The following is a 72,089-nucleotide window of genomic DNA, read 5'->3' as shown; positions in this document are numbered from 1 at the left end:
AAAGCACCATCCTGCCTAATTCTTTATACGTGGGCTATAAATACCTGAAGTTATGTTTTGTATGAGTGAGGTGTCATGGAGGCTGTGACTTCCCTACTATTGCTTCTGGCAGTCTCATGCCAATTGTCCATAACTCACTTTGGCAAGCTGGCAGCTTCCAACACCTGAAAGCTGAAAATAGGAAAGGGCATTTGCAGGGTGGTGATACAATGTGTGCTCGGCTTTAAAAAGGATCGCAAACTTAAAGCAGTGGAGAGCAAAAAGGCATACCAGTACCACCACGGATATGTGACATTAAACAAACCACCTGTCATGATACACAGCTGACTACTTGCCAAATGGAACAGGATCTTCTTATTATTCATTGTTTTGTCCTGCAAAACCTGCACACCAACGAGAAGGAAAAGTCTCCAGAAGGGTACTGTTACTTTTCTGACCATCCCTGGCTGTATTGGAGAGCCTTATTCAGTGGCAATTTCCAGATGTCCACCTACTCATGTGGATTTGAAGACCAAAAGGTGAAATCGTGGTGGGTACCCTACTTAACTGCTGCAGGAAAGGGAGCTGCAGGATAAGGTAACTTCCTTGAAGTAACTCACATTTTTAAAGCTTACTGTCCTCCCAGCACTTTGATTTCACCTCTGTTGTTCCTCACAGCTGGGATGTCAGCCAGGTATTTTCCTGGCATCCCATGTGTGCCCAACCACTGCCACCTGCCCACGTGGCTTTGCTAAAGGATTGCACCAGCCACAAAGAGACATTCATGCATCACACCTCAGTGCATCCCAGCTCTGCCTCCGTCCCAAGGAGAGACAAGGCAGAGCTAACCATCCTTTTGGTTTCATAAGTCACTGTAGCCAAGTAAGAACCTGGCCGACCCAAAAGGGGACAAGACGGCTGCCACATGGACAGCCTCTTGAAGCATCCCATTTGCCCTCACCTGTGCCTCCCCAGGGAGGTACTCCTGCACCGTGGTGCATCCTTGCAAACCACATGGAGGAGGAGAAATCCCATCCCAGCCTACGTGATGGCCGCTTTGACCTCAAATTCACAATTCTTTGTGCCGGGGGTGGGGGGGAGTGTCCTGCCTACCACTGTCACTCTCTGTGTGCCTGTAGATGGCTAAAAGAAGAAAAACAAACACGGGAAGAAGAAAGCCAGGCAAAAGCACTGTGGAAAAGTGGGCCACCATCCAGCACTTCCCTGTGGCATGCTTCCCCCAACCTCTCAGATCTTCCCTGCTACTTCAGCATGGCTGCCCTTCAGAGAGGAGCTGGTGGATCCTGGAGCAAAAGGCAGGAGCGCCGGCCTCGCGGGTGGGGGACGGCTTGGATACGCATGGCCCTTGCCGGGACTGTGCAGCGAGTCAGGGCTCTGCCGGGCAGGGGGAGCGACAGGGGACGTGCCCAGCCAGGGCGATTGCCCGTGCAAAGCGTGTGCCCACCCGCACTCCGCATGTTCTGTTTTTCTTTGCCATTCCAATGAAAACAATCGTAAATAACGGTAATAAACCCCACCACACCGGCCAAGGGCAAGAGTGGGTGGGCACTCGTCCTGCACAGCGCGGGTGCAGTGTGGAAAAAACAAGAGATGGAAGGACGTGGGAAGTGGGGAGCGTGCCGGTATCCCCACACACACCTCCCGCATGCGGCGCCCGTGTTTGTGGAAAAAGGTGGATTTCGGATCTCGCCTCCGGGAGAGGGGCCGGCCCCAAGAACGCCCACGCGGGTTCTGGGGCCTCACGCCGGCGGATCCGGGCACCTGCACCGCGGCGGCGCCGGAGGGACGGACCTCGCCCTGCCCGGGCAGCGCTGCTGGAGCGCTCACCCCACGCGTGTCGGCGGCCGCCGCGCTGCAGCGACACGAGCGGACGGGGCGGAAGGGGCAGCGGCGATGCCCGGGCGCGGGGCCGGACGGGGCCATGGGCGGCGGGAGAGCGGCCCCGGGGTGCGCGGGGTGCCGCTCCTGCCGCCCCGCCGTGGAGCCCCGCTTTGTTCCCGGGGGAGGCGCTGAGCACGGGGTGCGCGGGTGCCTTCCCGACCCGCCTGGCCCTTTCCCGCGTGTCTCCGTACACGCGTGTGCCCCGCTGCCTGCGCGCGCGCGTTGGGTGTTGGGTGTTTGGGGTTTTTTTTTCCTTTTCTTCTCCCCCCTTCCCCTCCCTTCCCCCCCCCCACCTCCCCCCCCGCCCCGCTTGCTCCAGGTTTTACTTCTGGTTGCCTGTAAGGGTTTTGCTCCTCCCTTCTGAAATCCTATATTAGCCGCGGCCAAAGCCGTGTAAGGAACACAGCTCATTGTTGGCAAGTGCCGATGCGCCTCGCGGAGGGGCGAGAACCAGCTCCGGGGCTGCGGCAGCGATCGCGGCGCCGGTCACGTCAGCGCCGGGGAGAGGGAGCCGGAGAAGCCCTCTCTATGCTGGGTGACTCTCGCTGACTTGATTCCACCGCCACCTTTGAAGGAGAGGAAGAAAGAAGCCGGGAGGTGAGTGCGGCGGTTCTCGTGGCTGGTGCCGGCTGTCCCTTTTGTGTGCAACAGGGAAAACGTGACTGTATAAACACGCGAGGAAAGGTGTTTCTCAGCTGCCTGGCTTCACGTCCTTATCTATGCATTACCGTATTTTTACCAAAATAATTGAGACTTAATTCCAAAAGTTGCTGACAGCGGCTAGGTGGGACTTGCCAATTCTTTGCTTGTTCCCCGCAAGTTAGTGAGAGTGCCGTGGGAATCCGCTGCCTTCGCGGGCGAAGCCGGGGGGCTTGGGCGCCTCCGGAGCGTGCGGGGAGGCGGCGGCGGTGGCCGAATGCGACGCTCCCCGCCGATAGGTATGCGCGACTTGGAGTGGGAAGACGTGCTGCCCGCCGGATTAGCGGAGGGGACCGGGATTTTCGTTCCGCGGGCTCCCTTTTTATTTTTCCCTTTGTACTCCATGGTGGAGTAGTACACTGTAAATTTTAGGAGATTTTTTTTTCCCTCCACCGGGAAGGAGAGAGGACTGCAGGACCAGCGAAGTAATTTCTGTCAGGGCCAGGCAGATGCAGCTGGTCCGGGAGAGGGCGGCTGGATGTCCGAGGAGGGTGTATTTTCCTAATGTATTCACACGCTAACTTTCCAGGTGAGCCATGGCAGACCACATGATGGCCATGAACCACGGACGATTCCCCGACGGATCCGGCGGGCTCCACCACCACCCTGCGCATCGGATGGGCATGGGGCAGTTTCCCACCCCCCATCACCACCACCAGCAGCAGCAGCCGCCGCAGCAGCACGCCTTCAGCGCCCTGATGGGCGACCATATACATTACGGAGCTGGGAGTATGAACGCGAGCAGCGGGGTGAGGCACGCCATGGGGCCGGGCAGCGTGAGCGGAGGGCACCCGGCCGGCAGCATGCCGCCCCCCGCCCGCTTCAGCGGCTCCCAGTTCATGGCCCCCCCCGTCGCCAGCCCGGGAGGGCAGCTGAGCGCCAGCATGCAGCTCCAGAAGCTGAATAACCAGTACTTCAGCCACCACCCCTACCCCCACAGCCACTACATGCCGGACTTGCACCCCGGCAGCCACCAGCTGAACGGCGGCAGCCAGCAGCATTTCAGGGACTGCAACCCCAAGCACGGCGGCGGCGGCGGCAGCGGCTTGCCGCCCGCCGTCCCCCACGTCCCCGCGGCAATGCTGCCGCCCAATGTCATAGACACGGACTTCATCGACGAGGAGGTCCTCATGTCCTTAGTCATCGAAATGGGGCTGGATCGCATCAAGGAGCTTCCCGAGCTGTGGTTGGGACAGAACGAGTTTGACTTCATGACAGACTTCGTTTGCAAACAGCAGCCCAGCAGGGTGAGCTGCTGATTCATTTAAAACAAACAAAGGACTTTTATCGGTGCGAATGAAAACATTCCCCTAGACACGGTGTCTCACTTTTCAGGGCTTGAAAAGGTGAGAATCTGGAAAGCAGAGTCAACTATGCGCTTGTATAATTTTTTTTTTTTTTTTAAATCGCTGCCACCTTTTTTTTCTTTTTGTAGCTTTGTCACTCACCTTCCCTCCTGTAGTAATAATATCTAGCGAACTCTGCCTTTTTATGTTGGTTGCCCCCCTCCCGACCTCCCTCTCTTAATTTCCTCGCAGTAACGTGCCCATAATTATCCCACAGTGCCGAACTGTTAGATATTAATCTTGGCAAATTGCTTAATCTTGTGGATTTTGTAAACGATGATTTCCAATGACTTGAACTGCATTCAAATTCTGAGTGAACAGGGAAAAAAATTGCATTAGTTGGTTGCATGAACTTTGAAGGGCAGATACTACTGCACAAAAGCTGCCATCTTGCTTAATTTTTAACTATGCATTGCAGTGCAGACTTAATTTTTTTTTTTTTTCTGAATACTCTAAACTGGAAGCTTAACAGATGTGGGCCAAACCTTTCCAGATCAGGAAAAGTAATACTGTTACTTAAAAAGTCTGCTACCCATTCCCCCTCCCCCATATGTACAGACAATAATATGGTGTGGATGGAATGTTGACTAGTGGCAAACATTCACAGATTTTTTTTTTTTTTTTTTTTTTTGTTTCTGTCTTCAGCGTTTTGACACTGTGCTAATATAGTTTATTCAGTACATGAAAAGATACTACTGTGTTGAAAGCTTTTCAGGAAATTTTGACAGTATTTTTGTACAAAACATTTTTTTGAGAAAATATTGTTAATTTATTCTATTTTAATTTGCCAATGTCAATAAAAAGTTACGAAATGCTTTAGTTTTTCTAGAAGTCATTTTACCAGTATTTTTCTTCAAAACTCTTCCCCACTGTCCCTGGTAAGTGGAACATCTATCTGTACAACCGTGTTGGTGTGCAAAAAGACATTCCAAAATAGAAAATACACTACACCCATATATATGTCATGGTGAACTCGGTAGATGAGCGGGATTTGAGCATACTTACAGCATAAAGCCTCATGCGTTACATTGTAATATGCCTGTCAGTGTGGTTTTCTGAAAAATAAAGTTGCCAAGAGCGCAACTTTTTTTGTGACTTGCCAACATACTTGCTTTAAATGTAGTTGTCCAGAGTTATGATGCATAAAGTATTTATTATATTTATCTATTAAACTTGTAATTTTATAAATCTGCTTTCATTTATATAGTAGACTTTGTTCTTTTGTATATTCATTATCTCACCTGGAAGACCTATGTAAAAAGTATTTGTAACATGGGAAGGGAGGGTGGTGGATGTCACCCTCTGCCTCTCACCTCACAGGGTTAACACAGGAGATTGCTGCATCAATCCAGATCTGTGTGACACTGGAACCGATTTCATTTCATTTCCAGTGACTTAGGAGAAGGGGAATATATCCTTGAAATATTCCTCAGTGGGACATCTCTGACCCCTGTCTCCCAGAAACTGCTACCAACTGAAGCCACTGACACAAATCCATACAGGTCTACTTAAAATATTTTGGAGAAAAATGCCCATTATTTTAAGGCAGCTGACATTTAGTGCCAACTGTTGCTGCCTTCTGCCCTCACTCGGCCTTTGGCAAAGCTCCTGCACAAGTTACTCGGTCGGTGAGGGCTGTGGGATCAAGACCTTAATAATACATGTAATCCTGTTTAGCCATGCTTCCCAAGTTTGATAGAGGAGAAGTACTACCGAGCTTTCTTTTTGCTTACTTTTTAATCCATGTCTTCTGAATTAGGAAGAAAAACAGCATGGTGGATGTAGTTAAATTTTAAACCTGGTCACGTAAACAGGAGGATATCACCACACAATGGGAGTGTAAATAGCAGTGTTTTAAATCAAGCTGGGAAATTAAACTGATTACTAAGACTGTCCCAGCTGGTAAGAAAAGTGATACTTGGCCTTCTTTGCCTTACAGACACAAAGCAGCTAACATGTTTATGAATGTAAAAAAAAAAAAAAAATCAAGTAAATATTAAAGTATTAGCAGAGGTAGAAAGAAGGAAGTTTATGCTTCTGGGGAAAACTGAGATAACTAAATGCACTCTGCAGGCAGTGACAGTCCATGCCTAGAAAACTCTCAATACCAAGAATTTTAAAAAAGCAGCCTTCTGATTTCAGCCAGTGGTTGCTAATGTTTTGTGACAGTAAATTTTACATCAAATGACAGTAAATCATAACTTACCAACTCACCAATAACGTAAAAGAGTGTTTAGAAGAATACAGCTGTAGTTTTAAGAGCCATTGCCCAATTTGCCACTATATAAATCCTTTTTCCATTTTAAGGCTGTTTGATCTGCGCACGTTTCATTGCCCTCTTCTGCGGGAGTTAGGGAGGGTGATTTTTCTGATTCTAATCAACTTCTTGTAAAACAGACTATCAAATTATGTGCATACCAAATTGCATAGATGTTTAAAGCCTCGATGATCTTCTAAAACCAAAGGGAATACTCTCACTTTAATGATAGGCACTTTTGCTTCATAAAGTTGGTTAAACAACAGATTCTTCACACTTGAGACATCACTACTTATGTCTGTCAACATTAAATCCTTCCATGCAAGCTTTTCCAAGAGTAGGCAGTTCCATGGGCACACTGGTAGAGTCTATTTGCATACAACTCCATGTAAAACTGAGAGCGGCTACCTCTGAGTAACAGCAGCTACTGAAAGCACTGGCTTTGGGCAAGGCATCGGCAAGGGGGTTTATGATTTCCTAAAAGAAGACCCTGGGGAAATTTGCCAAACAATCATATCGTCTGCCTTGTCCCTTAATTTCTAATGAAGAGTCAGATCCCAATGGATAGCACAAGTGTGTATTTTTTTATTCATTATATCATCTACTGAGCAATATTGGGGGCCTGACCCTCATCTTGCCAACACAAACCCCTTGGCAATGCTCCCACTGGCCCATAGCTGAGGCAGTAACAGGCTTTCAAGCAGATTCTCTCTGTCCTCCACACTGCTTTGAAATAGACTGAAGTAATTTATTATTGGAACCCAGCGATTAGTGAAGGATGCACAGCGACCCAGTTCTCCAGCTCCTCACGAAGGACACTGCCGTCTCGCGTCCCGCTAAGTTGCTGTCAGTACAGGAAACTTGACCTCTGTACTTTGGCTGTTTTTCAAGAACTTCCAACATGGTACATGAGATCTGCTCCTCTTTAAGCCACGGCCACAAATAGACGCGCTGCTTTATTTGGAAGGGAGGTCAGCCCTAAGCCGGCCCGCTACGCAACGTGCGCTCGGTGGGAAATTAGGCGCCGATTAGCGCAGTCCTCATCCTTTTTCCCCGGGAGTCAAGAATTCACGGGTGGGCACTGTGCTGGAGGCCGCAGGAGGGGCAGCTGCCCGCCCACCGAGGGGCTCGGCCACTGCCCGCGGGGGCCGTGGGCGCTGCGGGAGCCCCGGCCCGGCCCGGCCCCTCAGCCACCTGCGCGGGGCGGCCGCGGCGCCAGGGCGCCCCCCGGTGGCAGCCGCGCTCTGTGCCGCCGGCCCGCTGAGGGCGCGGGGGGCGCGGGGCCGAGAGCCGCCCCGTGCCGGGAACCTCCGTCCTCGCCGCGGCGAGGGGCTGCGCGGGGCCAGGGGCCCGCAACGAGGCGTGCCGGGGGCACAGGAGGGGCACGGCTCTCAGCCAGGGCAGCAGGCCCAGTGCTCGTCACTGCTCTGCCCGAGGGACCCCTGGAGAGCCGTGCCGGGAGCGCCGTGCCGGGAAGGGCCGTGGATGGAGAGCCGTGCCCGCAGACGGCGGCCCTGCCCAGTGCCCGGCCCGAGCGGGGTGCGGACTCTCCAGAAATTTCTCGGCGTGGATTTACAGAAGCACACAAACCTTGTGAAAACATGCCTGTTGGTCTCAGGTCTTATTTTAAAAAAAAAAAAAAAAAAAAGTTATATAAACAAGGATTATCCCCTTCTTATCTTGTCTTGCTAGGGGGATTGGAAAATTCCAACATCTGGATTGGCGGAGTTCCTTTCATTTGTTTCATTTTTTAGTCACTCTTCTTTTTTTTTTTACTTTTTCCCCAGGGAGGTGTTTTCCACACTCGGTTGGATACAAAGCCCTGTGGATCGCTGGTGTTCAGCCAAAGGCTGGTGTGTGTGGGGCCCCACAGAAGTAGTTCGTCAGGGCATACGTGACTTCTGCATCAATGTCTGGCTATAGAAGTCATCCTATTCCCACCTTGTTGCTACCCTGTTCCTCCTGCCCTCCGCCTCTGCTCCCTCCCGACTGTGTGGCACACCAGGGCTTAACATGTGAGCTGGTACCCAAGGGGGCAATACATCCTTGTATCAGAAACCCCAGGAAGATCAGGGGGGCACAGGCATTGAGGGGAGGGAAATTAAGTCAGAAAAAGCAATTCTTGTCCCTGACCCTACAACTGTCCTTTCTGAAGCCTTCATTTCTTCAAAAATACTGCGGGTTTACTGCAGACAGAAATAAAAAATGCCAGTGTTACAGATCTGGGCTACACACACCGTCCTTAACCTCATCTATTTCTGTATCATCACTCATAGGGATAGCAGGGTGAACAAGGACTAGGTAACATTGACAGGAGCTGTTCAAATGATAAGACAAAGTATTTTTTAAATAGTCTGGCAGATATATTTGTCAGATAACACTGCATGTGCAATAAAACTCAGATGAGGAATCAGAGGAATTTGGAACCCAAGGCAGCAGCATTTTATCAGGATTTCATGTGTTCTAAGTGCATCATTTTGTCAGTACAGAGGAGGTGTTTTACATAGTTTATGAAAATATATTTACACATTTCAATATGGTGTCACTATTGTGCTCACGCGCAAGATAAAACTGAGTCTCAGTAACTGCAACAATAACAAATACATCAAATGTCTGAACAGACGAGCTGCTGTTATGGTAAGTTCTCTGTTATTCTCTTTGCCTCATTTTAGAAAAAAATTGCAACACCAGGTTTTTAATAGAGTTGGTTCAGTCCCTCTCCATCTGCTGTGCCTTTTCCCCTCTTAAAAAATTACAGAGGGCCAATTTGATCACAGGCCTGAAACAGATTTTGAAATACTTATTTACCATATTAAAAAGAAGCAAAACATTTTCCACCTTTTCCACCTTATCATGAAATGCTAACCACTTTTCACACCTTTTTCTTTCACTGGGCCATTTTGTTATCTCTCTCTATTGGAGTGTTCATTTGGCAACATATTACCTATTTTATAAGGAATAGGGTAGAATAAAAGAAACTTTCAGAATTGTCAAGTTCCCAAAACTGTGGCTGAAGTTATTAGTTTGAGTACAAAGCATTTCCTAAGCTCAAAAGCTAATTACTCAGCATACACTAGTTGAAATAAGAAGCTGAGGCCATTTTAACAAAGAGCCTCCTAAGAATTGCCCTGTGAGTTTCCTAGGGCAGGCTGCTTTGCTAGCATTAGTGCACTGTGCAGGAGAGGGGAAAATTTCTGAAAGTATATAAAATGTCTTATCTGCTGCTATTCAAACACAAGTAACACAGAGTATTTCAGATTTCACTCTCTCTCCCTGCCAGGATAAGTATTTAAAGGCTTGATACTCAAAATCTCTTCTATTTACTTCAAGGTACATTATTTGGTCTAATAAGTGATATTATCTCTGCCTACAAACCTCATACAGTTGTATGTCCTCCATCAACTTTGTATGAAGTAGAGTATGTACTTGAAGACAGAAATTAATTCCTAGGATTTTCCAATTACGGTAAAAGACACCAAGATTCTGCACACATCTGTTTTGTACAGAAACTAAATAGTTATATTTTAGGATTGCTTATAGGATTATAAGGGTTATATAGTTATATTTTGGGTTGCTTATCAGCAGGTTGCACTAAGGCTAGTGTGTGATCCAACAAGGAGATGAAGGGCAAGGTTCAAACACAGGTATGGGGATGAACAGAAACTCTTTCTAAGTAGCAGGCAGAAAAAAAATTAGTGATCATCACAGAGAAAGTTTTAGGGAAAAGGTTTGAAGACCAGTAAATCCTTAATCACATGCTGTGAACAGGTGCCTATCAGTGGAGTGGTTGGGACAGGTTGGTTTTGCGTGTTGATGGGGCACAACACTGTGTGCCAGAAAAGTGGAGAACTCAAGAAAACATGAGGTGTTAACCTTCTTCACGGACAATTATTTACAAGGAAAGCCTGAATTTTCTTTGGTGAGTGCAAGTGAGCAAAGCTGCTGTTGGATGGAGCCAATGAAGTCTGCAGTTCTGAGCACCTGCTTCTCTGCCCTTGGGCATGGACGTTGGGATATGTGTCCCTGCTCCTGGAATGCAAGTAGGGAGCAGTCCCATTCCCATCACTAGTCACAGTGGAAACCGTTGAAGCCAAAACACAGACTTGAAGCCTGTGCTCAGTCCTGCTTCTAAAAACCACCTTCTCTCTTCTTAAACCCCTTTTAATACACTATCTCATCTTCATCTGGTGGGACTCTTTCAGTGGCCAGGAAGCACCACAGGCCTTGTACTGCCTCATATCCTCACTCTGGTTTAATCAGGACAAATGTAACCATTGAAAATACTTGGGGCAGCAGCATGTTTGCTTTGGGATGCACAGTCAGCCAGTGTGGTGCATTATTGCAGCTGTGCCCTGGGATGGTAAGAGAGGGTGATAACTGGTCTGTCACAAGTCACCTTGTGTGTGACTTTGCCCTATAAGGAGAGGAGCAACCTCTGACAGGCATCTTGCCCCGTCCCTGGCTCTGCAGGGCAGCCTGCCATCCCATCGCCTCACTTCCTGGTCTCTGTCTGAGCTGTCACCTTTTGAGAACCTTGCCTGACATTTTAATTAAGCACTTTACATGAAGGATGCCAATGCACAGATAATTACACAGATTTTTGCAAGGAGCTGTTTCAGTTGTTGATACTTACTTGGAGATGCTTAGTTTCAATTCACAGTTTATGTATTGAAGCAGTGGAGTAGTTACTTACCATGACAGATAAAGCCTCACTGTCAGTGCTGCGGAGAGGCTGCAGTACTGGGAGCTTGTAGCTAGGTGTAGCTGAAGCCCTGCCTGTCTTATTGATTAAAGTATTTCAAAGAGCAGCCTTTTAATTTGATTTATCGTATACATTTTAACTGAATGAATGTAGTCAGAATGAATAGTGATGGATGCTTATGAAGTAGAGTTTTTACCTAATGCAAGAATTGCAGCTTGGCAATTCCACAATGCATTCACAAAAATTAGATTAATACACACAGCTACTCAACTCAACTGATTCCTCTAGCCCAAACCTCTTAGTCCAGGGGTCTTTTTGACATGGTTTTGTTTTACATGTAAACATTACAAGCAATGAAGTCCTTTATTAGAGGACTGTGTTGTTTTCCCCCAAGCTCTGTTACCAAGGTCTGTGTTTAAAGGGCAAGATTGGCTTCACAGGAACCAGTGAAGCAGAGCATTTCTAAATTCCAAAGCTGATCTCTTAGTATTTTGGCCTAAGGAAGGAAAGGAGACTACTTTTCTTCCTTGCCTTTCCTTCAGATCTCTCCAGCTCTTACTCTACATAACAGCTTTGCCCTGAATGGCATTCTCATAACTGTGATTGAAGATACAGCAAAGTTCAGGAGGCACATTCTATTCTCTCTCGTTTTGTGTGGGGTTTTTTGTTTGTTTGTGGTCAGTTTTCGTTTTGGGGGTTTTTTATGGTTAGCTTTCAAAAGACAGTGGTCTTGAATTGTAAAGATTAACAGGACAATTTAATTATTCGCCTGTGATTTTTCCAGATAAGCTTTATAATGAAAATCTAGATCAGTGATCTTTGGGTCCAGTTCTGACCTAGGTAACTGCTTGGCCAGTGAAGTCCAAGTCAAAAATCAAGGTCTGACTGATGGCTTACCCAGTGTAGCCATAGCCTTGGGATTGCTTTTGGAGTGCAGGCAGTACTTTATGCCAAAACTGCATTGCATATTCTAAGTCTAATGCAGTTACTTCAGCTCCCCACTAAGTCACCCCACCAGAATCAGTGGGCCTAAAAGTGCTCAGAACACATTATTCATTTTAGGAGGACTATACCATAGTGGTGTAAATTAGTCTTGGGTCTTTTAAGTCCTTCTTGAGAGTCTGGAGTGGTGTTGCTTCTTCATCAAGTTGAAGTGTTGCATGAGCACAGCACTGCAGATGCAGTCATGAACCATCCTCTCTAACTCCAACGCCTCGTGTAACAGTGGTAATTTCAGATTGGATTACTTCACAATCACTATGATGACTAAGAGTCTATCTGATGTTCTTATTAACTTAATTCAAATATAGTATCACATATTTGAGTATAATCTTGAAGTGGTGTTTGGGTCAGGAATGGATTAGAGTATGTTCTGATCCATATTTTGCTCTGACATTAACTTATTGGTGTTTATTACTGTTAAAATCACTCTGATAAAGAATTACTGAGACCTTCTGATTACCTTTTTTCCTCAGTCTAAAGTGAAATAACTTGAAAATGTCTTCTTTCTTAGTCATGTGGGTTTTTATATCACCCTGGTAGCAGGTGGCCTTGTAACTACTGAGAAGGAAAGAAAGGTAGATGGAAATGTGATTGACCAACATTTTCCTAATTTATTTTTTACTCCCCCACAAAAATTAACAGCTCCAAAGTGCTTGTTCAGTGACTTTGGTCAGCCTCTTTCATTGTGAGGAAATTGCATGTTGCTTTTTAATAAAGCTTGAGTACATTCATGTATCACTTTCATATATGTCACATCCTAGGGATATAGACACTTTTGTTTTTCTGGTTGTTCTGCTAAAATAGTAAAGACATAGATGTGTATAATATTTAACATTCAAACCAATTCTCACTGCCAGTAAAGCATCATTGTTATCAGGGAGATTTTGTACTTTCCTTTAGAAGGGCAGCTTATACCTCCTTGTGCCAAGAGTTACCAGATTCATGACTCCTCAGTGTTCGTTGCCTGAGACGGGTGATCATAATGAAATGCTGCATGACTTTCTTTCACTTTGTTGAGGAAGGTTACCTGGAAGATTGGTGACCTGTGGGTATCCTTGACACCCGAGAGTCTAGGAAGGAACTGGGTGATAGAACAGGACTTTGAAATTGATAGAGCCTCACAAGGACCCAGCTAGTCAAACATTAGTTGGTGACATAAAAGGAAAGAGAATATAGAGAAAACCAGACTTAAAAGAACTGCATTTTCTCCTTGCTTGCTCTTGGCTGGCACATAGGAGGTTTCCGGGGGTCTTACTGACTGGTGTGCCCACCAATAGCTTTTCCTCTTTGTGACTGGAAAAAAAGTGAGAAAGGATAGGACTAAAGACTGGTTTTATTTTTTTTTCTATTTTGTGGTTGGTGATACAGTCCATAGTCTTATGAATGGTGACTATCGTTCTTGCCTGCTCAACTAGCTATCTCCTAGAGAGAAAAGATTATGGCACAGAAGCCAACACTGAAAAGCCTGAAGGCACAATCAGACAGTCGGAGCCTGCTGTGCCAGGGAAGCACAAGCACGTAACAGAATGGTGGCTCTGGGTGACTTACTCACTGGGTGTCTTGCAAGACAGGGAAGACAGGTGAGAGACCTAATGATGAGGGGAAAAAAACCAAAAAAAGAAAACAAACTGAGAGAAGGCAATATTTACTAGTCATTAGAATATTGATGTTACAATCCTGGGATTTTATTTACATTCTCCTGTGTGGGTTGTCATAGTCACAACCTCTGAAATCTCTCAGAGATTTCACAGATATTTTCTGAATTTAATGAAAATCAGAATTACAGATTTCCATGGTCATGTGGACTACAGTTTGTTTGTACAGAAATAGATTAGATTGGTTAACATTTGGGCCCTCCAGTTCTATATTAACTTAGCCCTCCTTTGTTAACAGCAGTGTGGGTTTTAGACCATCTTTATCAAGCTGACTGGACAGGTCCCATGAATTTGTCAACTCATGTAAATCCTTTGCAGAAAGTGAAGGCACACAAAGCACACAAAGACACAGAACATTTTTGTGACGTGGACCTCCCTTTCACTCTAAGCATGCAACTCTGGTCCTCGTGTATATAAAAGCAAGCATGCCACAATTAAAATATAAAAGAATCTGAGCACATCTTGTCCCCATCTGCATGACCTTGGGCAAGTCGTTATTTATTGTTCATTAGCATGTAACACTTTATGTCTCAGTTTATCCTTTCAACTAATGAGTACAGTGCGCTTTTTGCAGTTCACTGCTGCTTGATGTTGAAGTTACTTAATAAGGTTACAATCTTGCATGCAAGCTACTACACAACTGGAAAAAAATTGGAAGCCACAGAAGTAAACCATAACTAGTGATGTATCTTGCAATGCTGTAGAAACACAGACAATATTACAGATCGGCTGATGATGAGTTTCCAAGCGAACTAGAATTGTTCTCTCTGATTCCAAGTGGGGGGCTAAATAGTTAATTTTCTTCCCTTAGTTCAGCAATTCCCCATACTTCAAATAGTTTGAGAGTCTCAAATTACATAACTGCTCTGAGGCTATTGAGAAACACTGAGATCTGACCCATCCTCTCCTTTAGAATGCTGTTAGAGGAAAACCACTTCTTAAATTCATAGTAATAGAATTTTGGAGACACATCTGAAGACACCTAAGGCTAAATATTATGCGTGTATCTGTCTGTATACTCCTATTCAAGTCCAGGATCTAAATTAGAGACCAAATTGCCTTTCTCAATAAATATGACTTGCGTAGTCTTTTTATGTACACAAAATGAAGATTTACTATATTCTAGCAAGTTGGGGACATTGGTGCCACCTCTTGTGGCAGCTTAGTAAAATTTGTCTTTCAGCTTAGTAAAATATGAAGTTCACTCTCACCTGATCTTTTCTTTATTCATTCTTTCATCTCTTGGGTTTTATTTTCTTCTTTATTCATTTGGTCCCACAAACATTATTATGTTTAATAAGGTGCTTCTACATAGACAGCTAGAAAACCCTTATAAAAAAATCCAATTGACACAGTTTCACGGTTCTGATCTGCCAATGCCAATATACCTCTTGCATCCTTTTGCGTTTCCCATGTAGTGATTCTCTTTCCATGCATGCCTTAAAATAGGTCATTGGTGTTTACATCAGCAGCAGTTTTAGACATCCCACAGTAGTGCTGCCAGTTCTGCTGATCATGAGATCATTCCTTCTGAACTAGCAGTTCATCATCCACCCTGTCATTATCCTATAAAATAAGATCCTCATTAGGACTTATTTCACCATCACTGTCTCTTATTTTCCCGCTTCTTTCTACAGATCTTTATCTTTCACCACAAATGTTCCCCTAATTTCCAAGCTCTTTTAAAGTGTTATCTCAATCTCTCTCATTTTCATTGTGTCAGCCCCTAATCTTTCCTCCAGTAGTTCTAGACAGGTTAGTCATAACCTCAGTGTTGTTCAGCCCTCTGCCCCCCTCAGCTTCCTTATGATTATCAGCAGAATTTGGACCTTGTCCTTCCCAGAGAAAGATGCTTGGCTCCAATTGTGAGATGCTTTCCTGCCCACGTACAGCCCATACAGCTGAGAGATTCAAGCCTTCAATTTCTAATTTGTTTTATTCTCTGTGCTGCTCACAAGCAGGTGCTGCTTGGGAAATCAATGACAGCTTCACACATGAAGCAGCTGCAAGACTGAGCCTTTAATGAGTCTTTTCCATTTCTAATTTTTATAAGCCAGTTCTAGCAGCAATCTAAAATAAATGATACATATTGATAATGAAACTGATGCAAGTGAACATTACTAGCAAATGGAAGGATTTAGAAAAGGGAGGAAAAGACAAAGAAACTACCTTTCACAAAGCAAGTCAGTATCACATTAACATACCAGAATAGATATTTTCTTCTCTACAACTCACCCTTGACCAACTTACCACTGGCATTTAAAAGACTTCCCAATTACATTTGATATGTGATTTACAGCATGATCACATCTGAATTGGGCGCAGAGATTTCCCCCAGCAGGTTCACAAAATGTCTGAGGTTGATGGTTGACTTGGCCCAACTCTGTTCCCACTGAGTGTTGATAGAAGACCATTTCAAGCTAGAGGAGTATCATTTTTAAATGAAATTACATTACAAAAATAGATTGTTTCAAGATTCAGTACCTTTCTGAAGTTTCATGCTATATTTGTGTTTGTTTATAATGGTGTAAATAAGCGGTAACTTCACTGCAGTACCAGAATAACTGGAAACAGCTAATAGTGCTCTTTCCCTTCCCAATAAATTACCTTTATATATTGGAGAAGAGTTATTTTCAAACTGCTGATCTGCATTCAGGTGTGACTGCCTGCCTCACCTGAGGGTTTTCTTTACCTTTGTGTGATTTTTCAAGTGAAGCTATTCTCAACTCTGCCAAATTCTCCAAGTAGCACATAGCATAATGTATTTATGTAGAGTCTGTCTCTTGGGCAAGCTGAAGCAGTGGAAATTGCCTGGAGAAAATTGAAACCCTGATAATTGATTTTGCTAGCTCTTAAAGTTTCAAAAGACTTGAATCTTTCCAAGAATAAATCAAAAACTGCTCAGTAGCAGACCATGGGGATTCCCTCCAGATTCTTAGAGTGGTTTCCTTGCTAAAATGCAGAAACTATATTCTTAGTGATGTAGATTAAGAATTAAATTATTTGCTTAAAATAGTTAAGTCTGTTGCCTATTGGGGTTTTCTGTGTCACCTAATTTGGCTGAGTTATTAAGTGCCATTGGTAGCCAGGATCTTTGAGCTGTGGAAGAAAAAACATGGCAAACATTAGGTATATGACAAACCCTTCAGGCCATAAAATCTTATTAGAAGGCAAATCACAACCTTCCAACCCTTTTGAAATTGATGTGGAGCTAGGAAATCTGTAGAAAATTGATACAGTGCGGAATGCAAATATATTACTCCCTCTCCCCTCCTTTTTTTTACACTAACACAGGACTAAACAGGAGAGAAATTATTCCCAAGAGACCACCATGGAAAATGTCCTATTGGTCCAGGTGCTTACAACATTTCTATAGAAGTAAATTAAACCCAGTGGAGATTGGTCTTGACAAACTTTTCATTGGAACATCATAGGACTCTCCCAACACTGGTTTAGTTGTAGGTGCCAATGGCAGAAAAACACTGCCAGATGCAGCAACCTTCTGACTTCTAGACCACTCTTCACATGTCACTATGCTTTTGTGTCTCAAGACCCATTGTGAGGGCTCTTTCTAAATTCAAATTATATGTTTTGCATTTATAGGCATTTCTAAATTCATCATCAACACTGTATTTTCATTATATACTTTACATGCCTGCTTGTTACTGTATATTATCATGTCACAAGTATATTCTATTATTATGTAATGACATAAGTATATTATGTTCATATTTAAACAGAACAGATCAACTTTATTTCATAGAATCATGGAATCATAGAGTGGTTCAGGTTGGAAAGGACCATCTAGTTCCAACCTCCCTTCCATGGGCAGGGAAATTTCCACTAGACGAGGTTGCTGAAAACCCCATCCAGCCTGGCCTTGAACACTTCCAGGAATGGGGCATTTACAACATCTCTGGGCAACCTGTTCCAATACCTCACCAACCTCATAGTAAAGAATTTCTTCCTTATAACTTATCTAAATCTACCATCTCTCAGTTTGAAGCAATTGCCCCTTGTCCTATCACTGTCTCTCCATGTAAAAAGTCCCTCTTCCTCATTTTTATAAGCTCCCTTTAAGTACTGGAAGGTTGCTATAAGGTTTCCCCACACCTTCCCTTCTCCAAGCTGAACAACCCGAACTCTCTCAGTATTTTTTCATAGGAAAGGTGCTCCCACATTTTTGTAGCCCTGCTCTGGACTTGCTCCAACAGGTCCACATCTTTTTTGTGCTGAGAACCCCAGAGCTGGACAGGTGGGGTGTCATGAGGGCAGAGTAGAGGAGGAGAATCACCTCCCTTGACCTGCTGGTGATGCTGCTTTTTATGCAGCCCAGGATGTGTTTGACCTTCCAGTTAAGTTTCTAATATAATTGACTGAAATAGTGGTTTTACAGCAAAAGGTTCTGTCCCATCACGCTACAATTTGAAAAACCTGTATCCATCAAAAAATAAACCAAAAACTGTTCAGGAGGAAAGCCATGAAAAACTCGTTCAGTTTCTTAGAGAAGTTCCTGCACAAGAATAAAAAAATTATACTCTCACTGATACAGATCTGGCACTGAAGTAGCAGACCATGGCAGTGCACTGAAGTCTGCATCCCTGTGTATGACAGGACTGCAAATGCTAGTCTCCAAATTTTCTTCTGCTGCTGGCAAGCAGGGTCTCATGGAGCAGAGCAGCTACAGGTTGCAGAGGGGAGACAGCCCTTTCCTTGCCAGTGCAGAAGGCAGGAGAACCTCTGCAGCCTCTTTGCCTTCTGTCAAAAGTCTGGCCTGCAGGACAAATCAGTCTGTATGGCTTTTAGGGGATATTAGGGCTTCTGTAGAAACTAAGCTTTCATTTAGGTGGAAGAGGAAATAAGGCTTGCCATTTACATTGCTTGTGGTGAAAAAGAAACCCTCAAAACTTTTTCAAGTGGTTTTAACCAATACAGTATTGCCTTCAGAGTCTGCATTTTTTAAAGCCCTTGAGCATTTAAGAGAGAGACTCTAAACATGAACCATCAGTCTTTCACCTAAACCATCCTGTGGGACACAGAAAGAGCACACGAAACTCCCAAAAGCAACATTGGCACTGGAGGGAGTGAGGAGAGCAGGGAGCATCAGCAGGCGAGGGCTGAATGTTGGACCTGTGGAAAATCACCTAGGCAAAGAAGGGAAAAGGTATGTCAGAGAAGGATAGGAAGAAAAACCAAAGCTTCAATAATGTTGACTTAATGATGAACTTGTCTTTCCATTTGGTAAGGCTGGACACATTTAATATTATATAGAGCAAATGATAAATATAGGTGGAAATTTTTTCCTCCCCTGGCTTCAACAGATTTATGCTGCTGATGATTATGTTTAACTCAGAAATAGGCAGTTTTTGTGACATTCCCTGTGACCTCCATGGAAAACCCACTGTGCAACACAGAGAGTGTAGGGTTATTGATATGCAATCCAGCTCATAGCTGAACACGCCTGTGAAATAAACTCAGTTTTATTACTGCAGATTCTCAAGGAGTCATCCAGCTTTAATGTGAGGAAGGTACATTTCTCCTCTCTCTCATATATTAGAGAATGATTTCTTTCTTTTCCCCAAAACAGGGACATGAAATGCCTAAAACATTGCAAAAGCTGAAACTTCAGACACTGCAGGCTTCACAGAAAGCATTTTCAGTCCACTCTCTCCTGAGCTGGCCAGATGTAACCATCCCAGCATGAGGAGTCCAAGTGCCAGTGAGTTGGTTGTCCTCAGCATGTAAATGGCCTGCATGGCAGTTTCAATACATGCCTCTAAATTTCTCTGTCTGGGTCTCCCTTTACATTTCTTAAGATGCTTATTTCAATTCACAGCCCAAAATCCAGCAGATCCCTTTTAATCTTCTGAAGCTACACCTACATACTCCCCACAAACTTAGGAATAATGATTTTATCTGCACCTTTCTATTTCCTGACTGCACCAGAGACTGTTATATTTACTTGCATTTTTAGGAATAACTCAGAATATGTAGCTTTGTACTACTTGTAGCTGATTTTTATAATGAAGACAAGGACCCCAACTAATTTCTTGTTATCAGTACACTCTGATGTCTGAAGGACATGACCAAGTTCCCAGTGCCCAGTGAATCCCAGCATGTCATTTGAGCTGTGATGAGGGGTCCTGTGCGTGCTGTCAGGCTGTTGCAAAAACGAGCTGACATGTAATAGCTAGTGAAAGAGAGCAAAGCTGAACACATCTTGCCTTGTGTTTGCCAAGGGGTAAGAATATGCCGAAGTAAGTTTCTGCAGCTCAGTTGTTACTTAGTTCCTTGATAGCTCAGTTGTGCATTTTGATCTCAGAGCTGATTTTATTACAAAAGAAAAATTAACAGAGACTGGAACAGGAGAATTCTTCAGTCAAATCAGGAGGAGCACAAAGTGCCCATACAAACAGTCTTATCTTCACTGTTATTCTGATCTCTCACACTGCCCTGTCACAAACATCCCTAGAGTTTTATCTTCTCTCAAAACACAGCCAGCCAGTTTCCAACCCGCTCCAAAAGATTTTCTACAGGAGCCCCTGACCTTGCAAGCTCACTCCTTTTCAGTATCCCTAAATCTGTGACTTCCTTAGGAACACTACCAAGCCACCACCAGTGTGTGAAAGAATTGGAAGAACTGATTTTCCCTTAAGACACAATGTCTGTGCACCCTCAGATCATAGGAGCTGCCTCTTCCAAGTATAGAAGTAAGACTAATGAGAAACCACCCCAAATATGAACTTTTTGCCCCATTGTCTCCACAAATATAGGAAGACCTTTAGTCCTCTCCCATAAAAGTCTGAGATGCTGCTAACATACAGACTATTTCTGAGCTGGTACTTCTTGATACTGAGCTGCCCAGTACAGCTTTCTCTGACATCCCTTGTAAATTAGGCACAAAGCATTTCTGGTTCCTCTGTTGCCATGGATTGGTTTGAAGGCTTAATCCAAATCATTGTAGTATACATTTGTTTTGCCACCTTTTGTTTTTCACTGGAGACCAAGTCCCATTTCTCTTCTCATAGCCCTGGCTCCAGTTCCAGTACCAGGCTTTCTTTCCTCCATTGTTTGCATATCTGTGCATTAAACTGACCTACATCTCCTTCTAGGGAGTGGGTAGCAGATGGTGCTTAGGTGATATGGCATCTCAAGATGGTGCTTGAATGGCTTGTGGGTCACAGACGTGGGAAATGCTGGTTGCTGCATAAGCAGCGCGCAGCTGAGCTCCCTGGTGAGTCTCTGCTTGTTTGTATCAACAGCTTTGGGCCAATATGAGCCAGCATGGTCATATGCAGAAAGTAGGTCAGGCAGGTTATCTTGGCAGCAATATTTGTTTGGGAGCTGATGGGATCAGGGGGGAAGCTACACCAGTCACCTCCTTCAGCACTTCTGCCTTAATGGAGAAGTTGGTCAATGCGGTGGAGGAGCCCCATGGCGGCTGGCTCTGGAGCACTCATCCTGTGAGGGGTGGTTGGGTGTTCAGCCTGGGAAAGCTTTGGAGGAGATTATCAAGAAGATAGAGACAGGCTCTTTATAGGAGTGTAAAGTGGGAAGACAAGAGGCAATAGGCACAAGCTGGAACAAGGGAGGTTAAGGCTAGGTAGAAAGAGAAACTTTTCAGTGCCCTGACAGGTCAGATAACAGGCTTCCCAGGGGGGCCATGCAGTCTCCATCCATGGAGGTTTTAAAGACTATTTTAAAGCCCTGAGAGACCTCATCTGAGATCACAGCTGAGCTTCCTTCAAACAAGAGCTTGAGCTAAAGACATCCTGTGGTCTCTTCCAGCCAGTGAGCCTATGATTAAGAATCAGCCTGTTTTTAACAAATCCTGCCCAAATCCCAGGCTACAAAGGGCAGTCACAGCTGGGAGTTCATATTTTGGAAATCCGTCCCAGTCTTTGTGGTAGACACAGAAAAATTCGACCCACTTCGACCAATCCATAGTCAATACAGACAAATTTCACACAGCACAAGGCGTCAAGTCATTAAGGGATTAAGGCTTAAATTTGAAGGGTAGCAGCTGTGTAAGTTCCCTTCCTTTATTTTGTCTTTCTGAGGGCCCGAGTCTCTAATGTCTCGTGCTATCTGTGTCAGAGCAGGGAATAGCCAACATAGCTGGCTTACACTGCCAGCCAGCAGGCAGCTCCCCCATGCGCCTATCAGAGACAGTCCCCCGCACAGTGTGCACTCAGCCCCTGCACTGTTTGCTCCTCCTGTGTCATTCTGTCCTTCCCTCCTCACTTGGTCTTCCTGTCCCTCTCCCCTCAGTGGCAGGATTACAGAACCAGTGTCCTGTTGCTGGCGTGCCCTTGTCTGAGCTTTCTGCCTGACTTTTTTCTCTGCTCAGCTCTTCTCTTTGCTCCGGTAAGTCTGATGAACAGCTTCCTTGCTGTCATTGCTTGGTGGCATGGCACAAGGGCTTTAATGTAAGTACTTCCCTTTGGGACTGTCAACCCGCATTTTCTAGGAATAGCCCTAGGAAAAGTCTGGGCACCATGACATCTGAGGAAAACAGGGAGGTATCCAAGGTTGTTGGTGAAAGTAAGAAATGCTTCTCTTAAGAGTGATCAGAGAAATTTAAGATTACTTTCGTAGAGCTTGTGTTGAAGTGAGACTGGGGGCCATGGGTGGTCTGCTACAACAGTCAGTGATCAAGATTCAGGACATGATTCAGCAACGTGAGAGGTGAAGTAGGAGGCTTCAGAAAGCCTCCAAGTCTGGTTCTGAGCCTGTATGGAAGGAAACCTGCCATGAAACCTCCAAACTTTTGTTCAGTTTTGTGCTAGAAAATTGTGCATAAATCATAAAGCTATTCAAATGCGTGCTGATACAGCTGGTTTTATCATCACTTTCTGAAGTAACACATAGGGCAGTGTCTAGACTGTAAGAAGGTACTTGTATTTTTCTGGAGGATGATTGGAGCTACAGTAGCAGAGGCAATTCCAGAGTTTAATGTTTGCTGCTTCGAGGTGTCACTGCAGACCAATCTGGTGCTGTATGAGGATAAAAATTCAGATTTTATCAGCATATGTTGGCTGGTGCAAATATATGTAAAGCTTTGTTTTAGAGAAATGTGTGTGTATGTGAACTTAGAACATAAAGTGCTAAATACCATCACCCATTTTAGAAGAGCTTAAAATAGCTCCTGGCTGCAGAGCAGGTGCCATGTGTCCTTCTGCTGAATACATAGCAAAAGCTAAATATAGCCCAGTCTGTAAACCCTCTAGAAGTTCAAGCTGCAAGAAGGAAATCAGAAAGCAAATCCCATGAGAAGGAAGGGGAAGCACACTGTTTATAAAAGATAAACAAAACTCTGTAACAGTCTCCAAGGCAGCCTGCAAGAGAAGCTAAGAAGAAGATGCTTAACTTGTGTTTTGGTCATGCCAGGAGGGTGCCTGGGCAGCGGTGTTGGCTTCAGCAGTGCAAGAGGTGGGCTGGTACACCCCAGCACAAGAACAGTTCTCCTAGCAGCAGTGGAATGGCTACTGCAGCTCTGCTAAATCAGTCACTGGCCTTTGCCTACTGACCTTTTACTTTGGAAATGATGGCTGTTTTCAAGGCACAGTGAAGGCAAATTGTGCCATAAATGTGAAATATTAAGGGATATAGTTACAGACAAACAAACTTAGCATGTAACCAGACTGATCTGAGGCGTACGCCTTTTGCTGTTGCCTCTGGGTGCAGCGGTGGCTATGCTGTGTGCTCAGCTATGCTGAAATCTCAGTTTCTGTCCTGGGTTTTCCCAAGTTCTTAACAGAGGAAGAAGGAGAATGGCAAACAGTCTTTCTCACAGTGGGGAGGCAGCAGCACCCTTGGGGGTGTTTCCTGCTGAGGGAGAGGAGGACCACAGCAACTATTTGTATGCAGCAACTACAAGTGCCAAGTTTCCAGCCAAAACACCAGGGCCAAGAAAGGTGCTGATCTCACAGCTGTGGAACAGTTCCAGGATTTGGGAATGCAGGAGGAAAAGAGTAAACAAGATGCAATGCTCAGACTCAATCAGACTGGTCAGTCTTCCCCCTCGCCATGAAACAGGATAAGGCTGTGTTGGAAATTCAGGTGCCTGGAGGCAGCAGTAGTGGTAGTAGGAGTTGCACAACTCAAGAGGTGGGTAGTCAAAAATTGGGCAAGTCTGAAAAACCAAGGAATTCCTCTTCTGGACTCAGTCACATAATTTTTAGGCATTACTGTGTTTAAGATAGCATATAATGTAAACACTTTGGGTCTTGCTGAGATTGACACCAAAAGTCTTTTATGGCCTGATAAGGGAGAATTCCTTATGTGCATCAAGATGAAGCAGGCTAGAGCACAAGGGAGAACTGGGGCCAGCTTCAGTAAAATCTCCCAGCATCAAAGGCTGTAAGCAGGCAACTCTCAGATGCTATGTCTCCCTCAGCATAAACTGCAACGCTGTGGAAGCTGTTGTGCAAAACAAGGTAGAGAAATCTTCACAAGGATTGTGTTTGTGCTGGAAAGCGGTTATCAGACCTCTGGTTTAGCCTGAAGAAGAACAAAATAAAACATTAGTAGAGTTATTTGTGTGTGTAAATAAAACCTCCAGTATGACCCAGCAGATGGGCACCTTTAGGTTAGAAGTTCATTGCTGTGTATTTCTAGGTTTCCTGCCTCCTTACCCTTCTGGGCTGGTGAATGGAAACTCAGCAGATGTGAATTGCCATGGTTTCAGACTGATTATCACTAATCCCTTTCTAGCCAGGAATGTATGTTAGGGAAGATTTCCTGCAAGGCCAGCTTGTAAACATCTTGTGTTAGAACCTTGATTCTAAACGTCCAGTTTCTCTTTCATTCACCCATGTTTTTCCCTTGTTACTGAGACACACCATGCATACATCAATTGCCACTGTTGATTCAAAGCCTACTGTATTTGCAGACATGCTTTGTGATTCATGTAAGGGGAAACCTTTAGCCAGACAGTGCTACCGCATGAGTGATGAAGTTGGGAGTTGGGAGGCAGCCAAGGGAGAGAGTTGGGGTGCAGAGAGAACATCGACTTGAGCCTACTTACAAGGAAGGGGAGATAGTCAGAAAAGAAATTAATATTTGGAAATGGAGCATTTTGCAATCCTGTTCTCCCTCTGTGATGAACATATTACAAAAACAGCTATTTTAAATTGGAAATATACTTTATGAGAGTTTTATTCTGCCTAAACAAGAGCTGGTAGTCCTGGGTTTTCTAGCTGATTGATTGCCAACTGCCAGTTAGCTCAAATTAATGATTGCAATAGTAAACACTAGCCTGAACATGTCAGAGATAAACACATATTCTACAGAGCATCTAGCTTAGCCTTTACAATACTCTTACTGACCTTGAATTAGTTGGCAGTCAATTAACTCTAGTTAAAAAAGAGCACAAACAGGAGGGTAACATTCGTGCTATCTGGAATTATTTACCTAAATTGCACATAAAGGGTCTAATTTTTCAATGTAAATTAAACTCAATATGACATCAGATAGATATAATTTTACAATCATTTTGCAGTGATATAATGACTATGCCACAAGGAGTAAGGAAAGAATGGGATGCAATTGTGCAACAGGTCTGTGAGACCAGGTCCAAATGCATTCCTGAGCCATTTCTGCTGGCAAGCTGTATCTCTGGGAGGATTGCAGGGGCATGGATTTATAGCGAGCACTTGCTGAGCCCCACTCAAGCACTTCCTGAGCCCCACTCAAAGCTTTCAATTATTTGCTTGAGAGATGATAACTTGTTTGACTATCTTATCTGCAAGCCTGGTCATATAGCTAGAAAATCAAATCTTGAAAAATGTTGCCTTAGTGATGGCCATCACTGCACTTCCAAACATCACTTTGACTGCGGAGGGTTTAATAACACCAAGTCATTTATTACAGTAAATGACATCTCTCTTATCATATAATGCCTTTGGACATGTTAGTTTACAATTTTGAAAGCTGTAGAAATTTAGACACTATAGAAAATATATGTTACAGCCTGTTTGAACAGAGAACAAAATGCTTCCCAGTTAGCTCCGTGTTTTCAAAGCAAGTTGTCTTTTAAAAAATAAGAAAGCAACCACTTCAGATGCTGGAAAGAACCAACCAAGCAAGCTTCTTCCCTTCTTCCTTCCACACTGGCACCATAGTAAATCATATCATTAAAGAGAGGAACAAAAATCAGTCTGGAAAAGAGAGAGAAAGGACTTGTGGCTGGAAAGAGTACAGAATCTGCAGTCAAGCAGCAGTGGGGGCTAGTTGCAAAGCAAGGCCCAGCTGTGCACCCCACACCCCTGCACTACTTCCTGAGGGCAACACAGAGGTGCCAGCATCCTCTCCCTCTGAGAGGGAAGGGGCCTTCACTACTCTGAGTTTTCCTGGTGCCCAGGACGCTCTTGCTGACACCCTCATTGCCAGGTCCTGGGTAAGCCAGAACAGGAACATAGGTACACTGGGGGCTCTGTATTTGCCTGGCTAAGTGCAGCTGCTCAAAAATGCGAGAAAACGAAAGCTTCCCTTTGCAAACTGGGAATAAATTAGCTGAAAATTGCCCCATAAAACACCACAGACTATCAAATTATGTTGTGTGGTTGATTTTATTTCACTGTGATTTATTCTGTATTTTTTACTTTGTCAAAGAAGCTGTCAGCCACATGCAGCAAGTACAAGAGAAAGATGGTTTAGAGCTGTTTGTCTTATTCTTTGCTGTTATTGTGATGGTACCAAACCACGTCTCTTGTAGATCAAGCACCATGCTGGGCTTTCCAAGGACACAGAGCAATTTTTGGTGCACCAATTTAATTTAAAATATTTCTCATGATTGTTGGAACCCTGGGTTTAGAGAATTTAGGTTTCTGGGATAATAATATATATATTTGTGACAATATGGAGGATTTGGAGTGTGGATCTTCTTCTTCTTCTTCCTTTCTCCTTTCTCCTTCTTCTTCACAAATCTAGGGGTTCTGTTATTGGATAAAAAAACCCGCAGTGCAGGTCATGAAAGGTTAGTTATTGGATTATAAGTAAAAACATACTACTTGATATTTCATAATTGGTTGATTTAGGCTTTAAAAGGCCTTGAAAGTTAGAACTCGGGGCCATTTTCCACCCTGCCAACTAAGAGGCACATCCAATGCAGCTGTATTATAGATAGGATATAATAAACAACTAAGTCCGAAAAAGAATTCTCGGTCCCCTGCGTTTTAATTCAAACTCTGAGGAAAAGAACGTGAGATTCAGAGGGAAAACGAAAAAACAGAAAATTAACATGTGATTATTGACTTAAGATGTGCCAACAGGAGAGAAACAGGAAATGAAACATGCAGCTCTGAAGTGAAGCATCGGTAGCCAGCATTGCAGGTAAACAGATCAAGAAAAGTAAACATGTGGCAAATAGTGTATGAGGGAACGAAAATGGTATAAGTGACTGGGGTGTCATTTCATGTGTCATTGCTGGCAGTAGGAATAGGAGGTTTTCATTTTTAAATGTTAGATTTGGGTTTTCTCTTGGAAAGTATGTAATTTGCTTTTCTCTTTGCAGGCAAATCACCTTGGTTATTTATCTATGTGTGATATATTTGTCAAGGCAGAGTCAATGGATAAGCTGCCATCCCAAATTTCACACAAAATCATTCACATGCTGGCCAAGTTTTAGGAACAGCTTGATGACTAATTCTGTATACCTGTAAATTAACCCTCCATTTGTTTTTTTGTCAGGTACTGCACCAAGCATGGAGAATGAACAGTCTTCCACCTCACCCGGGCAGGACATCCAAGGGCAGAGTGGGGACAAACCTGCCCCTGGCCTGCCATCCCCTGCTCCAGCCCCCATGGAGCAGACAAGCACATGGCCCAAAGCAGCCATGTGTGACATCTCAGAGGAGCTGAGCCGGCAGCTGGAGGACATCATTAAAACCTATGGGTCTGCCACAAGCCTGATGGAGAAAGAAAGCACTGCTACAGGAACCGACAGGCCTGAGAAGGGAGAGCCAGGCAGCTTGGAGGATGCAGAGTATGAAGATGGAAATGAGGAGAGTGAGAAAGAGAAGCCGGCTCCTGGGGATGCTTCCAAAGCGAAGGAGCTCAGTGGCAACAAGGAGCAAAAGCTGGAGAAAAAAATCCTGAAGGGACTAGGCAAGTATTTACATAGTCACACACCCCTTCTGCAAACTCAAGTAAGAACTCCCTGGTCCTTGCTTTTCACCATGTTAAGTCTTTGGTGTGGATGATAGGGATCTACAGCTATGCTGAAAATTACAGTGACCCTTACAACTTTTCTGTAACTGATCATTATTTTTGGCATTACCCAATATGAAGGCTATATCAGATATCAGTCCTTTAAAAATAAAAGTTTAGGATTCTATCACACAACACTGATGTACTACTAGGCCACCCAAACTGGTCAGCCAAAGCTGTCAGTCCGATGACACATTGCACAAAATCTCTTTTAGATGAAGGAAAACCCAGCCTCTCATTTGTATCTCAGTGAATGTTTTCTTGTCCTGTCTCGTCAGGTATGACTACTCACAGGTCACAACAGTAATAATGGTGCTACTATGTGGCATGGCAACCTGCAGAATAAAGTCACTGTCATGCCCAGGTTATTTTTCATTTAGCAAACCCCTGGACTCATCATATAATATATATGAAATAAGCCAATACATTTATTCTCTAATACCTCAGCCCTGGCAGGGCTGTTAGTTGAGCTAGAAAGAAGTCTCAGCAAGTTTTTGTATACATGTACTTTCTGCTGGGCAGCCACTAGAGAGCAATGTAGTTACATCCCAATCTAACATACATGTAAATTATTTCCCTTCCTACATTTAACTCCAGCCAATCTTCAAGTCTCTCCTTTGCATGAGAACCCGAACCGAAATGCAGACTAAGCCTGTAAAGAAATCACCACAGGACATTCTTACAGACAAGGAACTAAGCATAGGACAGAGCATGGATATTTTTCTCAAAAATTCTTTGAATGTCCAGAAGAAAGTTCCTCAGTTTCTATTGCCTTGGCTTTGGTGCAGTTACTGGTACCTCAGCAAGCTCAGTGAAAACCCTACCAAAACACAGTTCTCCATCTGCACTTGTGACGGTTCACACCAGCATATGATTTTAGTTCACTTCAATTTATTTGTGCTGATGCTGTAGAGAGAACTTAGTGTGAAATAAAGGATTTTCTCCATAGACAGTACTCCTGGACTGCACTAGACTTGAAGAAGAAAAAGTCCAGCCCAAAGCAGAAGGCAAATTCTGTCTCACAGCCTTGGGAAAGAGGAGCATTTGGAAAAGCATGTCCAAGCCCCTGGGACCACCAGCAACTGTATCTCCAGGGACATCAGGGACGCTTTGTACTTGATGAACAATCAATGCTCAAGATTCCGCTTGTACCTGGGGCCGAAATGAAAACCAAGAGGTATCAGAGAAGAAGTAATACCTAATTGGCTGTGCAGTGATTTAGCTCTGCACACCCAGGGAGTTATTAGGCTGTCTCTGGTATACAAGCTCTCTTCACTACATCAGGGAACTGATTTACACCAGTATCACATAGCCCAGACCTGGCTGGCAGTTTCTACCACTCTCTGATTGTTTACTTCCATACCATAGTCTCCATATCTGACTTACTATTCCTGATGTCTTGTGTGGGTTGATCAGCAAAGGAGCTGAATACACCAGATTTGATCCACTTTCACTTGCAAAGAGATCTGTTCCTGAGCCTTTGGGGTCCAGGCCTTTTCTGTCCTATTTCAGTCAAATGTGCCATGTGTCTGACCTAATCATATTGCAAAAACATTGAATGACAATGAGATTACACAGGACAAAAGCATTCCACAGACAATGATTTTGCTAGAAGAAAGCACATTACTGAGGTCTGAAATGGAGGAAAGTTCTAGCATGTTTGTTCTTATGGGGCAAAGACAAACCCAGAAATTTATAGCAAAAATTATTCCTTTCTTTCCAAAGTGCCTCATTTCACCCTGTGTTTTTACAGATGCATGCATCAAACAACCAATTTCATAATAGTACATCAGCTACAAACCACCTCTAGCATCAAATCTGTTTCTTTTTTTCTAAGGAAAAGAAGCCACCCTACTGATGCAAAGTTTGAATAAGCTGAATACTCCAGAAGAGAAGCTGGACCTGTTGTTTAAGAAGTATGCAGAGCTGGTTAGTACTGCATTGGCTCTTTTCTGTACGAACTGTCTATACAAGAAGGTATAAAAAATACATGACATGTAGCGTGGTCAAACCTCATGTAGCAGTAGTGTCTGTCCTGATAAGTGAATCTCAGAACAATTGTCATGGTCAGATAATTGTGGGTGAAAAAGAGAAAAAAAGTTAAAAGTGAGGAAAACAAGACTTAGGTCAAAAAGTTGATAAGACAGAATATTTGTACTTTAAGGCAAATCTACCAAACTGACCCACACTGGAGACTGGTGTCTAGACTCCTGCCTTCACCTCCTGCAAGGAGTTTTGCATGCCTCTGTTGTGGGTATTGCTTTAAATTATGTATTGGTGATTTCATCAAAATGAAAATACTACAGGACTTAGTATAAAGCTTCCTATATTAGGAAGCAGATAATAGACAACTGAGACTACTTGTAAGAGAAGCCACAACACAATGAAATAAAGAGTCAAAGCCTCTGCCACCATAATGTCACCCCTGTAACAATGCCACCTACTTGACTGTTCTTCCCGCACTTAAGATGGGTTATTTCCAGATGAAGGGATTTTTTTCTGTGTAGTCAAAGGACTATATGACCATAAGCTGTGGAAATCTTACAAATGAAAAGGCTTCAACATTTTACACTTTGTGGAGTGCTGAAAAATGTGTGAAGCAGAACATGAACTCTGTAATTGGTTTTATGCACAGATGTGTCCATGTCTCATCATAATGTGAAGCGAAGTTTAGCTGTCACTTTTTTCATGTAAAATCCTCTGATTTCATAAATTTGGCTCAGGCTGTTCATAGTTTATCTCATGCTTAAAGGGACTTCATGCTCACGGATTAACTGAAATAGGTCTTCTTCCTCTATAGAGTACTCTCCACTGCATTCAAATGGCGTTGGAGTACTGTGTAAAACAGAGGCCATATTGCCAGTAGCCCATGCAGGAGAAAGGTGCTAAAACAAAAATACTGAACACTTGTTTCTGACATACTGTGCAATGTCACTAAAATAAATCATTCAGTAAATACAACTAAAACCTTGTTGAAGACAGCCTTACCCTGCTCACTCAGAGCAGCTGAGGGACACAGTGTGATTTATGGCTTGTCAGCAGTTGGCTGTAGCTGTGGCTGCTCTCCCTGCTCCCCCTTGTCCATCCCCATCACACACTTCAGATCACGTCTTGTTTTTGCTGAGTTGTTTTCCAGCCAGATCAGCTCCCTGGTCTGGTGAGCTGTGTGGTGACATAAACACTTGTTGCAGTTCAGCCCAAGGGAAGGTGTAGCTGTGTGACAGATGTGCTAGCAGTGGCTTCCCCTGCTTTAGGTAGTGCTGGGGCTGACTGTGGCTGCAGAGGTTCCTAGTCCTCGGGTCCCAATGCAGCACCAACCCTTCCCCACAGCCACCCAGCAATGTGTTATTTCCCTGCCAGCCCATGCCCTGGCCCAGTCCATACGACTGTGTGCACACAGCAGGCTGGAGCAGGGGCTGGTGAAGGTAGAAGCCATGCCAGCGGGGATGGGGAAGCAAGACAGCGCCGCCATTTGGGCACAAGCTCTGCCACGCTACTCGCCAACAGAGAACACTTCATTCATTAAATCCAGTGTATTGGGTTAGTAAAGCAGACTGTGGTTTACTACAGCTTTTGCCTACAAACAGCTGTTGCAGAATTGTTTGTAACTGGCTTATTCTTAGAGGTCTTGAGAGTCTCAGAAGTGCTGGGTGGGTGCAAGAACATTATGCTAATAAATATGAGCTCTGTCACTGTCTGCAGTGGAATCAAGATAAAACCTTTTTTTCCTAAATTGACTATTTATTTCTCTAGATCAGCTTTCAAAAATCATAATTCCTTCTATTTGCAGTTAATTTTAGCTTCTATTTCATTAATTATTCTTAAAAAATTATCACTGGGGACCCTTTTGGCATTCCTATTTACCAGTGAATTGCCTTTTTCAGTGCAAAAGTAACACCATGTCTTAGATATTCCTAAGAACTTTGAAATATAAGTTTCCAGTGCATGTAATACTAATGGGGAAACAAAAAGCAAAAAATGCTTGGAAAACTTCTCATATCATGGTTAAGACCGACTTTCTTCTGAGCCCCCTACCTCTAGCACAGTTTGAGTGAATCATGTGAAATTTGGATAAATCATCATCCACTGAGCACAGGCTGTGCATGCAAAATGTGAAGCAAAAAGAACACTTCTTATGTTTTTCAATGGAAAGGGGAAGTGGACAAAAACAAGCTTATGAAAGAAAAAAATCTCAGCCTTAATTACAGAAATGTAATTTTTTTCCTACAATACTAGAAAAATTATTTCAGCTAGTGCAGCTTGATTAGGTTCAAAAGCCCTTATTGTGATCTACAGGAGTAAAAATAGACAATGCACATGTTAAAAGTTGGACATAAACTGTAAATATACTCCAAGCTGGTGAGAGCATTGTTTTGTGGTACACTTAGCTGTGATTTGATTACTAATACGCAGAGCTCTCTACTGTAAGCATAAATTTCTGAACATCTGCAAAAAACAGACGAAAGTGTAAAGTATGATGCTGTTGACTGTCTTGTTAGAGCCCCACATCATTCCCCAGTGCTCACAGACTTTCCCAGTCATACTGGGGTTAATAATTAGTACAAGTGGTACCATATTATTAGATAATGTAGTCTTAACAGCAGCTGTTATTAAGGTTTGCATGTTTAAGCTCATGTGCTACTGTTTTTCAATCAGAAAACATCTGGACTTCAGAAATGCCTTGCAATGTATGCACACCTGTGATATAGTGAGGAGGATTATTGTGTGTTGGAACAGGAGATGAAATCATTAAAAGCTTCAGAGGTGAAAGGGTTCTTTGACCTTACCGTTAGGGTGTTAATTTACAGTACAGGAATTTTTTTCCAAACATCCAGTGATAAACATGTATCAAAAGAAATGACCAGACTGTGCAGGGATTACTATTAGCAATTTTGTTGCTGGTCCACTTTGCCCCCTCCAAATACACCTGTCTCCCTACCAGCCTTCTAGGGGAGGCAGGAGCCATGCACCTACAGAACAGCAGGCTCCCAGGGGAACATCAGGGACTGTCCGTGTTTCCTCCAGGAATTACATGGACACAAAGAGCCCAAAAGAGGTTTGATTCACCATGACCCACCCCCACTGATGACAAGACCTCCAGAAACACAACTGATAGATGCTCCCACATGGTCCTGTGAGCCAGGGGAGCCTGACAAGCACATGTCATTTTGGGAAACTCTTCCCTGAAGAGAATTCTCCTTGATCAGCAACAAAGCCCCCACACAAACAGCATTCCTGGTCTCCAGAACCTCTTTTGTTGTTTTTTCCAGCAGGTTCCTGGGTATTTAGGAAACTTCTTCTTTTTCAGGAAACTGTAGAATAGAGTGAGCAACTACTGTATTACCTTATGATCTGGAGAAATCTCACCACATAAAGCACTACTGACTGCTCTAGTTCCAAATGTTGAAACAAAAATAAAAACCTCCCAGATGTCCTTCAAAGAAATTCAAACCAAAGAAGGAAGAGCTAAAATGGTGTGACAAGAGTGTTAAAAATTATATTCACCCACCCACAGTACAGCATACTTGGGACTGTTGCAGCAAGCAGGCTTGGGAGTGTCCAGGTTCCTCTCTCCTCTCCCATTAATGCTGGTAAATACAAATCATTTCCTAAGAGGTTAAGAGAGTGTGAAGACTTTCCCCAAACCAAAAGAGCTCATTTTCTTTTCTTTTCTATCCCTCTTTGTTTCATTTTAATCAATTTCCCCATTTTAATCCCCGTTTTGCCCAGCTGGAAGAACATCGTGCCGAGCAGAAAAAGCTGAAGTATCTACAGAAGAGGCAGGCCCAGATCACCAAGGAGAAGGACCAGTTGCAGAGTGAGCACAGCCGAGCCATCCTCGCCCGCAGCAAGCTCGAGAGCCTGTGCCGAGAGCTCCAGAGGCACAACAAGAACCTCAAGGTGAGTGGGAGCCTTATCACAGTACCCAGTGGTGGGGGGGAAGAAGATGTTGACACCTTCCCATTTCTCTCTAGTGCCAAATCAAAGAGAATTTTACATCTTCACAAGCAATATATAATTATATATACACTCTAATCTTGAAGTCCATTTACACCAAGACCCCTTTATTCCTCATTTGGAAATATCCCAGCACTTTTGGACACTGAGTTTGCCCACACTATCTCTATGCCCTCCTTGCATTATTAGAAGCTCAGTGCAGAGAAGAGCAGCAGTGCTAACAGACCAGGTCCCTCACAGTGCAGATGCAAATGCACATGCATGGACAGAATCACAGGAACACCAGCTTTGCTCCAGTGGACTCAGAGGAGGCTAGGGGGGGGTTTCATGTAATTCGAGCACTTGGACTTTTTCAAGTAATTTGTGAGGGTCAGTCAATCAGGAGGTTTGCCTCATGACACCAAACGTCAAGACAGAAAGAATGCCAACATTATTTGTGGAAGTTGTTTGGATTACAAGAATCAGTTCAAAGAGGAAATTTTCAGGAGTGTCAAAAGGCTGGGATCCACATGCCATGTCTGCCAATTGCTTGGTGCATCATGCCATTTAAATGTGAAATGTATAATATGATTATGCTCCTTGAAAAAAATGTATGTTCAAGAAGCATATTTCTGTTGTGATTGTCCTTTTTTTCTGAGTGCATGTTAGTGATGGAGTTGGTATTAGTATACAAAAGGCCTCTGTTTGATCCATTCAAACCCTTTCTTTATGGGGATATAGTTATGTATAGAATTACACATTTGAACTGTCAGCAGCAAGAATTCTACCTGATATAACTTCTAGAAATGGTAATTCATTTTCATTCATTTCCACTGGCTCAGGAGTGGGCCTTCAGGGTCTTGCTCTGTCTTTCGTTGTGTGCTGGTAAGAATACAGCTGGGAGAGGGAATAGGCACACATACACTCAAACTGTGCACTAGCAGAAGGATAAAAGCAGTTTAACAGATAGGGAAGCTAGAAGCAAGACTCACTGTGCTCAGTTATGGTCATGCAGAACTGGTAGTGAAAATTAAATTTGTGCTTGTCATTTGTATTAGACCTGAGCTATTTCTCTATATTGATCTACAGTGATTTACCAGGCCATCTGTGTGTAAAATCTTTCAAAAGAAATACAAGCCACTTTTAAAGTGAATTAAGAATACAGTGTATAGTGCTTTGCATAGCCTTAACTGATATTTCTAAACAAATCATATCAGTGCAACAAATCAGTGCAGACTGGGCTATAGAGAAAAAACTAGTTCTATTTGGAAAACATATTTGGAACAAATTTTGTTGAATTCCTCATGCAGTTTCCCAGCTACTTTATGCTTATGAATCTTACTACTAGAGAGAATGATTTTTTTCCTTTCTCTTTGTATATAAATACTTCATTACACATTTCATCTTTACAATTAGGAAAGTCTCTTTCCAATATCTTTTCACCTGTTGGACTGCTTTACTTTGTGACTAGGTTCTCTAAATAAATCTATAAATTTCAGACTCAGTTCTTATTTTTAATCTGTGTCTATTCCAGGTGAGCCAGGGAAGGTACCTGAGGTGATCTGGTATTAGGAAGAAGTGTTCAAATTTTCATCACGACTTTCTAAGAATTTGGAGACCTTTTAAAAAACCCAGAATACTGTCTTTCCTCTGGTTCCTGTGCTATCATTGTAGAAAAAACCCCAAAGTTAAATAAGACAGTAAGACTAAATACATTTGCAGAATGCATGAGGAATAAAGTAATAAACAAAGGCATTCATTATCTTTATCCAGTTTTGTCTCTCTAAGAATTTTAGCATAGTTCTTGGAATATTTGCCTTTATGCTTTAGCTCCTGGAAATCTGTGAATGTCCAGAAACTCATGTTCTATTTATTTGAGTGCAATTTTCTTTCAGTTATGCCTGTACTGAGAGGGCCCAAAATCAGAAAATCCATCAAATGTTATTTTTAAAACCTGATGCTTAAATATTTTTATTTTGGTTTTGGCAGGACAGAGAAGCTGGTTCATAATTTTTTAGTTCTTGAGATTAGCACCTCTGATTATATTCCAAAACATGGAAAATAGAAACTAGGCAATTGTGTCATTCCAATAGCAAAGGAGAAACCTGGCCTGCCCAGATCAGAAACCCCCTCTGACTTACCATGTGGTACATTATATGCACATCACGTCATGTAAATGTCATCTTCACTCATCTGGTGTGTGGAATTCCCATTAACTGCAGATCCGTGCAGCCAAGTGGTGATGAATATGCAATGCAGAGCTGCATTGAAAATCCACAGGGCAGATCAAAGAAGAAAAATTTCTGGTTAGGACTGGATACCAGCCTCAAATTCTCACTTACATACAGTCCAGCTATTTTGATTATTTCCTTGCAGTTACACAGATGTTTAATTCTCCCTCCAAGAAAAACAGAATAAAGGTTTGTAAAATAGTGGAATGTGTTCCCACTGCAATAAAGAGCAGCTCTGCTAAGAGCAACAGCAACTCATTTCTCTGCATGGAGTTCGTGTTCTGCCAATTATCTGACAGTTTGGTAGCTATTTAGCATCTTGTAGTGAAATGAGCATCTCAGGTCCCTCGTCCTTCCTGCCACCAGGCATTAAGCAATGACTTTCATACAAATGTCACAAAAGTCAACAGCTTCAGTTATGGGCTCAGCTCCAAACTGGCTCAGACCGTGGTGTCTGGGAATGAAGAGCACAGTTCATTGAAAAAAAGCATTCCTCATATGGAAAAAAGGCTGATATGGCTTCAGCAGACCAATAGTCTTCTGGAACTGCCCCAGAGAGGCACAAGAACAATTCCAGTGTCAATCACATTCTTCTATTTGCAAATAATCTCACATTCCTGTGCTAAATCCCAAACTGCAAAATATCCTGTCTTAATTTTAACAAGGTTTTACTCAATACATTCTTACATTCTTGGCAGCAAAACATGAGAGCAAAAGCAATATTGCACTAGGACACAAGAATATATGTTTGAAAGGGTAAACATGGAGTGCAAATGTTCAGAAGGGGCAGAGAAAAGAGAACAGGAGTTTATGGCTGGTCTCTGCACAGTGCTGTAGCCAGCTCCCCTCACCCACACCTACCCTTAATCTGTGGCTGGGATCTCAAGGATTTAACTAATGAGAGTCCCTGAGGAGCTCCCCAGGACACATACCCACCCCCCTCCCCAAGCAAACATCCTTCTCAAGTATATTTTTCTCCAAAGCAGAAGAGATACAGAGAAATACTGCATCCTGCAAATAAATGCTTGCTGGGTCAGTGTCTTTAACCTTGAATCTTTGTATTGTCTCTGTGCTCTGTATTGTATAATTTTTCTACCTCAGAAGAGCAGGAAATAAGATCTTCTGAGTAACACATGTACAAAGGGTTGGGTTTTTTACATTTGCATGATTGGTAGTCTCAGGATGTCTTTTTTCACCTTGTACTAGAACTGTTTGGTGTGACATACGCACAATCCACCTTTCTTCGTTTTATATTCATATGGACTTTTTCCTCTAGAGACCTTTAAATCACAGTAGTGACATGTTATAACACTACTTGGTCTACTGAAACAAAATATTTTTGAGGAAGGATGTTTTGTAGCCATAGAAATAGGACTTCAGACATGCAAGTTCAATTTCTCACTCTGACTTCTGGAAGTGAAGCACCTTCTATCTGCTCAGGGCTTCACCTATGTAATGGAGAACTAAGAGGTATGAGGAGTTTTTTAAACTGTATATTAGAGATAAAATGGAGTTCTGACTTAACCAAAACTGCCTAGGAATTCAAGTTAAATTTGGAACAGTTTCAAACAAAAATAAAAAGGATGACATTGTTTGTGAACATACCCTTTCAAAAGAAATTTAAATGTTTCCTTTTGGTAATGCTAAAGGCCTAGATTTAAAACATCTTCTGAGCAGTGTTTTTAACTTTACTTTGGAAGAGCATTCTCCTGCTAAAAAGATATAAACAAAAAATACCTACAAACCACTTAATTGCTGGTCAAGAAAAATGTTTCAAAATCATTCTCACCAGCTAAAAAAAAAAAAAAATTGGAGAGCTTCTCTTTCATCTTGCTGCAAATTTTCCATGTGTCCAATTTCCATGCCATGTACTGAACCAGGACTCAACCCCCAAGTCATTTGCCCAGCTCCTCATGGAATTCTTCCTTCCTCTTAGGAGAGAGAGTCCTTCTGGGCTCACACTTTGTATTACTCTGTTTATGAGTATGCACACAGGTTCTTGTGTGAACTGCAGAGCACAGCAGGGCTCCATGGTGATTTCTGTGCACAAGGGTATTATTAATGGCTCCACTGTTTTTCTTCCATCATCCAAGGCGCTGTCATCTCTATAGCTCCCTGGACAGCAAAAGGACAAACATGCCCTACCTTGAAGAGCAGCTGTCCTAGATCAGGCTCGTGTTGTACATGCCAAGCAGAAATTGGGTCATCTGGTATTCACCTTGCTTTATGAGCAGGGCCTGAATCAACACCTGCTATGTCACATTCATGATACAAATTATACCTTATTAGAGTTGGCTAAGGCTTTATTCAAATATATTTATAGAAAATATCCATATGCAGTGTTATCAGATATTTTTATGCAAATTACTATGCTAGTTGAAACCTTATTAGAGTATGCTATTTGCATGCTGTGGAGTGAGTTCTTAACATGGTCCTGGCATAATTTGTAACTACAGCAGATATGGTCCTAGCCACTCTATATCAGGATTACATTCCCCAGAAGGGCAGACTGTCCTGGAAGAAAATGAGGAAGGAATAAAAATAGCCTGTATTTCTGGATGCAAAGCAATAAATCCAGATTCTTTCTGCATTGTCTTTCATATAAACAAATCCAAAACAGAACTTCAATAACAGGGAAAAAAAATAAATCAGAATGTCTGCTTTGATTCTGTAGGAAACAGCCCACAGGCTTTCCTTGATTCCACTAGCTAGTAAATTAGTGCAAATGTTCATGTCAGTTAAAAAGTTAGGGAAGGAAAATTGAGAAATTGGAAGAATTTGTTCAGAAAGGGATGGATTTCTCTTAAAAATTTAAATCCCAAAGGCCATGAATTTGATATGAAGATTCCTTGTTAGAAGGAGGCATTTTAAAGGGTGATTTTTTAATTCAGTTAAAGAGAATTTTGATAAAAGAGCTTTTGACTGCTTCCACCAAATATCTTCTTCCAAAGCAAAAGCTGTGATGCAGTATCATGAAGCAAGACATGCATGCATGTCCTCTCTTTCAGGCTTGCTTTGATCTGAAGCTCTGCTCTACATCCATCTTTATAAATGCAAATTCTTATTTCCCTAATTTTTTCAAAGCCACTGTGTAATTTGCTCTGTAAATTTAGAATCATGCCTAATGTTGGAGCAGATGAAAGCAAGAAAATCTCCAAAGAGGAGTGCAAACACATATAATCCTTCAAAGGGAAGCCTTATGCTACTCTGAAACAGTATTTTTCTGGAACTGCTCATTATGTCTCTCACTTACTCTGTTCTCTCCCATTTAACAACAGGAGGAAACAATCCAGCGGGCACGGGAGGAAGATGAGAAGAGGAAAGAAATAACTAATCACTTCCAGGGCACACTGAGTGAAATCCAGGCTCAGATCGAGCAGCAAAGTGAGAGGAACATGAAGCTCTGCCAGGAGAACACGGAGCTGGCAGAGAAGCTGAAGAGCATCATTGACCAGTATGAGCTGCGGGAAGAGGTGAGCAATGCCCTGGCTGCTGGCTGGGACACGCGGCACACCCGGCTGTCCCAGGGAAGGCAGGAAGCACGACCAGCAGCCTGGCCATTAGTGGAGTGTCTCACAGAGGTAACAAGGGCAGTCCCCACCAAGCTTTGCCCTCTGAGCAGGACTATGCCTGCAGCAAGCCCTCCGGTCTCTGCGGGTACGGAACTGTGCAGGACAGCGCCCTGCCCGTGGCAGCCACGGCAGCCTTGCCGCTGTGGGGAGAGGGGCTGAGGCACCCCAGCAGCAAGATGTGCCATCTGCCAGCCCCATCACAGCTCCCCCAAATCCCTGGGGACCTCCCCTAGCATCCCCTTCGTCCTTCCCACTAAGCTCCCACTGAGCACATCCCAGCTCCCATTTCTTTGGACAGCCTGTTCTGCAGGTGACAACAAATATATTTTGTTCCCTCCAGAAGCAGGTTGCTGAGAAGGGCTCTGATGTAAACTATTTGACCCCTCCCCCAAAGCAGAAAATTAGGATGACAGATACAGGAGACCCTTTGAATTGAAATAGAATTTTTTTGCAGGCAAAATGCTCACTAAGATGTAGCAGATAATAGATAGATGGGAAATTATTCTTTCTGTAAACATTGGAATTGGCCAGAAAATTTTGACACCAAAAAAATCCTCCAGTAAAATCCCAAACTAATGTTTTTTGGTTTTTTTTTTGATGACAAACACAAATATCACAATGGGTCTTTTTATAGTTTCTAAATACGTTTACTGTGAGACTCAGTGCAATCAGACAACATTATCATACTAAATAAAACATAAGTAATCTGTCTTTACAACCTGAAATTACTGATACAATACCTGCTTTTCCAAATCTGTTGAATCATGTATGAAGTCTTATACCAAATGAAGGAAATGTACACCCCTATCTTGTGGTATCTATGAGAAGAAAATGTGAACCGGAGGGACACACTCAGAATAATTGCTCCTATGAATTTTATCTGAGTGAATTAAGAGTGAAGAAGGCTATCAGCAACATTCATCTCCTGAAGGTCACCATGGAGGCAGATATTTTACAGGCTAGAGGAGGCCTCTGGTTTGCTTGGTCTGATCTCCAGATCCCCACTCATTTACTGTCACCCAGGCCTCCAAGCCCACACTGTGCAGGTGTGACCAGACCAAAGGGGATGTCATGGGCTGTGCACATGCTCCCAAGTACTGCAGGTGCAATGTGTCTACACCATTGTCCACACTGTGGCTTAGATCCACCAGCCATTTAACAGCTCAGAAAAGGTGTGTCCCCAGCATATTTATTATTGATGAGCAATTATTTGATCTTCAGTCATATTAGATTATACTGATGACTTCATATGTAGACCCTAGAAGTGGCAAAAATGCTAAGGCTTTTTTTTTCCTACAATAAATCAAAATTGATAATGTACACCAGTTTCCCTTCCCATGCTAATTCTGGAATAGTTTGTTCTTATCAGAGCTGTAATTTTTTAGTAATTGCAATAGATTGGGTGTCTTCTTGTTTTGCAATGTTTTTGCCATATAAGTGTTCCAGTAAATAGCTGTACATGTACGAGCATGAAGGTCTATGTAAGATAATTAAACCTGCACATTCAGCAGAATTTATTTTTTTACAGCACCTTGATAAAATATTTAAGCACAGAGAACTTCAACAGAAACTGGTGGATGCCAAGTTGGAACAGTCTCAGGAAATGATGAAGGAAGCCGAGGAGCGACATCAGAAAGAGAAGGAATATGTACCTATCCTTCTAATTTGTCTTTTATCTAACTTTAGGCCAAAACAAGCCCTGCATGCTATTTCACTAATATATTGGTTCTTCAGGTCCAATCTGGGCTACAGTAGCAGAGAAGTTTTTATAGCTACCATCAATGCTCAGTGCAAAGGAACAGCCTCTGGAAGGCTGCTTGCATTAGCATTAACAGTTTTAGAAGCACACTGCAGAGCAGTGGGTAAGAGCCCAGGCTGCTCCAGCTAGCTCACTGTTATTGTGCAGTTGGTGCATCGTGATGTTGGGTCAGGTGATGCCATTAGTTTTCAATTTTCTCCTGTATTTGATACTCCATCTCCCCACATGATAAATGCACACATCTAAACCATCAGAGAGGAGCCCAAGAATGTGGGATTGAAGTGAAATCCCCCGGATTCAAAGCCTCCCCAGGCATCCTGCCATGGGTCCAGTTTTGCCAGTGAGGAAGTCCACAGGAAGCACTTGATATGACAAAACCTGCCCTTCTCTGTTTACCTCCCTATATAGGTTTGCCAGTGCCTCTTTTAGGTGGGCAGCAGCTTTGTCTGCTCTTCCTCCCTTTCCGGTGTAGGGGACATCTCTAGCAAGGGGACAGGGAAAAACAGGTCCAGGAGGGATGTCCCTTGCAGGCACAGCTGTGATGGGAGGAGGACACTCCTCCATCTGTAGTCTCACACATTTTGTGACTCAATCAGACTAAAATTAATTTTCTCAGACTGCCTGGTATTTTCATAGCAATCCTCACATCTACAAAGGATCGGAGTTCAATGCTGGCACATGGTCCCTCTTCTCAGTGGAGGCAGCAGCTCTCAGAGGGAGTGACAGGCTCTCATTAGCTGGAAGAAAGCTTTAGCTTTCACTAGTCCTCCAGCTAACTCAGGAGCAGCATGAGAGAGCTCTAAAGAGAAGACATTTCTTTCCCCATATCTGGGAACAGATCTATTAGCACAAGTCTGGCTAATGAGTATCTTAAAATATGGATGAAAATGTTGGGCTCTAAGCCCTGTGGTTAGAGCACAAGGGAAACACAGCATACACCTCTCACCAAAAACAGCCCATAAGAGCATTTATTCTCTTTCTCTACACTGATCTTGAAGCTGGAACACCCACTCCTGCTCAGCTTTACTCCCAGCTAAAGAGCGAGGGTAAAAAGGAGTTGGGGCTTCTCTGTGCAGATGTGCATATCACTGCATGACAATTTGTAGTCCAGCTGACTTATTCCATTTCACTCTGACACCTACATAAAGCCAAACCCCAAAATTTCATTCATAACCACTGATTCTTGGCAGATTTAAACTCCAGTAAACATGTCCAAGAAATCACTTACAATGGCAAGGCAAATATGGGCTTACTTTACTGCTGTCACTGGGAGTTCTGCTACTGAGTACCAGATTTCAGATACTGGGAGAAAAAACATCCTCAAAACAGAAGACATAAAAGACCAGGCATTGGCTCTGTGGAAAACTGGCATATACAGCCTTGTGTCAATGATCTTTCTTGCTGCACGTCTCAGAACATGAGTTTTGGGGCTGCTTGTCACCTGTGATTGTCCCTGTTTTAGTCAAAACTTCTTTGTGTGCATTATCCAGAAATGCAGTTTTGGTATTTTCATTTCTTTTAAAGCACTGAAAGTCATCACTGTCTACAATTGGGAGTGGAAGATTTTCTTTTTGGCTTTGCTGTGTGTATGAAATAACAGGTTTGAAAACACACTACAAAACCTTTACACAGTGGGTGTATAATAGCATGCACAGTGTACAAAGAATATTTTTCCCATTGTCCAAATTAATGCTTAAAAATCCTGCCCTTGAGGTAAGCTGGTGATGTATGGCTAACATCACCTCCAAGCAAGGTAGATTTAGCTGCAGAACTTCAGGCCAAAAGCCATGCAATGAGTCAAGGCATAATTAAGCATGTCACGATTCATCACAGGTAGCCGAACACCCAGAGATCTGGCCTACACTTGACTCCCACCTCCATCCTATTGATGTGATCTTAGTCCCACCCACCCAGCTATTGTGCTAGGGTCTGTGGGAGTAATGTATATACATGTATGTATGAAATCAAGGTGCTTTTGATGGAGTTTTCTCACTCAGCTGTAACTCTCTCCCGCTCAGTAATGTGCAAAATTAGAACAGTTTTCAGAACCTTTCTCTCCATAGAATTTTCTCATCCCTGTGCATGACCTTTGCTGCAGGATTTTGTAAATGTTCTTAAATGAAAATAATTGTATTCTTTTATCTATTTGATTACTCTTTGAAGGCTCACTTTGATGCTTTCCCATGCACTTCTTCCACGCGGGAATCTCTGCCCCCGTGCAAAACTACTTAATTTTTCAAATATTACTATGGGATAGGGTTAGGGTTAGGATTAGGTGCTCGGGGTTAGGGTTAGTTTTAGGCTTAGATTTAGGCAAGGAGAGATGTCCCCTCTTGCAGAGTCTGTACACCTCAAAAGGACCTCATTTCTTGCACCATTCACTCTACACATGCGTCAAAGAATGTGATTCTGAATTCAATCAGCAATGGTTCATAATATGGCTTTCACAAATGTCAACTTGACCAAAGGATGCAATTTTACTACCATCCTGGAACTGGTCAGCACTTCTTGGACATCCTCTCCCCCATACCAAATATTTTCAGCACTTCTAATACAAACTTTGATGTGCAATTAATTGCAGTTTAAAGTGTCTGAGGCTTTCAAGTATATGACTGCAAGGTATTGGTCAGATTTCTATATAATTGTAATTTACCAAGTCTGACAGCAAAAAAGCGAAGCTTCATTTTCACTAAGCCAGCCCCTGTGACTGTCTGGGCCTCCAGCAGCTATCCTAGCTCTAATAATAAATACAGTGTAGCATCACCACGCTTCACTAAAGTGCTGCTCTGTAAACACCACATGCAATATTTATTCATTTCTTGATACTTCAGCCTCCTTGTTACCACTTCATAGTCTATTAATAAATGTATCAGTTCTGACTCGTTTTCTCCCAGCTTGGTGTTTGCAGATGACCTCAGGCTGCATAAGAATGCGTGCTAATTTGAGCAAGCCTCTCTGTGGCTTGCTTCCATTACAGAAGAGTTTATTAACTCTTGGATTTTTACTGACTGCAGAAGCTATGTGGGTCAATAAGAGAGAGGGATTTCATTAAGAGGCAAAAGAAGCAATATTTCTTTGCCTTCTCTGTTCATCTGTTACGCTGCAGCCAAAGACATGGTGCAGGAGGTGGGATCTTTTAATTATTCCAGTCACACTGCGTATGGAGGTAACCCTAGCTGAGATTAAAGCAATACAGATAAAAGCCCAGTTCTTGGAAGCAATGACTGGTATAGAGACTGGGTAGCTCTGAAGGTTTTCAAATGACTTTTCATTAAATCATTCAAACCCTATAAATTCTAAAAAGCACTCTAAAAAAGTAGATATCAAAGAAAGGTGGAACTTAAAAATCCAGATTTCATCAAAACTTAAAAAAAATTGATTTTTTTTTTACATATGTAAAGCATACCCTCTTCCGAGAAAATAAATGAATGAACTGATGCTCATTTAACCCACACCAGCTCTTTTTACTGGCTATGGCACAACCTATTTGAAATTTTAATCAACAAGATCTGAATTCAAGAACTTGATTTATCTCCATTGAACCAAACATCAAATTAAATTCTCAAAATAAATATTAAGAGGCAGGTATAAAACAAATACAACATGACGTTTCTTCATAATTGAGCTGTAAAACATTCTTGTCTAGGAAACTTTAGATGGCAAAAATTCAGTGGGTCCAAATCAAAAGGGAGAATTGATGGAAGAAATATTTTTCTAGAGCTAATATATATATGTTTATATGTCTAATTCAGATAGTCTCTGTGCCACAAACAGCTGGAAGCAGTCAGCATTTTAGGGTTCATCCTCAGCTCTTTTACCGGGTGGTATTTGCATAGTTTACATGTGTTATTTCCAATAAAATATTGAGAATAAAAGTTTTTACTGGGGATCAAATACATTTTCTGCATGTGCTTCTACTCACCTTTCAGTTCCAGTACAAGTAAGATCCACTGACGTACACAATCCTTTTAATTTTCAATATATTTTTAGAGCCCAGCTGTGCTATTTTAAATACAATTTACAGTACAATTTAAGTACAATTTAATGCAACAGAGCAAAATCCTGTGGTAAAATAACTTCTTTATGTCTCCTTTCTCAAGCTATCATTAGCATTATTTTTCTAAAATGTATTTGGCCTGACTAATAAAACACTTTATAAATGTTTGGTAGACAACAGGGACATTTCTTTAACACTTTGGTAAACGTTCCCTGCTTTCAGATTAAACCAATTGCTAAAATACTACTGTGTACTACTAGTACAGCACTACTGTGTGGAAGTGCTGGCTCAGAACTGTAGCTAGGAAAGGTCTCTGCACGCCTCATTGCTACAATTCATTCAGCCTCAACCAATCCTCCACCTGCTCTATCTGCAGCCTGCACGCCAGAATGTGATTTTGCCAATCACCTTGGAGTAGGGAATCACACCTTCCCAGGAGCAGCCAGGCAAGAAACTGCAGTCAAGCTCCTCCTGGGCTGCCTACTTAACCCGAGACATTTATCACCCTGAGCTGGAATTCTCCACTTGCCAATGCAAACAGAGCCCAGAGATAACAGACAGCACAAAATTTATGACATTTACTATGCACTGGCTTTCTGAAAACTTGCAGATTTTTTTGAGGCAGGTCTGACTGTGACAATACCCACATGCTAAGTCATGGTCATTATTGCAAAAGGAAGTTTGCCATTCACTGGAGAGCAGGAATTTGGCTGGAGCTGTGCTGAAATGAACATGCCAGAAGGTACCATAACCATTCTCTAGAAGTCTGGTGAAGAAATGATTAAATACCACACTTCTTATAGCCCGCTGTACTGCACACTTAATTCCAAGTAGGTTTTGAACTCCTATTCAAATATGCCTTTGGAACCCGTATAGCCTGTCCCGTATCTCAGGATAATACAAAATACTCTGTCTTACCTAACTGCTCTAACTATATTCACCTGAAAGCTAGATCACTCCTTATCATAGTAAGAGTAGCTGGAGGATGAGGATTTCCAGCTGATAAACTAGGGACCTAACAGTTTTCTCTCTGTCGCCCAAAACACAGCTCCTGAACCAAGCTGCAGAATGGAAGCTCCAGGCCAAAATGTTAAAGGAGCAAGAGACTGTCCTACAGGCACAGGTGACGTAGGAGAGGTGATTGCATGGTGTGCCTTTGTTTGCCAGTTTTTAACCCATGAGGCACATTCCAGGTAAAGTATCCAAACTACTTTCTGTGTATTCCTTCTAGCCTCATTCTACATCCCATAGACTATTGCAAAGGAAGCAGGTTATTTTCAAGCCAACTGTAAGGTAATGCCCATACTGCAAATCATACTCTGACAAGTGGGTTGTTTAGTCTAAAGAAGAGAAGAGAAGGCCCAGGGGAGACCCTTTTGCAAATTTTTGGTATTTAAAAGAGGTTTATAATGATGGAGAGAGACTATTTGCCAAAGCATGTGATAGGACAAGAGGTAACAGTTTTGAAGTGAAAGAAGAGAGATTTATATTAGATATGAGGAAGAAATGCATTGCTGGGAGGATGGTGAGACACTGGAAAAGGCTGTCCAGAGAAGCTGTGGATTCCCCATCCCTGGTAGTGTACAAGGCTGTCTGGATGGGGCTTGAAGCAACCTGATCAGTGAAAAGTGTCCCTGCCTAAGGCAGGAGGACTGAACTATGTGATCTTTAAAGGTCCCTTCTGACCCTAATCATTCTATGTGCTATGATTTATGAGTGTATATAGTATTCAACCACAGAACAACGTGTGTGCCTCGATTATTCACCATAACTACCCTTCAGGCAGGTTTCTAATACAGCAAATCACTGAAGCACATATTAATCAGGAAACATGTTTACCAAACTGGAGCTGCTGTGTCCATATGCTTTTATGGACTGGGGTACAAAAGCATCATTTTCACTAACTTTAACAGGAATTCTGTCTACTAAGGGCTTATAGAAAGGGGTCTCTAGAATTTCAGTGCTTAATTGTAATTTGAAACTTTCAATAAAATAAAATTACTCACCAAAATTACACCAGCAGTCAAGCTGGAGTGAAAGACAGTAAAACCAAGAAATAGGCAGAATATACTACACTTTGGGAGCAATGCAACAATCAACCTTGAATAGTCAAGTGAGACCTTGAATCGATGAATGAGAACACTAGATGACATTTTAGGAGAGAGTATCAGTAGATTTTTCTAGATTTAAGAAACACTTATGTAGATTTATCTTCCTTGACCTGTCTGTGAGAAAGATTCCCCTCCAGCAGAACCTTGAGGGAGGTGGTGTCAGTCCATCAGCCCCTCTTGCAGCTGCCAATCTCCTCACCCATCAAGAAGCGCCCTCCTAGCCCTTGCTCACAGTTAATCATACAGGCAAGTTGTCCCAGCTTTTCCCTTGCAGATGGTCTAATTGCTACCTGTTGAGCAGTCAAGAAATGCTGGTGTTAAACTGATAACTTGGAAACATGTTAAGAGGGGTTTTGTTTTTCACATGTTTATTCAAAGGCTGAGATAAGCCAGTGGCACACTGAAGAACATCATATAAACTGCTGCTGACAATAGATTGACAGGTCCTGCAATCAAACCTCAAAGGCCTCCAACTGAGTCTGTCCCGACTGCAAACCTGCTCCTGATTTTCTCAGAGCGGTTTTAATTAAACTTTCATGTTCAACCAGAAGAAAAAAAAAAATATGCAGGCAGACCTCTGTAGCCAGTTCAATGAAACTGGAGGTATTGATAAAAACTAGAATATATTAGGCACACATTTGAAACAGAAAAAGTGTTTTCAGAAAAACCTAGTCAAGTAAGTCTGTAAAGGCATTGAGAATACACGTGCCCCTTGCAGACTTGTACAGACAAAAATTAGGTGATTCACTTCCTGAAATGAAACATGCAGTTAGGTGTGTTGCTCAAGTGTGAGAGCTCTGTCACTTACACCTCAGCTGGGAATAATAACATTATTAGTATTATATTTTTAAATTTTTATTATTTCCTCTGTGGTAGCACCAAAGGACCTCCCTCATGGACCAGATGCTATCATGCAGGGTGTCGTGCAAGTGCAGAACAGAAAGAGCATAAAGAGTTCCTTGATGCAAACAACACAAAGCAATAAATAGATATTATGTGCCATCCCTGGAAGTGTTCCAGGACAGGTAGGATGGGACACTGAGCAACCTGGTCTAGTGGAAGGTGTCCCTGCCCATTGCAGGGATGGTCTTTGGGGTCCCTTCCAACACAAGACTTTCTATGATTTCTATGATTCCATGAGGAACAGATGCATGGAAATTTAAGAGAAGACAGTGGGTCAGTGAGATAGGGAGAAGCCATAATATAACCTTCACAGTGAGATATTACTCTGTTTCAGAGGAGGTGATGAACACCCACTGCTTCCTTGAGCTGGAAAGAACTGGGGACATCCTGTTCATGCCAGCCTGTCTCTGGGTGGCACAATGTGCCTGAGAGAGCCAAATCCGGCGCTCCAGATGGTGACAGGGATCTGACACTATCTGAGGGGGTACACCCAAACTGTGGTGCTGCTTCCCAGGATGCTGCATGCTCTCCCCAGGCATGATGCTTAGGCAGACTATTTTAGCTTCACACACTGGAACAAAATAAAAATATAGAAGTCAGTCGAGACCTTTAGTGCAACCACTAGGCCATGGCAACCAAGAAGAACATAACAAGGCCAAAGGGGTGTCCCCACTGTAGCACCCTCTCAGCATGGCAATGCTGAGGTGCCCCCACTTCCCAAGGCCTTGCACTCACAGCTGTGCTGCCTCTGCCCTCCCTGCCCACACAGTCCTGCTGGATGCAGCAAGGGGGTCCTCATCTCCCTGACCTCGGAGCACAGGTACATGCTCCTAGTGAGAGACACCTCTCACAGCCTGTTCCCAGACACTATGAAAATATTCCTTTATTATTCAGCTTTAAATTGCAGAAGCTGTTCTTGGTGCTATGGTGCTGCCTAGGGCCCCAGCTGAGGTCAGAGCTTGCCCTGTTCAAACGTTAAAGGTTTTTGACCTAATTAAACAATACGCAAAAATTGGAAGGGAAAGCAGAGACAGAATTGAGGTGAGTTTTTTTAAAACAGACCTGGGCTAGGAGCCTCAGTTGTCTGACTCCCACCCCTGCTCCATCACCTGGCTTTGGGATGCTCAGGCATTTCTCCTTAGAGCTATGACATCTCTTCCAAATGTCAGTGTTCCACTGATACACTTGGTATCAGTGTCCCACTTAGGCTGTGGAACTTGGGCTGCTAAGACAAATCCCTCTGAGTTTTTGTTTGTGCCTAGGTCACAGCTCTGGCTACAGCCTTGTATAAATTCAGACAGGCAAGCTCCACACCAGCTAGCTCTGATATTGGCACCACCGAGCACTCCATATGGGTTAACCTCCGGTGTCTTCACCCAGCTCCATGGGGTAGAGTGAAGCCAGAGCCCTCCTCACAGCCTCCAAAGCCCTTACAACCCAGGTTGTACTTAGCTAGAACACATCCACTGTACTTTGCATTGGGGCACCATAACAACTATCTTGAACGAACATGATACATAATCGATGATACCTAATTTCAAAATCAGAATTAAAGCCACCCCACTATTAGCAACATTCTGTAAATCTTCTTTTCCTCAGTAACTGCACAGAAGTATCAGAGGAGGGGGTGAGTTAGCTGGCACCACACTAAAGAAAAGCTTCTAGATAATCCTTTATCCAGCTCTCTGCTGGTGTGGAGAGAGAGGGCAACCAGCTTCCACCCACACACCGGAATACTGCAGGCTGCTCTTGAACCTCCCAATGCTCTGCACCCACCCTGCCTCAGCCACCACATGTGACACCATTACTTTCCCTAAGAGCTGCCAGGCTGGATAGATTAAATGTCTGATCACCTAAACACTGCTGGGACCAGAAGGTTCCGACCACTGTTCTGGCACCAGAAGGAAGGGAACAAGCTGGAGCTGGTCTTCTTTTCCAAAGGAAGAAAAACCACCAAACAAACAAACAAAAAAGCCCCACCAAACAAAAAAAAAAAAAAAAAAAAAACAAAACCAACCAAACAAACAAAACAACCAGAAAAAGTTGAAAACAAGAAAATCTTACAGAAAAACTAACCTCAGATCTTTAGAACATTTGTTCCCCCAAAACCATCTGATGATTTTAGGTACAAAAAAAAAAAGTAATAATGACAAAATACAGCCACAGATGAACTTTCACAGGGCTGCCAGGTATAAACTGATAGCAAAATATGGAGCCCTGGTAGTCTGAAATGCTGCCACATTGCAACAGAACTTTCTTCCGCTCTGCTTCATGAAGTGAAACTGGCAGAAGAGGCTGGCTGTGGATGGCTTTCTCTGTCTTTGTTGGCCTTGCCTACAGCTGCAGTCCAAAACAGAGCTGACAAGGTGCTCTCTCAGCTCACTCAGGCTGTGGTGCAGGGATGCATCTTGAAGGAATCCAGTGCAGAGTCACTGTGGTGTGAAAGTGAAGGGTGGGCTTTGCTTACATGCCAGATAACATAGAAAGACACTCCTCTTGAACAGGGGAGTCCAGTGAAGCACATCAAGCACTGCCTGTGCAGCTCCTGGCCACAGCCGGAGCCATCAGGTGGAAAGATGGAAGAGCAGGACGGCAGCGTGATGTGGGGATGCCTCTCCCCCAGCTCACTTGGACATCAAAAGCATCATAGCCAGGGTAGCACCCAGGTCCCAGCCTGGCTGGAGGAGTAATCCACAAGGCAGGTGAACAGCCAGGCAGCCAGGCAGTATTGAGATCCTCTGTCAGGGCTGAAACCCCCAGGTTAAAGCTGGGGTTTGGGGATGTCTGCATGGTGAAGCAAGGCTTAGAGCTCAGGCACAGCTCTGCTCACGCTGGCTCCTACCTTGAGTTAATCCCACTGAATGGTCCTGCATAGCATCAGTGGTTGGACCAGCTCAGGTTAGTCCTTGCCCATGGAAGTGGGCCAGGGATCAAACCAAGGAAAATGTTTTCAGAAGTCTTGATATCTACAGAATTACTTTTTTTCTGGGCACTCTGTATAGAGACACTACAGCTGCAACATTCAGGAGAACAGGGCATCCATAATTCCCAGGTACTTTTAAAATCACTTGCCTGGCTCTTTCTATTCTTACTCAGTTTACCTTTCTGCAGTAGAGGAATCATAGTAGTTTGCAACCATAAAAAGATGCATAGAGTTTCTCTTCCCTGATGTTTGTGCTTCATGGTCTCCAAACAGAAGCTAATTTCCATGTCCAAACACAATACTTATTTTATTATCTTCTACCAAAGTAGAAGTTCACCATCCTGGATGTTCTGAAATTACTGAGTGGGTTTTTTTTCTCTCTGTTAATACAGATCACTCTCTACTCTGAAAGGTTTGAAGAATTTCAGAAAACATTGACCAAAAGCAATGAAGTGTTTGCCACATTCAAACAGGAGATGGAAAAAGTGAGTAGGAGCTCATGCTTGAACTCTGTAATTGATAGTTTCCTTTTAGATTCTGATATTTCTTACTGTAATAATTCTGAGATGGGACCATTTCTGTACATTTTGAAGAATAATCTCATCAACATTGAAATAAGATTTAGGACACACTCAGCCACAAGTGACAGCAGGTTAGATTTCAGCTCTGCAAGCTGAACAGCAGAAAGGAGCACAGAAAGCTCTCCGTTTTAGCTAAAACTGAAAATGCCTGGAAGAATAAACATTTTACCTAAAATCTAATGTGGTGGTTGGGTACAGATCCCTAAGACATACAAGAGGGGGAGTCTGGAGCCACATTTATCAGACCATGTTCCCAGGAGTGAACTTCTGGATGACTGACACTGGTACAGAGAGTTTGACATAGGCTACATATCTTTCTACTGGCGTGTGTAGGCAGAGCTGAAGCCCACCAACCCCTTTCCACCATATGGACACAGTCCAACAAACAGTTTCCTTGCAGCTGGGGTTCTTATTTCCTGTGATGAATGGGAGTTAAAACCCTGTTCCCATCCACATGTTGTACCTGCTTTCATAATTAACAGCGTTCTGCTCTGCCACCAAGGCTCAAAATCCTCATGCCCTGATCCCGGCAGCCTCTAATGATTCTTCACAGAGAGTTCTGTCTGCAGAAAACAGAACGGAAAATGGTGCTATTTAGCTAGTGGTGTGTTTTGGAGGTAGTATAGAGGGGTGCCTAATCCAGGGGGAACCTGCCTGGCCTCGATGGCTCAGAAGAGCCCATCTTTAACTTCCCAGCAATCTAACACTGTGGTCTGGTAAAGAGACGAAGATTCCACCATTGCTTTGCCTTTTGTTTTTGTGGTAGTTTGTATGCTGGAAGTTGGCTATAATCAATTGGTCCTACTTTTGGGACTACAGACTAGAGGCTGAAAGTTATACAGCAGCTACTTAAAATGAAATCCATCCCTTAACATAAATTATTACTTAGCACAGACACTACAGCCGCTGGTAGAAGAGTTATGAGTAGGGCCAAAGACTTGAATAAAGGGGCTGCCCTAATTTCATCTGCACCATGGAATTTCTGTTGTGATTCAGCTTTTCTTCCTGATTCTATAGATGACAAAGAAAATGAAGAAGTTGGAAAAGGATACTGCTACATGGAAATCCAGGTTTGAGAACTGTAACAGAGCATTACTGGACATGATTGAAGAGGTGAGCAGTCTTTCCCATATCAAGATGCATCCTTTTCCCCACATAAAGCTTTAACCAGGAGATGAGATAACCTGAAACTGCCAGAAGTCAGTGAAAAGTTTCTTCTTGAATGTAAGGATCTCTCTTTCAAGCTACCTTGACAATTGGATGTCTTTAAGGAAAAAGACAATCCCAGCTGCTAGGGCTTTTAAATTGTGCAGGCATTCACTACATCCATGATAAACTGAATTATGTAACTCTGAATTTTAAGTGCTCTAAAAATGGGTGATTCTTAATGCTCTCCCATAGAAGCAAATTGGCATTAGTTCACTTCATGCTACTTTCTGCATAAGAGCATCTACCCAGGGAATTAATGTGTTCTAGCTAATGAACTTTAAAATCATGCCTTTCATTAACTTCCTGTGTAGTCAAACTCTAAGAGTCAAAAGCAAGTATTGTGTCTCACCATACCTTTAAATGTGCCGTCCCAGGGGCATTGCAAAGGAAGTTCATAAGCACATTGGAACTCATTCAAAGAAGGTAAGAGGCTGCCTGAAATTTCACCCCGAACATATGCTGAACTTGGACCAGATCTTTCTGGTTAGCTTTGTAGCTCTGTGCTATTGCTACTTCGATTTCTGTATCTCTTGTTTCCTCACTGGGTGTAGAAAATGCTTCAATTCAGGATGCTCTCACAGAACCCAGAAGCAAGATAAACAAAAAATATAAAGCAGCTTGTTTTTCTCCAAATTCACACGCACACCTACCAAAAGTCCAAGTAGGCTTTTGGATGCTTATCTGTATGGACATCCACTATGCTTTTCCATCTCTCCACATCATCAGTAGGTATTTCTGCAAATGTATTTGAGTGAAATTGATCTGAATATGTATGCAGAATATTAATACACTGTAGTTACAGGGAAGAATTTCCTCTTGAAGCTTTCCAAAAGACCAGAGTTATTGAAGAGCAGTTGGTGAAAGCCAGCCACCTGGCAGCATCCTCTGAGGGCTGCTTAGATCTCAAATTATTTCCTAATTGCCAGTTCCACTAATGAATTGTATGCACCCAAACTGAGCCTGTACCTTTGCCTGATGTCTTTGTCTACAGAAAGCCATGAGGTCCAAGGAATATGAGTGCTTCGTGCTGAAAATCCAGAGGCTAGAGAACCTTTGCCGTGCTCTGCAGGAAGAGAGGAATGAATTGTACAAAAAAATAAAGCAAGCACAGTTCCCAGAAGAGGTGAATGGAAACAGCATCTTAGAAGAAGATGATGACACTGATACAACCCCTTCCTCCTCTGAGCAGGCAAGCATTGAGCTGCATGAGAGTGACAAGAGGATGCTGAAGCAGCTGGCTGAAGCTTTCAGGGTGTCCCACAAGGCAGAGGAGTCCCTCCCAAGCAACAGCAGCAATCCAGAGACCTGTGACACTCAAACATGCAGTGCCATCCTGCTGCCAGAACCCCCTGCTCTTCTCCTTCCACATTCAGAGGCTGGGAATCACTGTGAGCAGCCCAGCACAAGCACACCAACACCCACTGAATGCACACCAGCACCCACTGAAAGTATGACAGTGGCCACCAAGGATGTGTCAAAGCCCACCAAAAGCATGGCCTCACTTCCAGACAGGGTGCCAACACCCACAGAAAATGTGCCAATGCCTCCCGAGAGTGTGCTAGTACCCACTGGGAATATGCCAACACCCACTGAAAGCATGCCAGCAACCCCCGAAAACGTGCCAACACCCACACAAAGCACACCCACTCCCCTTGAGAATACGCCAGGACCCATTCATTGTCCACCAAAAGCTGCAGAATGTGCAGATGACCCAGGAGATACAGCTGTCCAAGGTCAGTCTGCAGAGCAAACAGGGGACACAGACATGGAAGCAGTGGACTGAAGACACCATGTTTCCAGGCTTGTCTTCTGTAAACCAGAGCTCTGCTTTGTCCTCTAAATTGAGACCTTTTTTTTTTTTAAAGAAACAAAAATTGGTTCGTAAAACACACTCATGTATCTGTATGCAAATGTAATACACTTCTCTTTGCTACCACTATCCAGTAATAATGGGTCTGCCAATTTTGCAGTCCTTCATCTGCTTGAAGTATAATATTTTCTTAATGACATGAAAATACAATGAAATCACAGGATCTTTTTTTCCCAGGCATGATGAGTCATCTCATTCAGCAAAATAATTTTAGTGTTGCAGTACCATGTTTCCAAAACCATTGCAATTCTCATGCATATATTTAAAGACTCACGATTAATTCTATCTATTTGTTTTGACATTGCATAAAAGATGGCCTACTTGGACACACAAGTGATTTTAGTAAATGAGGTGAAATGAATCTGTAATTACAAAGTAAAATAGTGAAAGTATAAATGTGGTCAGCCATATCCAAGGAGCAGTTCAACAACCAGAGGTGAATTTTTGGGCAAGGAAATGACCACTCAGCACTGTAGCCTAAATACCCACAAGCTTTCAGCCTTACCTTCCATTGGTCTTTCCTGCTCAGTGTTCTAGAATAGGTTTTGTTTTCAACAGAACTACAGGGAAAGGAAAAAATCTTTTCTAGATTCCCATAAAATAACTGAAAATAACATCAATTTCCAAACTGATAGCAATTTCCAAGGTAGGGGGTCACAACTCTCTGTCTCCATCCAATAAAAAACTGCTACACTGTCATACTGCTTGGAATCACAAGCCCAACAGTGGTGATCATGCCTGTTTCCAGCTCACAAATGAGATTAGAAATTCAGAAGTTGGTTGCAGATCCCAGTTTCTAGGCAAGGAGCAGAAAGCAGAGGGGAAGGTACCAGGACGTATTCCAGAAGAATAATCCTGAGATCATGCTTCTGGATGGTGCAGTCCCTCCCAGTTACAGCCACATGAACCACAGCTTCCTCCTGGCACTGCTGCATGTGCTAATGCTCCCAGCAGAAGGATGAGAACACTTGCCTGTCACCCCATTCTGAAGCAGAGCACAAGTCAATAACCCAGAAGCAAAGAGGAACCAGGAAAGTAGAAATATCTCTCACAGACACCTCCAGGGGCTGGCTACATTCTCATCCCCTTATCTTGTCTAACCGGCTCTTCCCATCTGCCTGCCAACAACTCTTGCTTAATAATGTAGCCACCTTGCCAGAAACTGGTTTATTCTGGTGCCACGAACAGAGATGAAGAAGGAAGGAGGAAAGAGAGGGTACCTACCCAGACAGCTCTACTGTCTCAAGCAAGGAGAGTAAGGAGGCTTTTAGAAAGTTTTAAAAATCCTGTGGACACATTCCTTGTTTCTCATCTCCTTCCTCTGAATTCCATCCAGGCCTTTCAGAGTCTCAGCTGGATAGCTTAAGAATTTGAAAAGGGCAATTAAACTCTTGTTTAAAGATGTTTAGAAGTTGAAAAGGGAAATATTAAAATCAAAGAAACCCATGTTTATAGACCGATCCCAAGAAGACCCTGAAGACGAAGTGACTCATTCAAGCCAAAGTCGAAATACACATGAACCATGAGGAAAGATGTCATTTTTGGCAGACCATGGGAAACAGTGGCCATAGAGTCCTTCCAGCATGCCACCCTCCTAAAATGGGGTTTGAATCTTTGCTTACTGCCAACATGGTTCCTACTCTGGTTAAATATGCATGTGCACTGTTTGGTCCAGCCTTTTCCAGAGCTAACTCTTGGAGTATACAGAATGTAAGTTGCCACACTGTGTTTGGATATGGCCTGTAGCTATTATCGGTACAGTTTTCAAGTGTGAATGCTTTCTGTTAGATAACAAGACCTGCAGGATTTATCTCATGTCTTTAATCATCTGAAAGTAGATAATGTGAGTCGTAGTTATCTTAAGCTGCTTTTATAAGCCTTTTACAGTGAAGAAGAAAAAGCATCTTTTGAGGACAAGTTATCTCATGGTAAGACTGGCAGCCAAGTCAGAAGGAATTACTTTCTCTCTGAAGACGATATTTCTCTTCAGATTCTAGAGCCAGCCTAACACAACAAATTTAAATTTAATATGCCTACTGTTAGGTATCTAAATTAGGCAACATGAATCCCATCAAATATTCAGATTCAAAGCCCTAAGCGAATGGCCATCTCTAAAAACCAAGCCAGTTATGTGCCTGTGAAAACATTAATCTGTAACAAATCTTTATCCTAAGATAAAAAGTTATACTCACCTGATACACTTTTTTTAGTTTCCATTGACTGAAGTTGGTAGAAATATAGTTTCCATTACAAGTTTTGTTTGTTGTTAGGGTGACTTTTAAAATTGATGCAATTTATGTACTTGTTAATGTTTTGGGGGTTTTAATTCTTGATCTTGTTTGATTCTGTTGCCATTTTAGTAACTACCTGCATGAAACCAACTTATTTTTCTTTAAATAGGCCCTTCTTCTTCTTCAAATAGTCTTCAGTTGTTGATGTTTTCTTATACATTCAAATGTTCAATAATAATGGCCTTGCAACTTTAGATTGGTTCCATTTTGCATAATCATTATGGTCACATCTTTAATTATGTAACTGATGTCTCATACCTTCCAACTTCAGCGAGCAGGGAGACAAGGATCCTGCAGATAAAAACTTCCTACATAGTTATGATTTATTCTTACAGCATCATTCCTCATGAATAAATACATAGTCTTCTGGGAAAATTACTCCCCCTCTATTCCACCTTCCTCATTTTTGCCCTTGTAATTCTAACACTGCACTCACATACTTGCAATTCCTATTACTATGAGTTTCTCTCACATACCTGTTGCTTCTCTTCTTTAATACCATGTACCAACTGCATTTTATCCCAGCAGTTTCCTGCTCATTTTCAGTGCACACATACAACACTGAAAGCACAGGAGAGTGACCTTTATACCTTTTAGTTTCAGGATTTGGTTTCATGTGTTTACAAGGGATAGGAATTGTAGGGAAAGTTCTGGCTGATCCCAGGCTGCAAAGAGCATTTAGAGTCAAACTGTGGGGATGGTTTATGTATAATCTCACAGCCTGTAGAGCTGTGGAAGGCTGTAGTACCCTCATAGTGGTGGAAAATCTGTAAAATTTAACCAAGCACCTGTTAATCATCCACTGCATCAGACTGGAAGATTAAATCACCATCACCATGACAGGTTTCTGTGTGCTAACCTTCATTTTCTCATTCTTCTTCAACATTAATTCCTGGCCTCCCTTGCTCTTTTCTTCCACTGGTACCCTATATAAAACTGACTCTGCACAGTATCGGTGTCCTTGTGAAAAGCCTTTGGGATGGCAGTCTGCACAACAGCTCTGCTGCACTTCCCTCAAGGTGCCTCCGCACTCAAGGCACAGAAACCCACAACACTTCTGTGGTCATCTGGAGGCAGCAAGTGGCAGTGAGACGTGTCTCCCCAGTGTTCATCATTATCATCATTATTCTACTAATCTGGCAGTCTCATCAATCCTGGTGTGTTCTGTGATTGCCTCCTTCAGTTTTGCTTTTATTTCACACAGTTACTCCCTTACCATCAGGCACAGATTTGGGGGTGAGGAGAGGTGGTGATGGTAGCTATTTCTTCCTTACTAAACCCATCCATTGCTGCACTGCTTCCAAACCAGCAATAGTCCTTACTGGCAAAAGTTGCAAGGAAAACACAAAAATATTTTGCCTTTATGCATGTCTGACCTTTTGTCACCTCAAAAATATAACAGCTCCCCTGCTGAATATGTAAAATACAACATTTTTCAATAATCAAGGGTTTTTCCAAATGTGAGGGAATTTTCATGATGACTACTAAAATCACATTCATTATGTTAACATGACACTCTCACCTAATTTCTGATCCCCATAGCAGACCACAACACCAATAAATCTTGTTGATGAGAGGTTAGTAAGAAACAGATGATTTGTTTCAGCTTAACTTCCCCCACAAAAGCGATCAGAAGTAGACACAGGCATGGAATATACGATCCAGATGACAGAACTGCAGCAATAGTGCAAGTGTGCACACTCCTGATATTTGGAGATGGTCTGAAAAGAAAGGGCACAGGAAGAGCCAAAAGAGGTAATGGTTCAGAAATAAGAATAGTGTATTTTACAATATCTACATCACATGTATTTGAACAAGGGTATAGAGGGAACACTCTTTGCTCCTACTCACAGGAGCCAAATGCTGTAAGCATGCCCAGACAGAGCAACTGAACTCCAGCATCCAGACTAAGCCAGTCCTGAGTTTATCCAGAGGATGCTACAAAGGGATGCATGTACGCCCACTCATGTTGCCTCATGACATATGTGCTCTGTCCCATAAAGGAGGGAACAACCCCATTATTCTCCCTGTCACAACTACTTGCAGCCCTGTCTGGAAGACTGGAAAAAGCTTTACATTTCATTGTATTTGGATACTAACTGTTGGGGTTTTTTTCTTTATGCATCTCTTATTTGAGATTATTTTCTCTGTTTATCCCATTTAAAATATTTTTATGCTTTAAAAAAAAAAAGGTAAAGGCTTAAGTGTGAGCCAAAGTTAGTTAGATTCAGCTATGACGTGCAGATAAAATATCTGTAATCCAGACTGCGAGAAAAGCAGCCTTCGCAAAATACTCTATGTTTAGCACCAAAAAAAGCATTCTAAGGTTGTACTAAAATATTGCACCTTGTGGCCATGAGACAAAGAAGAGATGAAGAAAATAATCTCATGTTCTCAGATCAAGAAAACAAGTTCTGTATTAGTAGATTTTTTTTCTTCCCCTGGGAAAAATAATATAGAAAAAAAAGAGGATAAAAAAGGATATAGAGGAAGCCCCCTTGAATTTTGCATGAATCATTTTATACACTGATTATCAAAATCACCACAGAATGTGCTTTCAGAGTATCCCAGAATGCTTTTCAAGCTGATTTACCGCAGGCCTGGTTCCTACGGTATATCACCATGTCCCGCAGCCATAGGGAGGAGGAGGAGGAGAAGATCCAGCAGGCAGGAATTGTGCAGCAAGATTGATTTATTTAATTATTTTACAAACTCTTTTATAGACCTTTTTCTTCATAGTCTAATTGGACAAAGGACCAGCCACCCCTTGGGGGTGATGGGCCAAAATCCTAAAACATCCATTATCAAAATATTTTCTACTATACCATAAACAAGACTTTTCAAGGTTGCAGGTGGCTTGGTTGTTTACATTCCCTGCTACCTCTTCTGTGAGAGAGAAAAATCTCTCACGGACTTAGAAAATAACAAGAAGTCCTCGCTAACAGCGTTTTTGTACCTACAAAGCTGTAAGTGTTAAGGAATGACTTATGACCTTACTTTGGGCTGAGGGCCACATGCTTTGGGTTGTAATGCAACAGTAATACACTGCAGAAATACAGAAAGCATGTCACTAGGAATAAACCTTAAGAGGAGAATCCAGACAGAATCTGGTAGGAATTAAACCTTTCAGTGATGAGTTTATTCCCTAATTGCTTATTTTTTCATACTTTCCCCTGACAATTCTGGCACTGCCACCAGCGGAAGATAAAGGTCCAGCTATCTGCAGGTGTAAATAAGAGGAGCTGCTTTGGAGCCAGCTGAGGTCCACACATTGGCTCCAATGAGAATCCCATCCAAAGGGCTGAATTACTGGGCCAGTCCTCTATTCCTGTGAAGTGAACATTTTACCCAGGCAATACTTCAGGGGCCCTGCCAGAGACAGAATGGATTTCCTCCATTAGAGTTTAGCCAATACTTGCATTAATGAAGCTATGCTTAGAAAAAGTGCAGAAAATAAATTTTTATTGCTCACAAGGGGTCACAGCCTCCATTTTGCAGCTCATCCAAACACCACGTGCTGCCCTGCTCCAGATCACATTCTCTCCTCAGAAAGGATGGAAGGCAGAGCACCATCTTGCCTATGAAGACAGGCTGAGAGTGTGGGGATTGTTCAGCCTGAAGTAAAGGCAGCTGCCAGAGGACCTTGTAGCAGCCTTCCAGTACCTAAAGGTGGCTTATAAAATAAAAATGGAGAGAGACTTTTTACAAGGACAGGTGGTGATAGTAAAAAGGGGAACAGTTGTGAACTGAGAGTAGGTTTAGACTAGATATGAAAAAGAAATTCTTTCCCATGAGGGTGCTGAGGTACTGGAACAGGTTTCCCAGAGAAGCTGTGGGTGCCCCATCCCTTCAAGTGTTCAAGGCCAGGTTGGATGGGGCTTTGAGCAACTTGGTCTAGTGGAAAGTGTCCCTGCCCATGGCAGAGGGATTGAAACGAGATGATCTTTATGGTACCTTCCAACATGCAGCATTGTATGATTCTATGATTTCTTTAACCAGTTCACTGACTTCCTGCAGCTCTTCATTCTTTCTCACATTTCTCCCACCTAATGGCTGGTCTAAACCTATGCTGCATGCTGCAGCTTGCTGGACAGACTTTGTTAAAAATAGAACAAAATATGATTAGATTCAGGTTTCATTTAACATGAGATCTAGGTCAGGGCTGACAATGCTGTTTGAGCTACTCCAACAGCTCTGTCTCTACACCAGGGGATGTCCTGCTCCTTTCACAAGCTTATGGCTCTACAGACCCTCCTCTGTGCTGGCTCTGGCCCTCATCAGGCTCTCTGATGAACTGATCTAACTCAATAGCCCAACAGAAAATTTATTCAACTAAGAAAAAAAGGATTATTTTCCCTTTTGTTAGAGGGCTGACAGATAAAGTGGGAATAGTCCTTCTGGCAGCAGCAAGCTGCTAGGTCAACTCAGGGGCACCAAAGTTGTGCTCACTTGCTACCTAAACACAGCACTGCCTAAAGCGTGACTCTCCTACTGCCACAGACAGAGACAGAATACAGGACTAGGTGAACTACTGTTGTGAGCAGCAGGATATTTGTTATTTCTTGAAGTCTAGCTACCACCAAAGGACTTCTCCCACTTCTGCTGGGTGTCACTGTCTTCTCTCCTATTTGGGCATTGGTACCTCTTGACCCAGCTCTGGGATGGTTTAAGGTTTAACCTGGTGGAAAACTGATATTGCAAAAGAAGAAAAACCTCAACATTTTTTTGCTGCAGTGGGTCTCAAAACTGCCCTACTATGGGGTTGTGGTGCTACTGCTTTACCCAGTTCAGAAACTGAGAGGAGCAGAAGGCTTTTGAGCATCCGTATGTCCCTGCACATCAGCAATACTCAGGCCATGAAAAGCTCCTCTGGCAGATGACTCTTAAGCAGCACTTCCAGTTTGCAAAGCTGGGCAGTTTTCTAGGCCAAAAAAAAGCTACCTCAAATGGCAGGCTGTGGCAGCATCTGACTTTGCAGCCCAGAGATAAAAGACACACTGTGTGTAACACTGTGAACCCCTTAAAGAAAGGGTTGTGTTTCAGACACCAGGGGGCTGGAAAGATCTCTGAGGCCCAATCCCCATGTGCCAGTCCAGTGAGATGTGCTGTGGACACAGAGCTAGGAACCCTTACGAAATAACAGGGCTATGAGAGCTGGCCTGCGTGACCTGGGCACGGGGACCGCAACAGATCTCACCCAGACAGGGAATCTTTCAAGGTCCCTCCTAGCTTTATCATTCCATGATTTTTTCAGATGTCAGCAATATTAAAGTTGGGCACTGTGATGTCCAGACCCTATTTCAATCCATCCCTTGGGAAGCATTATTAAAAACAACAATAACAAAAAAGAAAAGCAACAGCTTTTTTAAAATCAGCATTTGCTGGCATTCATTTGGTTTCTGGAATTTCTGTTTCTCACTTTAAGTGCCCTATGACTGACACTGGAAAGCTTCATACTGCACACAGCCAGCTAGCTCAGGTTCTGAAAAAACAAAGTTGCAAGCTGAGCACACCTCCAGTGTCACAGCCAAACATACTCAGGAAAAAACCTTAAGTCCCAAGGGGAGAGTGAAGTGGTGCTAGTCATCATGCTATCTGTTCCCGTGTGTTTCCACCAATTTCCAGGGAAATAAAAATAAAATGCCAGCTCTGGCAGAAACATGAGTTACAGCTTGCTCCCCCGTGCCCCCATTCAAGGCATCACTCCCCCTCAGATGCTGCACCCGCTGCCCTCACCAGTGTGCTCCTGCACGGCTGCATTTGAACTGGGTCACTCAAACAATTCAGGTTAAAAATACACCACCACAATCACCAAGAGGAGCTAATTTTAACTCAGATCATTGCAGTGATCCCGTTGGGTTTTTGTTCTGACGGTATCTCTGGAAACATGACCTCAATTCTGGTCACCATAACTGCTAATTGAACTCCACCCATCCTTTGCTCATAAAGGAATCCACAAATTTGGATGTTAACTCTGGAGTATAATGCTGTTCTCAGAGTTAATGGTAGCCTTTGCATTGACTATTTTAACAGACATTTCCTGGACCAAATACAGAATTTGGAAAGTTGTATTTTAAATCTCAGTCTGACCCCTAACACAAAAAGACGGGGAAGACACACTATCCAACACACAATGATAATGACCAGCTGCAGCCTTCGGAACTGCACACAAAGAAAGCTCTCACACACCATACAGACACCCTGGGATCTCATAGAGGAGAACAGGTCAAGTGCCAGCAGCAGGGTGATCACTCAAACTTCAAGGATCACGTCTCTGCTCCCAGTCAGTGTGGTAGAGGCTAACTGGCAAAATGACTCAGCAATATGCATGTACTAAGTTTCTTTCTTGCTCTTTTTTTATTCCTTTCTTTTTATTTTTCTTTCTTTCTTTATCTTTCTTTCTCCTTCCTTCCTGCTTTTATTTCTTTTTTCTTTTTTCTTTTTTCTTTTATTACAAAATCTCATTAAATCAGTATTTATAAACCACAGCATCCCAGAACACAAGACTCTGCTTCTGTTACACTGGAAGCTGAATGAAATGTCAAAAGAATGAGGCATTTTTTTCACAGAAGGAAGAAAAGCAGTGAAGTCCATGTCATTTTTACTGGAAGCAGCCTCTGTGGGTTGGTAATGCAGTGTTACCTCCTGAAATCCAGGGTCACATTTGAATTACATCAACTGGAGACAGTTTCAAGTTTGTGCTTCTAGACCATCGCTAGACTGCCAGACCATGGCACAAACCCACAGCTTTAACTGGTGCTATTCTGCACAGCTAGAGAGTCTGTTCAGAAAAGTCTTAATGACAGAAATAGGCTTGACACAGGGTCGGAAGGAGATGAACCTGCCACCATGAGAGATGTCTTAGCAGCAGCTCTCTGCACCTGCCTTGGTCAACCCATTTCTCTCACTTGTCATCTTCTGCATCATTAAATACACCCACAACACTTTAGGTGAAAATAACTGCAGTTTACAAGCATGGTACACAACAGCATGGTACGTTCAGATGGCTCCTCAGGAAGGTGCCATGGTTTAACCCCAGCTGGCAATTAAAAACCATGTAACCACACCTTCACTACCCTCATCCCCACAGTGGAATGGAGAGGAAAATCAGAAAAGGTAAAACCCATAGACTGAGATAAGAACGCTTTAACAACTGGAATAGATTAAAACACAATAATAATAATAATAATAATAATAATAATAATAATAATAGTGATGAAACAGGAGATAACAAGTGTGAGAGAGGAAGAAACCCAAGAAAGATGAGTGATGCACAGTTCAGTTGATCACCATCCACTGACTGATGCCCAGCCCATCCCTGAGCAGCAACCAGCAGCTCCTGGCCCACTCCCCACAGTTCATATACTGCGCATTTCACTCTGAGGTGTGAAATACCCCTTTGGACAGCTGTCCTGGCCATGTCACCTCCCGGCTTCTTGTGCACCTGCTTGCTGACAGAGCATGGAAAACTGAGAATTCCTTGACTTAGAATAAAAACTACTACTACTTAGAGCAACTAAAGCATCAGTGTATTATCAACATTGTTTTCATACTGAATCCAAAATGCAGCACTGTACCAGCTACTAGGAAGAAAATTAACCCTATTCCAGACAAAGTGAGGACAAAAGTAGATTGAACTTCTCCTTCTGTAGAAGGTCACAGTGACCTTGTGTGTGCAGAACAGCAGCTGACATTAACCCACCCAGGACTTCCACATCTTTAGTTTATTATGTTTGCTGTTATCTATTTCTATGTCTCTGTTACACACATAACAATACAGATTCTCAAACACAGCTTAAGCCACAGTTACCGGTGAACTGACATATACTGACATCTTACTTATGTATTAATGTAACATCTTGAATGATGCAGCATGTTCTGTTACAGACCTGCAGAGTTGTAGTAAGACATTTTAGTGGTGTAAGCTTTGTAGCACCACAGCTGCAGGGACACTGCTGCTCTGCTTGGTGCCCTTCTACCCTGTGGAGGACCTGAGTTCCTTGACGCACACTGGAGAATCCCACAGGCACCAGTGGATAGCAGGGGGAGACACAGAATGCAGACACCACGTGGTGCATCTGGAACTCTGTAAATATTGCATCATGATCTCTATACTTGGGACCCTGTCTGAATGATCTTCTGCCTCATATTGCTGCTTGTAAAATGTGGGTAGTAAATGTGGTTGTGAATTATTTTGAGTGCAAGTAACATTTACTGCTCAGTAAGACCAATTGCTTTCATCTAATTTAAGATGCTCTTAAAAATTATAATCATGTAATACCTTATATTGGTAGGGAACTCTAGAGATCACCTCCCCTTCCTCAGGGAAGCAGGACCAATTTTTAAGCTACATCAGGTTGCTCAGGTCCTGTTAGTTTTGAGTATTTCCAAAGATAGAGACTGAGTGTCTCTGGATACTTGTTCCCATATTTGATTTTTCTTCAAAGTGGATTATTTTCTTCTGTCTAATCTTCCTTGGTACAGCCCATGTCCTTGGCCTCTCTCCTTGCCATTATGCATCACTGTCTTCTCTACAGCCTCCCATCATTAGTTTAAGATTTCCTCTGAGCCTTCTCCAGGCTGGACAAAACCAGTTCTTGAGATGGCACGGGACATTCCGTTTCATAACAAGAGAACCCACGTACGTACATGTTTAACTGCAGCAGTGCGTTCCCTGCCTGTTCACCCTGCTGCTATCCAAGTAAAGCAGCCACCAGTCCCCAGTCATCCACCAGTCTTCCCAGTATCTCACCATGAACTCCATCACAGCAGAAATCCTCACCATTTTTTTCAGCATAGCAGCTCAAGTGATCATTTTCTAACCCAGCCTGGTGAAAATGCCTCAGGCAGCTTTAGATTTAGTTATGAAAATGCTCAAGCAAACCAAATCATTTTGACCTGGCTTTTCTCAGGGTATGACTTTGTAGGCAACTGTGTCAGATGAGCAGGGAAAAACTGTTGGCCAGCAGGTGGGTTCATCCAGGTCCATTGGGAACACAAAATCCTCATCCTTCTGCAACTGCAGCTCCCACAGGATGTGTGGTACAGCAACAGCTACTTGAGCACTAATTCCCATAGGCTCAGGTCCCTGTGCTTGATAGAGTTTTTCTCCTGAGGTTTTGCCAAAACTTTCTGAGTCCTCAGCAGAGCAGTAATTGTAAACAATAACATTTACACAGGTGTATGAACTTTCCACATGTACTGTTCCTGCTTGCCAAGCAAAGTGTTACAAGGATCAAGAAGAAAAATGCAGCAGCACAAGAACTTGGTTAAAGCACATCCAGGCATGCCATGTTCAAACAGAGAAAGCAAAACAAGCAAAAGTCTTTTCTAATCCTTAAAGGTTAAGAAGCTTAAGTCAGTCTTGTAAAGACATTTTATCTTGTCATTACAGCCTGTTACTGACAAGCCACTCTAGAGTAGAATAGCATAGAATAGAACAGTTCAGTTGGAAGGGACCTACAATGCTCATCTAGTCCAACTGCCTGACCACTTCAGGGACAACCAAAAATTGAAGCATTTTGTTAATGGCACTATCCAAATGTCTCTTAGGCAGTGACAGTTTTAGGCCATCAACCACTTCTCTAGAAGCCTGTTCCAGTGCTTGATCACCCTCTTGATAAAAAAAAAATGCTTTCTAATGCCCAGTCTGAACCTCCTCTGTTGTATCTTTGAACCATTCCCATGCATCCTATCACTGGATTCCAGTGAGAAGAGATCAGCACCTCCCTCTCCATGTCCCCTCCTCAGGAAGCTACAGAGAGCATCAAGGTCAAAATTCAGCCTCTTTTTCTCCAAACTAGACAAATCCCAAGTCCTCCTCCACTCCTCACAGGACATGCCTTCCAGCCCTTCCACCAGCTTTGTTGCCCTCTTCTGGATGCATTCAAGGACCTTCACATCCTCCTTAAATTGTGGGCCCCAGAACAGGTGAGGCTGCACCAACATCAAATATAGCAAGATAATCCCTTCTTTGGACCAGCTGGTGATGCTGTGTCTGATGCCCCCCAGGATGCACTGGCCCTCCTGGCTGTCTGGGCACACACTGCTCACTCGCACTGAGCTGCTGCCCGCCAACACCCCCAGATCCCTCTTGGCACAGCTGCTCTCCAGACACTCCTGTCCCCATTTCTACTTGTACCTGATGTTGCTCCATCCCAGCCAGGTGCAGAATCCAGCATTTGGACTTGTTGAGTGTCAACCCATGAATCATTGCCCAGTACTCCAATCTACCTAGATCCCTCTGCAAGGCCTCTCCTCCCTCCAGAGTCATCAGCACCTCCCAGTTGAGTACTATCAGCAAATCTGCCAGCAGGACATTCAACTGCTGCATCCAGATCATTTTAAATACATTAAACAGAAACATACCCTACAGGGCATCCCCCAGAGGTTCTCCAACCACCAAAGTCTGAACAATGTACGTGTGTGATAACCCTTTTGAAGTCTGTTGGATATATATTTTTATTTTGAAAACTTCCGCTCAATCAACTTAGCTAACAGTCACAATGATGAACTACATAACTGCGAGGACTCGTGAGGCATTAGCTTGGTCCCAAAAGACAGAGGCAAAGTTGAGACTATATGATGAAGGTCTCACATGGTCTGTGGCCTAGCACTACTGATTCCAGGACTTAAAAGCCTGTCTGAAATATCCTCCCCTGTGCTGCTGCAGTGTGCACCTACAGCAGTCAGAGGGAGCAACAGTACAGTGGAGGAAAGGCAGACTTATTTTGGGGTCCTCATTGCCACACTACAGGTTTCCAAAAGTGCAGTACTGACATTTCTGGGTCTTGTACCTTTTCAAATTGACACAGTTAAACCACTGTAAGTTCCCACATGCACATTTATCATGCCTTGGCCTCCATCAAAAGAATGAGAAGAAAATGAGAGTTCACAGTTACACAGTATTTTTTCTGAAGATTATACACACCTAGTTTAAAACTTGGCCTACTGTCTCTGGCTTATCTCACAAAACTAAGTTTCCACTAATCAGCAGCTGAGCACAGAGGGAAGAGAATATTCAGTAGTAAACTGACCTGGAAAGTCCAAATGCTTTAGGTGTAGATGTGTGTTTGTGCCGAGGTGGCAGCTGAGTGGTCAAGAGACAACAGGGCAGCCTTGCTCTCAACCCAGGAGCAGAGCTGTGCCCTCCAGTGCTCCTCTCCTGCCAGCACATTTTCATCAGAGGCTAGGCATGAAGCATGTGAAGCACATCAAAATCTACACAAATAACAAAACTCCAGTAAGGCCCTGACAACCCCGCAGAGGAGAGTGCCAGCATGCAGACACCATCCTCAGCAAAAGCTGACTGCAACCCACAAACTCCCCTCCCACGGTGTCCTTGCCTTGGGCTGTGACCACTGCTAAGGGTGTTAACTCCCACCAGCTCTAGTGACCTTAATGACAAGACAGAGACCAGAGGAAGTCCTTTGTATTTGACAGCGGTTTCTCACCAGCTGAATTTTATATTGCAAATAAACTGAGTCATCAAACAGCTTGAGTGAAGCTCTCCTAGTCTTCACCAGAGTGCGAATTCCACCTCTCCCCCAGTCTGTTGAGTCAGAACGTTTCTCCCTCCAGCCCTGCTCTGCTGCACACGTTCCAGAGAGGAACTGCAATGTTAATTCTCCCATCACCTTTTTCATGCCTTCAGCTAAATGTCCTCACCTTACCATATGAGTCAGATTTCTGATTCTTTTCTTCCTGTGAAAGGGATTTAGCAGATAAACCCTCATTAATATTAAAATTCTTATTAAGAATTCCTTGCTAATGAGATCTGAGAAACACATGACTAGACTAATTTGTACAGTGCTTATTCTCAGTACCTGTACTCTGAAGTTCCAATGTCCATCAATTATCCAAAGCACTAGTACAAATCTTCTGGCATAAACAGGCACAATCCCATTTCCACAGACTTCAGGAGACAGAGGACAATTACATTGCCAAAATCCTGTCCTGGCTTCCTAGATCTGCTGCAAGCTACTCATTTCTCATTTTTTCCAGCCACAAACAGGCAGCTGCTGAATCCTACTTCTGTTAGGATCTTCCCAGAAAGCAGAAAGATGGGTGGGCAATCCTGCTCCACCTGCTGCAGAGCTGGGCCCCCACCTCTCCATGAGCACTAAGCAGTCACACACACCATGGTAGTGACAGTGGGCTCCCACCAATCTTCCAGTGCATGACTAATGAAGCAAGGACCCTCTCCAGATGTCTGTGTGGTAAGAGGGAACTTGAGCAGGCTCATGATGCTTTAGGTTCCCTGCATAACATGTCTCACATCACTGACACACAGCAACAGGGACAGCTAAGTGCTACTCCTTTTTGCCTTGCTTTTCCATGACAGCCTTTTAGATAAATCGTTCTCAGAAGGTCACAAGTGTATCAGAGATGACAGAGACAGATGGCAGAAGCAAAACAATTCAGCCCAGTCATATCCATGCTGGTCCTCTGCAGGGCTTCCAGCTCTTCACACTGCATCTTGTACCTGCAAGCACCACGGTGCACAGAGCCAGGTCAGTGGGTCAGCAAGGAGCCAGGTCCATGATCTCTCCCTGCTGTGAGCATCCCTTCAGCTCCAGCAGGAGTGGGATGGCAGAGGTAATGGAGTGGAACAGGGACTCTTAAAAGCCAGAGGAAGTTAAACTCAACAAGGCACAAGTATTGCCAATTTTTAAGTAAGGACAAAATCATCAGGAAGAATTGCCTTAAAACTTCTGACTGGAAACAGCCCTTACTCTGTACTTTTTACTCCAACCAACCTGGCTGCTGCACTGCCTGAAGCAGTGGATTACACTTTGTGTTACTGTTCTCCCAACCATTCCATTTCCATGTTCCACCCAGCCATATGCCGGGGTCTGCAGCCTGATCCCCTTTTGCCATCAACCTGGCAGCCAATCCAGTGGTGACTGCGCCAAATGGAGAGGCTGTCCAATGGCAAGGAAAGACTTCCACACAGTTGAATATATTTTTCGGCAGAAAACAGATTTAAAAGCAGGATAAATTCAATCATTATTTGTGCAACTGCAATATCCTGATGACAGTGCTTGTAACCATAGCAATCACTTAATGCTTTAAAGAAAATATTACCTCGTTATTAAAATATTGATTTTAGATTCTGATTCAGTTTCTCAATCTTCCTCTTGTTTCTGATCTTAAGAGGTGCTGTCTGCCTCCAGGTCTTATAAAATATATGGAAGAGGAAGAACTCAGCTCAGAGCCACCAAGTATCCTCAACTAGTACTTGTGCCTTGTGCCAATAGAATGCTGCTTCCTAAATATACAAATACAAAAGGATTAGGTTGTCACGTGGGGATTGGGAGGTTTGCAAACATTATACAAGTAATCAGCTAGCAGGGATGTTTCTCAGAACAAGTCTCAGGCAATTACACTGAGCCTACATTAATCACATTTCAAACACAAGGTATTACTTCATTTGAAGACAGACATTTAAAAGTTCAGGCACTGGAAAAAAAAAAAGAAAATTAGGGGAAATAAACACTGAAGTACTTGGCAATTGGCAATATATATTATTATTATTACTTAAGTCCCCTTGGTATTATGGCCAGATTATCTTCCATCTCCACAGACTCCATTCCACAGTTATGACTCCAGTAAGAGTCATGCAGCATTGCACAAAGGCAGCATTGATTTGTTATTCTGTAGCTCTATCTGGAAAACCAAGGAGAATTTTATTTTTAAAAGATCTAGCTGGAGCTTTTTATTTTTTTCAGCTGCCTATTAAATGAGCAGGTAGCCAGGAAAATGGGACAGAGAAACCATAAGATGGATGTGATCTGCACATGTGTTTTTCTCACAAGAAAACAAGTGCAGTGCATATTTAACAAAAGGGAGTAGCTTCAGGGTTACATTACATAATGGAGCTGAATGCAAACTCTTGCATATACAGCACTTCAGGAACGTACATTAAGAGAGGTACAAAAAGGAAAGTATTTTCTTCACAGGAGGAAGGAGAAAATTTCTTCTTGAAACATGACTTGAGAGTCCCTCCTGGATGCCACCACAGTTGGTTTAGCTCTGCGCACTAGCCCATGTGAGCTTCAGATCAGGTGGTCTGTGGACTAAGGAGCTATACCAGCTGCTTTAGCTTCTCTCCACATCCCATTGATGGTGGTTGGACATCACTGAATGAAAAGCAAACATGCAGGAAGCGCAGTGACTAACAGATGTATTTAAGACCAAAATATATTCATGTACCAAGTCAATGACAAAACACTGCAGCAGCAGCTGTTTTGGAAAGCAGGTTTTGTTTTACATGGCCAGGTTCAGAATGAACAGAAATTGTTTCACAGAATACTGTCAGAATAGAAATCAAATACAAATTTCTCTGTGTGAAACCTGGACATGTATTTTTAGGTGCACACACCCACACACATATGCAGCCTGAATAGTTCATTCCCCTCCTCTGACATAATCAGGGATGCCTTTAAGAGGAAAATGAGTCCAGGCATGCTCTTAATCCAATCTGCCTGTGCCACCCCTATTTTAACTACATACTGTATCATGTAATGGCTTGAAAAGATTTTATTTCCCTTTTTCCCTTCTCTACATTCTCACAATGCTATTTAGTTTCTTCTAGCAACACAGTAACACAGCAGATCAGACCTGAAATAATGCAGTTTAGTGCTCAGTACCAAAGACTGCAGTAATTAGACTAGGGGAACAGTCTCCCTAAAATACTAGTTCTCATTTAGTTTTCCCTTTGCTTAAGGCTTAAACATTGGCTTAAGGCTTACACCATGACCCAAGATCCTTTCCGTAAAACACCAACATGGAATCACTGCAGTCACTTGCAATTAGCTGATGGCAGCTTATTTACATTCCCATCTCATGAACAGATACTCGTATTTTAAGCAGCAATTATCCAGAAGGCTTTTCACAATTAACACACAGGTTGTCAGTTTCAAGGTTATTCAAACCAGCTACAGTATCTGC

General features: G+C 43.0%; 2 protein-coding genes across 2 annotated transcripts; both read left to right on the top strand.

The window, feature by feature from the left end:
- Window positions 1–2,179: 2,179 nt before the first annotated feature.
- CITED2 (Cbp/p300 interacting transactivator with Glu/Asp rich carboxy-terminal domain 2) lies at window positions 2,180–5,128 on the top strand. Its single transcript, XM_039569937.1, has 2 exons — window positions 2,180–2,478; window positions 3,110–5,128. The coding sequence occupies exon 2, from the start codon at window positions 3,117–3,119 to the stop codon at window positions 3,837–3,839; it is 723 nt and encodes a 240-aa protein (XP_039425871.1). The 5' UTR covers window positions 2,180–2,478; window positions 3,110–3,116; the 3' UTR covers window positions 3,840–5,128.
- A 16,525-nt stretch (window positions 5,129–21,653) lies between these two features.
- TXLNB (taxilin beta) lies at window positions 21,654–57,977 on the top strand. The gene is made up of 10 exons (XM_010399901.3): window positions 21,654–21,909; window positions 27,235–27,651; window positions 29,591–29,682; window positions 33,484–33,654; window positions 39,200–39,394; window positions 41,022–41,141; window positions 46,298–46,372; window positions 51,579–51,671; window positions 52,785–52,880; window positions 53,968–57,977. Exons 2-10 carry the CDS (start codon window positions 27,249–27,251, stop codon window positions 54,757–54,759), a joined length of 2,037 nt encoding a protein of 678 aa, XP_010398203.2. The 5' UTR covers window positions 21,654–21,909; window positions 27,235–27,248; the 3' UTR covers window positions 54,760–57,977.
- Window positions 57,978–72,089: the final 14,112 nt, after the last annotated feature.

This window comes from Corvus cornix, chromosome 3, assembly GCF_000738735.6.
Source record: "Corvus cornix cornix isolate S_Up_H32 chromosome 3, ASM73873v5, whole genome shotgun sequence".
Classification (NCBI taxonomy): domain Eukaryota; kingdom Metazoa; phylum Chordata; class Aves; order Passeriformes; family Corvidae; genus Corvus; species Corvus cornix.
Note: the sequence above shows the minus strand (reverse complement) of the source record. Positions and strands in the feature narration are given on the sequence as shown.

Coding starts and splice junctions, on each gene's coding strand:
- CITED2 (XM_039569937.1), top strand. CDS start 3,117: ATGGCAGACCACATGATGGCCATGAACCACGGACGATTCCCCGACGGA.
- TXLNB (XM_010399901.3), top strand. CDS start 27,249: ATGGAGAATGAACAGTCTTCCACCTCACCCGGGCAGGACATCCAAGGG. Junction 41,142..46,297: donor ATCAGAAAGAGAAGGAATAT/GTACCTATCCTT, acceptor CCCAAAACACAG/CTCCTGAACCAAGCTGCAGA. Junction 46,373..51,578: donor AGACTGTCCTACAGGCACAG/GTGACGTAGGAG, acceptor CTGTTAATACAG/ATCACTCTCTACTCTGAAAG.